The following is a 63,169-nucleotide window of genomic DNA, read 5'->3' as shown; positions in this document are numbered from 1 at the left end:
GTGTGTGAGAGCGTTTCATGTGTGTGAGAGAGCGTTTCATGTGTGTGTGAGAGCGTTTCATGTGTGTGTGTGTGAGAGCGTTTCATGTGTGTGTGTGAGAGCGTTTCATGTGTGTGTGAGAGCGTTTCATTTGTGTGTGAGAGAGCGTTTCATGTGTGTGTGTGAGAGCGTTTCATGTGTGTGTGAGAGCGTTTCATGTGTGTGTGAGAGAGCGTTTCATGTGTGTGTGAGAGCGTTTCATGTGTGTGTGTGAGAGCGTTTCATGTGTGTGTGAGAGAGCGTTTCATGTGTGTGTGAGCGTTTCATGTGTGTGTGAGAGAGCGTTTCATGTGTGTGTGAGCGTTTCATGTGTGTGTGTGAGAGCGTTTCATGTGTGTGTGTGAGAGAGCGTTTCATGTGTGTGTGAGAGAGCGTTTCATGTGTGTGTGAGCGTTTTATGTGTGTGTGTGTGAGAGCGTTTCATGTGTGTGTGAGAGAGCGTTTCATGTGTGTGTGAGCGTTTCATGTGTGTGTGTGTGAGAGCGTTTCATGTGTGTGTGTGTGTGTGAGAGCGTTTCACATGTGTGTGAGAGAGCGTTTCATGTGTGTGTGTGAGAGCGTTTCATGTGTGTGTATGAGCGTTTCATGTGTGTGTGTGTGTGAGAGCGTTTCATGTGTGTGTGAGCGTTTCATGTGTGTGTGTGAGAGCGTTTCATGTGTGTGTGTGAGAGAGCGTTTCATGTGTGTGTGTGAGAGCGTTTCATGTGTGTGTGTGAGAGCGTTTCATGTGTGTGTGTGTGAGAGCGTTTCACATGTGTGTGAGAGAGCGTTTCATGTGTGTGTGTGAGAGCGTTTTCATGTGTGTGTGAGAGTGTTTCATGTGTGTGTGAGAGCGTTTCATGTGTGTGTGTGAGAGCGTTTCATGTGTGTGTGTGTGAGAGCGTTTCACATGTGTGTGAGAGAGCGTTTCATGTGTGTGTGTGAGAGCGTTTCACGTGTGTGTGAGAGCGTTTCATGTGTGTGTGTGAGAGCGTTTCATGTGTGTGTGTGAGAGCGTTTCATGTGTGTGTGAGAGCGTTTCATGTGTGTGAGAGAGCGTTTCATGTGTGTGTGTGAGAGAGCGTTTCATGTGTGTGTGTGAGAGCGTTTCATGTGTGTGTGTGAGAGCGTTTCATGTGTGTGTGAGAGCGTTTCATGTGTGTGTGAGAGAGCGTTTCATGTGTGTGTGTGAGAGAGCGTTTCATGTGTGTGTGAGTGAGAGCGTTTCACATGTGTGTGAGAGAGCGTTTCATGTGTGTGTGAGAGCGTTTCATGTGTGTGTGTGTGAGAGCGTTTCACATGTGTGTGAGAGAGCGTTTCATGTGTGTGTGAGAGCGTTTCATGTGTGTGTGTGTGAGAGCGTTTCATGTGTGTGTGAGAGAGCGTTTCATGTGTGTGTGAGAGAGCGTTTCATGTGTGTGTGTGAGAGCGTTTCATGTGTGTGTGAGAGCGTTTCATGTGTGTGTGTGTGAGAGAGCGTTTCATGTGTGTGTGTGTGAGAGCGTTTCATGTGTGTGTGTGAGAGCGTTTCATGTGTGTGTGTGTGAGAGCGTTTCACATGTGTGTGAGAGAGCGTTTCACATGTGTGTGTGTGAGAGCGTTTCATGTGTGTGTGAGAGAGCGTTTCATGTGTGTGTGAGAGAGCGTTTCATGTGTGTGTGTGAGAGAGCGTTTCATGTGTGTGTGAGAGAGCGTTTCATGTGTGTGTGAGAGAGTGTTTCATGTGTGTGTGAGAGAGCGTTTCATGTGTGTGTGTGAGAGAGCGTTTCATGTGTGTGTGTGAGAGAGCGTTTCATGTGTGTGTGTGAGAGAGTGTTTCATGTGTGTGTGTGAGAGAGCGTTTCATGTGTGTGTGTGAGAGAGCGTTCATGTGTGTGTGAGAGCGTTTCATGTGTGTGTGAGAGAGCGTTTCATGTGTGTGTGTGAGAGAGCGTTTTCATGTGTGTGTGAGTGAGAGCGTTTCACATGTGTGTGAGAGAGCGTTTCATGTGTGTGTGTGTGAGAGCGTTTCATGTGTGTGTGTGTGAGAGCGTTTCACATGTGTGTGAGAGAGCGTTTCATGTGTGTGTGAGAGCGTTTCATGTGTGTGTGTGAGAGCGTTTCAGTGTGTGTGAGAGAGCGTTTCATGTGTGTGTGTGAGAGCGTTTCATGTTGTGTGTGAGATGCGTTTCATGTGTGTGTGTGAGAGAGCCGTTTTCATGTGTGTTGTTGTGAGAGCGTTTCATGTGTGTGTGGTGAGAGCGTTTCATGTGTCTGTGTTGTGTGAGAGCGTTTTTTCACATGTGTGTGAGCATGAGCGTTTCAACGATCTGTGTGTGATGAGAGCGTTTCATGTGTGTGTGAGAGAGCGGTTTCATGTGTGTGTGTGAGAGAGCGTTTTACTGTGTGTGTGAGAGAGCGTTTCATGTGTGTGTGTGAGAGTGTTTCATGTGTGTGTGAGAGAGCGTTTCATGTGTGTGTGTGAGAGAGCGTTTCATGTGTGTGTGAGAGAGCGTTTCATGTGTGTGTGTGTGTGAGCGTTTTTTCTGAATAATGTCCCTTACGGCGCCTCATATATATATGTGTGTGTGTGTGTGTGTGTGGTGAGTGTGTGTGTGAGTGTTTGCTTGTGTGAGGTGGTGTGTGGTGATGCATGTGACGAGTGTTGTGTGAGTGTGTGTGTGAGTGTGAGTGTGAGTGTGTGTGTGTGTGTGTGTGTGTGTGTGTGTGTGTGTGTGTGTGTGTGTGTGTGTGTGTGTGTGTGTGTGTGTAGGGTTAGTAATACCACACACACTCAGTCTGAGCTCCAGCCTGACACACTTCACTTCAGTTCATCAGGACTTGGTGCTGTCTCTGCTAACTCATCAGGGGGGGACAAACCCCTCGGGGGTCCTCGTAGACATCACTGTTACCATAGTTACTTTACAACCACTTCAAAAGGAGTTCTTGATTCTCTGCTGTTCTCAGAGAGCGTTATACGTGTTGCCTCCCCGCTCTGGATCCTCTCAATGTGCATAACTGTGTGTATTTCTATCTATACAACAAACATGCATGTGTGTATAAAAGAGTGGAAAACTGAAGGTCCTTCTTCTCCTTCTTCGTCTGCAGCAGCGTCTCTAAATAATCACCTGTGGCTAACGTGAAGCTAGCTGTCAGTTCTATTAAAGGTTGGTCCTGCTGAGTTGCTCTGAGCTGTAAACACGGTACATACAGCTAAATATAGTAAATATCACACTGACCTCCTCCCCGTTCTCTCCTCTCACCACCTGAAGAGCCTTCATCACCTGAGTAGAAGCTATCGCTGAGGCTAAAACCTGAAGAAGAGATGACATCATCAAGAGGAGGAGGAGGAAGATGAAGAGGAAGAAGATGACAAGTAGGGGGAGTCTCACCTCGGCCCTGAGCTCTGATTGAATGCGTACGATGCACCTCCTCTGGATCATCTTGAAGGTGAAGCTGATGACTCCTCTGGTCCTCAGCAGAGCCTCTGAACACTGAGACCTGCGGCTCTGAGCGACCAATCAGAACACAGGTTAACATCCCATAAACCCCTCCTCTACCAATCAGAACACAGGTTAACATCCCATAAACCCCTCCTCTACCAATCAGAACACACGTTAACATCCCATAAACCCCTCCTCTACCAATCAGAACACAGGTTAACATCCCATAAACCCCTCCTCTACCAATCAGAACACAGGTTAACATCCCATAAACCCCTCCTCTACCAATCAGAACACACGTTAACATCCCATAAACCCCTCCTCTACCAATCAGAACACAGGTTAACATCCCATAATACCCTCTCCTCTACCAATCAGAACACAGGTTAACATCCTATAAACCCCTCCTCTACCAATCAGAACACACGTTAACATCCCATAAACCCCTCCTCTACCAATCAGAACACACGTTAACATCCCATAATACCCTCTCCTCTACCAATCAGAACACAGGTTAACATCCTATAAACCCCTCCTCTACCAATCAGAACACACGTTAACATCCCATAAACCCCTCCTCTACCAATCAGAACACAGGTTAACATCCCATAAACCCCTCCTCTACCAATCAGAACACAGGTTAACATCCCATAATACCCCCCCCCCCTCTACCAATCAGAACACAGGTTAACATCCCATAAACCCCGCCTCCCTGTACTGTATCTAAAGCTCTTAACGTGATTGCTCATATTGCAAGCCATCTTTTTCAACCGGGCCACATTCCAAACTAATGGAATAGCCCTGGGGTACATCATGAAGCCCACCCAGTCGCCCAGCCCCCCTTCAAGGATTGTTTCTGAAAGAGTATGGAGCTCAAACTCGTTTTCTCTTGTATTAAAGACATGAAACCCCCCCCCCCCCCGTCTGAACCATAGGTCACATGCTGAAGCCCACCCAGTCGTCCAGCCCCTGGATGTGCAGGGTGACGGTCTTGGCCCTCTTGTTGTTGGACCCCAGGAAGAACTGGGCCCGGCGCCTGGAGCTGAGCCTCTCTTCAGGCTGAGAGGAGGAGGAAGTGGAGGAGGAGAGGAGAGAGGAGATCTCAGAGGCCAGGAGGCGCGTCTCTCCGGGGGTCGTGGAGCTGCAGGGACACAGGGAGGGAGGGAGGTAGGCAGGCAGGGAGGGACACAGGGAGGGAGGGAGGGACACAGAGAGGGAGGGACACAGAGAGGGAGGGACACAGGCAGGGAGGGAGGGACACATGGAGGGAGGGAGGCAGGGAGGGAGGGAGGGAGGGACACAGGGAGGGAGGGAGGGTTACTGTTGAGACAGTATTTTGTTTTTGATAAGAAAGGCCGCCTCAGTTTGACGTCTGTAGTCAACACGGTATAAAAGACTACAATTCCACGGCGCCTCCTCCAAAGTGACAGTGATGCGCGACTTGCTAGAAAGATGCCGTTGAGGAACAGTTTTTAACCGTTAAACTACCCTGTAAGTCAGGGGGGTCAAACTCACACACAGTGGGCCAACATTTAAAAGTGGGTGCGAGTCGGGGGCCGGACTGGTTCAGGGTTTATTGCAGAACGTATTGAAATGAACTTATTGCACAAATTCAACCTGGAACTAACAAAGCTTCAATTATTGCCTATAAAAACAACATTAAACAATCAGTTGCTTTCATTTCTTATGAGTACATTTCCCCCAGGCCAACAACAACAACAACAACAAAACGATTCCCCTCAAAGAAACAAACAAACATGCCTCCCGTTGTCTCAAGAACAGACAAAGGAGACATCCATTGAAACTCAGTGTGCTGTGACTAAGCCAGATACTTGGCATCTCATCTTGGGTTCATCAACGTTTGGGCTCAGGCTCTGATTGAGTGAAGGTGTGTATGCTTTAAGTTATGAAGATAAGCCTTATCGAGAAAGAAAGAATACCTAAGTTCTTTGTTATTTTATTTGAGTTTCGCCTCTTTGTAAAGGCCTCTTTTCTTTGTTGCAGTTATTATTATATTTTGAGCAAACAGATCGCATAATATCATCCAAGCAACTCTTCAACTGTGAGTAATATAAAGGAAAGAAAACAAGTTGAAATGTCTGTTTAAGGCGTCCAGTGGCTTGATAGAAAAACAAGGAGGAAGCCAAGACAGTTACTTTAAAAATGTAATCCATTACAAGAAGCTGCTGATTTCCTTTCTGCATCAGTCTGTGATGACTGTCTGTCCTCTGGCGCCTCTAGTGGCCGTCTGGTCTTTCCCGACGGGCCGACGGGCTGAGTGGAAACTGAGGCCCCGTCCACACGGAGACGATTTCAGTTGCATCCGCTAAAGGTCTTTATCGTATAGACGGTTCGTCCACACGAAGCCGAAACGGAGCGCTCCGAAACCGATACACGTTGAAACCGGCTCCCAAGGTGGGTTAGTCTGGAGAGGAAACGCTTGCGGCTCCGTGTGTACGCCCTATACGATCATTCCCTGAATCTATGACGCCATAGTCCCGCCTCTCCCGCTCACCCCCGCGTCATTGCTGATGCGTTTCCCCAACAACAACAATGGCGGATCACAGGGTTGCGTTCGTGCTCCAGACGCTACTGACCATGATACTTGTTTGTTTATGCCTGATGCCCATGCTCGGGGGTCTTAATCGTTGCTGTATTTTGTGGCGGAAGTACAGCCACAAAATATGTACTACAGCGTCTCCGGCGGTTTCGAGCGGTTCGTTTGGACGCACACGTTTCTTGAGCCGATTCCGTGTGGACGGGGCCTGAATCTCACATTATTATATTTTGAATCACCGTCATTAATTGTGAACATTTTCCACTGCTTAAAATCATTCTCTCCAGTGTTGGCTATCGGCCCCTACAGTATATTAAACAACTCATTCAACAACTCATTCAACAACTCATTCAACAACTCATTCAACAACTCATTCAACAATTCATTCAACAACTCATTCAACAATTCATTCAACAACTCATTCAACAACTCATTCAACAATTCATTCAACAATTCATTCAACAACTCATTCAACAATTCATTCAACAATTCAACAATTCATTCAACAATTCATTCAACAACTCATTCCCTAAATGTTGGTAGAAATGCAGGAAATGGGATTAAAATAAAGATCGTTTTTCAGGTGCAGGACCCCCTAACCCTGTGTGTCCCCCCCCCCCACTTCTCAAACCCCTTTGTGTATGTTGTTGGTACTTTTGTGTGCACTGATAGTCTGTGTTTTTCTAAATGTTGTTTTTCTATTTTGTTCTGTTTTGAAATGTTTTGACATCGTGCATGAGACTTTCTCAGTCTGTGGCTAAGCATGGTTTTATCGTCTCGTGCTTTTACATTAGTTTTGTTTAAATGTATTTATGCTGCTTTTTATATATGTATTGATGTACAGCACTCTGTTGTTTTTAAATGTGCTGTATGAATGAAGTTGGATTGGAGAGTAAGCATTTCCCTCTGGTCAGGAGCGCGGCTGTGTTTTGGTTTGTTGCCTCAGACTCACTTCTGGATGACGCTCTGCAGACTCAGCATCATCCCCAGCTCTCCCTGCAGCTTCTCCTGGTTCCAGCGACACTCTGACAGGTACCGGAGTGCCTGGGAACACAGGAGAGGAGTTTCAGTATCTCTATGAACCACCTCAGGTACCAGAGTGCCTGGGAACACAGGAGAGGAGTTTCAGTATCTCTATGAAGCACCTCAGGTACCAGAGTGCCTGGGAACACAGGAGAGGAGTTTCAGTATCTCTATGAAGCACCTCAGGTACCGGAGTGCCTGGGAACACAGGAGAGGAGTTTCAGTATCTCTATGAAGCACCTCAGGTACCGGAGTGCCTGGGAACACAGGAGAGGAGTTTCAGTATCTCTATGAACCACCTCAGGTACCGGAGTGCCTGGGAACACAGGAGAGGAGTTTCAGTATCTCTATGAAGCACCTCAGGTACCGGAGTGCCTGGGAACACAGGAGAGGAGTTTCAGTATCTCTATGAACCACCTCAGGTACCGGAGTGCCTGGGAACACAGGAGAGGAGTTTCAGTATCTCTATGAAGCACCTCAGGTACCGGAGTGCCTGGGAACACAGGAGAGGAGTTTCAGTATCTCTATGAACCACCTCAGGTACCGGAGTGCCTGGGAACACAGGAGAGGAGTTTCAGTATCTCTATGAACCACCTCAGGTACCGGAGTGCCTGGGAACACAGGAGAGGAGTTTCAGTATCTCTATGAAGCACCTCAGGTACCGGAGTGCCTGGGAACACAGGAGAGGAGTTTCAGTATCTCTATGAACCACCTCAGGTACCGGAGTGCCTGGGAACACAGGAGAGGAGTTTCAGTATCTCTATGAACCACCTCAGGTACCGGAGTGCCTGGGAACACAGGAGAGGAGTTTCAGTATCTCTATGAACCACCTCAGGTACCGGAGTGCCTGGGAACACAGGAGAGGAGTTTCAGTATCTCTATGAACCACCTCAATATCAGAGCGGTGTGGAGACGGCAGAACTTCCCAACTGTGCAGATGCTTAGCAGGCTGTGTCACACCGTACTACTTCCACCTGCGGCACGTATTTCTGCAGGTGTTTGAGTTCCACGGCGTCAACAAGATAATCCTGAATACACCCAGAAAAAGAGCTAAATGGTACGATACCATGTACTTTGTTGTCCCCGTAAGGAAATGTGTTCTGTCTCCGTCCTGCAGTTCCACATGCAGTGTTGGGAAAGTTCACTTTCTACATGAACTAGTTCAGTTCACAGTTCACAAATTTTAAAATGAACTAGTTCAGTTCATAATAACATTTTTTGAACTAAAGTTCATGGTTTCAAAAATGAACTAATTTATAGTTTATAGTTATTTTTTCAATACGTTGCTGCGAGCTATTATTTGTCAAAATGATTGCCACAACCCATAGACCCTAACCATATAGACCCTAACCATATAGACCCTAACCATATAGACCCTAACCATATAGACCCTAACCATATAGACCCTAACCATATAGAACCACAGACAGCAATCAGAATACTGGCATTTCTATAACGCTTTGCTGCCGCCCATTCAGTCCACACTAGTAGCAGCTGCAGCTTTCATCTCTACAGTATATTTTCAAAAACATGAGGAAAAACGTGCTGCTTGAATGGTCTTTATTAAGTATAAGAATCTAAATATACTTAAAGTACCAAAAGTGAAAGTAGTCATTGTGCAAACATATAACATATAAACATGTGCCGACATAACTCTGTACTAACACAACACGAGGTAGGAACCAGGCTGAGGTATGAAACTAATGTTACAGGCAAACGTTAGATTTTTTCCGTCTGAGTCAGTACTGACTTTAACGTAAAACTCTTTTAAATGCTCATACGCCGACGCCGTAGAGTCTGACTCTGAGCGAGTGCTGCTGCAGCTGCTCTCGGCTTCGTCCATACTAATTCATTCATTCATTCAATCAATGCTCGGCGGTTCAGCGGTTCCACATTGTTTGTTGTGAGGAGTCTGATGACGTATATTTTAGTGCGACAGCCGCGTATGCGTCACAGGCAGCTTGCTGTTGCCAGATTGGGTGGTTTTCCGCATTATTTTGAAGCCTGTTTACGGTGTGTTTTAACTGGGTTTTCGGCTGAAAGGCATATGAAATCTGGCACACTTTTGAACGCCGTTATACAGCGCTGAGAATGAACGCGTTCTCAATTACGTTCATCTAGCGGAAATACAACTACGTTCAGTTCACGTTCGCCCAAAAATATGAACACGTTCATGAACGATCGTTCATTGAACGCGTTCAGGTACATCACTGTCCACATGTACGTATAAAACATAGTACACATTAAAATACATGCACATATCATCACAAACAGACTGATGTTGGAACTGCTCCAGAAAGCTGAGAGCACATCATCACATTTTTTTATTGAACCTTTATTTAACCAAATAAAAAGCATTGAGATAAAATCTCATGTTCAAAGCTGACCTGGCCAAGAAGGCAGCAACGTGACACAGAACACAGACATATGAAATACAGAGAAAACAACTAAGAAAACAAAAGAGGAGAAGCAGTCCCTACATTGAGCACATAGGACAGTCAGAAAGGTGCTACTTATTACTGCAAGAGCAGCTGGAGGGAAGGAGCTCAGACAACTTCAATCTAAAACAGGCTATTGAGACAAGTGCCCTCAGTTTGAGGCGTGATTGAAGGTCGTTCCAAGACCAAGGACCAGAATGAAAAAGACTCCTTTTCCCAGCCTCGGTCCGCACAGCAGGAACCTGGACCCGTATCCAGGCACCTGGACCCGTATCCAGGCACCTGGACCCGTATCCAGGCACCTGGACCCGTATCCAGGCACCTGGACCCGTATCCAAGCAGCTGGACCCGTATCCAGGCACCTGGACCCGTATCCAGGCACCTGGACTCGTATCCAGGCACCTGGACCCGTATCCAGGAACCTGGACCCGTATCCAGGCACCTGGACCCGTATCCAGGCACCTGGACCCGTATCCAAGCACCTGGACCCGTATCCAGGCAGTGGGTCTGAGGCGGGCTCAGCGCCACGAGGGGGCATTGCCCCCTCAGTTGTATTCTTTGCCCCCTCACGTTGAGCATCATTCTTCCATCAAAAAGTACAATAAATGTCACAATTATTAAATAACTTTAAATAATGATTTCCCCCCACACACGGTACTGTGTGTGGACCAGATGTGCGGGTCAAGCAACGTGTAAACAAGCCTCAACCCCAAGTGAGCTTGTAGTCTTAACGTTAGCGTGTGTGCTAGCTGTAAACACGGTCGGGTGGGGGACCAAAACGTCCCCGTTCCCGGTGGCCGGTACCCGGTTCAAACTCCCGAAAATGTTCCTGTTTTTGAACGTGCGTTAAAAAAAACAGAGCAAAGTGAAATCAATGTTACGTGTCAGTAAAGACAGAGTAACAGTGTTGTGCCTGTTTGTAGCGTTAGCTACTTCTTCTTCTTTTTTGTTTAATGGCGAATCGCTTCCACTTGGAGCTTATAGCGCCACCTACTGTTGAGTTATTACAGCTTATAGCGCCACCTACTGTTGAGTTATTACAGCTTATAGCGCCACCTACTGTTGAGTTATTACAGCATATAGCGCCACCTACTGTTGAGTTATTACAGCATATAGCGCCACCTACTGTTGAGTTATTACAGCATATAGCGCCACCTACTGTTGAGTTATTACAGCTTATAGCGCCACCTACTGTTGAGTTATTACAGCATATAGCGCCACCTACTGTTGAGTTATTACAGCATATAGCGCCACTTACTGTTGAGTTATTACAGCATATAGCGCCACCTACTGTTGAGTTATTACAGCATATAGCACCACCTACTGTTGAGTTATTACAGCTTATAGCGCCACCTACTGTTGAGTTATTACAGCATATAGCGCCACCTACTGTTGAGTTATTACAGCTTATAGCGCCACCTACTGTTGAGTTATTACAGCTTATAGCGCCACCTACTGTTGAGTTATTACAGCTTATAGCGCCACCTACTGTTGAGTTATTACAGCATATAGCGCCACCTACTGTTGAGTTATTACAGCTTATAGCGCCACCTACTGTTGAGTTATTACAGCTTATAGCGCCACCTACTGTTGAGTTATTACAGCTTATAGCGCCACCTACTGTTGAGTTATTACAGCTTATAGCGCCACTTACTGTTGAGTTATTACAGCTTATAGCGCCACCTACTGTTGAGTTATTACAGCTTATAGCACCACCTACTGTTGAGTTATTACAGCATATAGCGCCACCTACTGTTGAGTTATTACAGCTTATAGCGCCACCTACTGTTGAGTTATTACAGCTTATAGCGCCACCTACTGTTGAGTTATTACAGCATATAGCGCCACCTACTGTTGAGTTATTACAGCATATAGCGCCACCTACTGTTGAGTTATTACAGCTTATAGCGCCACCTACTGTTGAGTTATTACAGCATATAGCGCCACCTACTGTTGAGTTATTACAGCATATAGCGCCACCTACTGTTGAGTTATTACAGCATATAGCGCCACCTACTGTTGAGTTATTACAGCTTATAGCGCCACCTACTGTTGAGTTATTACAGCTTATAGCGCCACCTACTGTTGAGTTATTACAGCATATAGCGCCACCTACTGTTGAGTTATTACAGCATATAGCGCCACCTACTGTTGAGTTATTACAGCATATAGCGCCACCTACTGTTGAGTTATTACAGCATATAGCGCCACTTACTGTTGAGTTATTACAGCTTATAGCGCCACCTACTGTTGAGTTATTACAGCATATAGCGCCACCTACTGTTGAGTTATTACAGCATATAGCGCCACCTACTGTTGAGTTATTACAGCTTATAGCGCCTCCTACTGTTGAGTTATTATAGCATATAGCACCACCTACTGTTGAGTTATTACAGCATATAGCGCCACCTACTGTTGAGTTATTACAGCATATAGCGCCACCTACTGTTGAGTTATTACAGCTTATAGCGCCTCCTACTGTTGAGTTATTACAGCATATAGCGCCACCTACTGTTGAGTTATTACAGCATATAGCGCCACCTACTGTTGAGTTATTACAGCTTATAGCGCCTCCTACTGTTGAGTTATTACAGCATATAGCACCACCTACTGTTGAGTTATTACAGCATATAGCGCCACCTACTGTTGAGTTATTACAGCATATAGCGCCACCTACTGTTGAGTTATTACAGCATATAGCGCCACCTACTGTTGAGTTATTACAGCATATAGCGCCACCTACTGTTGAGTTATTACAGCTTATAGCGCCACCTACTGTTGAGTTATTACAGCATATAGCGCCACCTACTGTTGAGTTATTACAGCATATAGCGCCACCTACTGTTGAGTTATTACAGCATATAGCGCCACCTACTGTTGAGTTATTAAATGTTCATATTAAATGCTTGTCCTCAGACCAGTGTTTTTGAGGAACTTGAAGATCAGCTTGTTGACTTCATTTCTTGATTTACTTTCGTATATTGACTTGAAATCCATGTTCTTGACGTTGAGTTGTTCCAGTGCAGTTTTCAGAATGAGTCTCTGTTATAATCCGGGCAGCTAAAAAACACATGATGTATTGTCTCTGGTTGTTGGCAACCATCACAATCGCCATTTGGATGTTTTCCAATCAGATGCAGTGATGAGTTTAATCCAGAGTGACCTGCTGCTATCCTGCTGTTAATGCTCTGTTCTCTTCTACTACTCCCCCAAGTGCTTCCCGTTCCCACCTCCCTTTGTATCTGGTATGTCTTCCTTTAGTGTTACTGTCCCTTCACTTTGGCCATTGTTGCTTGATAACAACTTTTGTAACAGATTTGACTTCTGCTCTACTGATGGTACCATCATATCAATCTGCTTTCAAACCACATGTTGCCAGTTGATCCACTGCTTCATTCCCTCTAATACCAGGGTTGCCAACTCTCACGCATCTGGCGTGTGACACACGCTTTCACTCTCAATCTCACGCTCTCACGCTGCCCAAACTATTCTCACGCCAAAAACAAGATGAACCGGCGATCGTCTTTGGTTGGTTATTTACAATGTTGAGTTGACAGCTGCTCAAGCTGTGGATCCGCCCCCACCACTCTTAACAACCTTAACAGACAGCAGAGCAGTGGGAGCCGGTTGGTCAATCTGCTTTGCTTTCAAACCACAGTTTGCCAGTTGATCCACTGCCTCATTCCCTCTAATACCCACATGCGCTGGAACCCACACAAATTGAACAACAATTCCCAAATGAACTAACCTAAACATGATGTGTAAAATGTCATGTAAAATATCCTGACGGCATTCTGAAGAGAAGTTGTTTTTACTCTCCAGAGCTGGAGTCAGAGCAATCGACCACTCTCATTGGCTGTGTTTCCTCTACCCACTGAAGTGCTAGAGAGATAGCCATCATCTCTATATACTGCCATGTGATCACTCGCTCGCTTTCCCACTGTGACCTTTAACTCAGGAACATCACATGCACAACTAGTTTGACCATTTTCTGGATTTCTGGATCCATCAGTAAATATGTGTATAAACTGCCCTGTTCACGGAGAACAGTGTTCACGTAAGCCTGCACATTGATTTGACTTCTCATTGAATGTAACCGTTTCAATCAGGATACATCTACTACAGGTTGAGGTAGCAACCATGGTGGAACAGCTGATAACAACACCTTCAGACTAATATCCATTCTTTAACTTTGAATTCCGTACATCATTCCCAAACACAAACACTTTCTTTTTTAATGTTGTTACTTTCCCAACTTGTTTGTACAGTTAGTTTAGTAGGGTGAGTATCTTCATGGCCCTGTAGATCTGACTGCCCCCCCACAGCACATCCTTAGTGCTTGTGCCTGGACTCTGTCTCTTTGTGAAGAGAAGAGTATGAACCATACACTATTAGTCCGTATTCTATGGCTGATCTAATTAAGGCTGTGTACGTTCCTCAAAGCAGCTTCATCAGCCCCACTCAGTGCCTGCCAAGCACCTCATTAAAAACCTGTTTACATGTATCTACTACTTTATCAATGAGAGTACTCCATGTGACTCTCGTCCAGCCATATTCCCAGAAATGTCTTCACTTTCTTTAGTTCTTGTAACTTCTTCTTCTACCTCTTCTTCTTCTACTTCTAATTCAATGTACTTGCCCGCGAAATATTGGACAAAAGAAACTCAGCTAGTCGTGTCAACTAAATCCATAGGATTACAACAAAAGTGCTTTAAACGAGGTAAGTTACGCATTTATGTTCTCAATCGCTAAGTGTGGGATTGAATATTAAATTAGTTTAGATTTATTGTCCCCAGGGGGAAATCATTTCCACAGCTCTGTTGTGGTAATCTGTATTATAGAAACCGTATTGGTACAATGAGCGACATCTAGTGACGGATTTTGGAACATTGATTTAATTTGTCCCCAGGGGGAAATTCATGTTCACCGCTCTGTGAAAACAAGATGACATCAACAAAAAATAAGACAGACAGATAGCACCACATATGATGGTTACTTGTTATTATTTAGGGCTGCCTGTATGGATCAGGTTTTTGCCAAAGCGAGCCCTTTTACTAGAATAATAATATGTTATGTATTATATCAACCATATTGGTACAATGAGCAACATCTAGTGACGGATTTTGGAACATTGATTTGATTTTTCTCATGGCAGTTAGACGCTAGAGACAAACCAGGGGACTTCATGTTTAATCTGTGTCTGTCCATTTGGTGTGGTGTTTGATCCAATATTACATTTGGTTTATATATTAGTCACTTTCTTATGAAATGCCAGGTTTTAGGCCTTGGTCTGAACATTCAATCCTGAAAATAAAAAATCAACCAGATTAATGTTTTTTTAATCCTGACTAGACTAGAGTAGATAGTAAGCAAGTAAATCTGTATAGGAAGAGGAGTTAAGGGATAGAGGAGAAAAGGTTATGGTATAATTACAGAGCCTGTCCATTTATAAATTGAGGAGATCAATGTTAGTCTGTTAACCAAAGTGCAGCCATCTATCTATCAACTATCTACTATCTATTATTAAAGATCAGAGGAACAGAACGAGAGGGGTCAATCCAGAATAAAAATAAAGAAGCAAAGAGATTGTAGAGCAGTGAGAAGGAAAAAAGCTTGGTGTGTCAATTCATTACATTGCCAGTATTTTTCGTTGTTGTGAAAAAAAAATCGCCCCCTCGGATTTGTTAACAGCCCCCTCAGTCATTTCATCCTGGAGCCGGGCCTGGTCTGAGGTTATAAGAGTCACAAACTGGAGCAGATCTGGCACATATGTACAGTGGAAGCTTTCCTAAAATGGCTTTATACATTAATAAAAACCAATGCTGCATCCTACGCACACTAAGTGAGGACCATCCAGTTAGGCTGTACAGTGTGCAATGATGAGTCCTATAGGGTGCATCTGATATATAACGCAGTGCAGCATGGTAGAGTGGGTCAAGTTTGGCCCAAACAGTGGGACAGGCAAATCTATAGATGGTATCACCGTAGTCTAGCTGGGACAGGAATAAGCCAGAGACCAACCTTTTACAGGATGAAATTGAAAAACAACATTTAAGTCTGAAAAGGAAGCCAAGAGTGAATTTATATAATAAAAAGAGCAAGGGCCCCAAAATAGAGCCCTGTGGAACTCCCTTCTCCAAGGTGACAGGGTCAGAGACAGTACTACCCAACCTGACGCATTGAGTACGGTCGGTTAGATAACTCTGAAACCAGCAAATGGCATTATGACCGAAACGAGACATCAACATAACATTAGACAGAATGTGGTGATCTAGTGTCAAATGCTTTGGCCAGGTCAATAAACAATGCAACACAAACCGATTTTTTATCCAAAGCAGCCTTAATATCGTCTAAGACTTTCAGACCGGCAGTCACAGTACTGTGCTTTGATCTGAATCCAGATTGCATAGGGTTAAGGATGTTGTGTGAATTTAATAAAAGTGTTAGCTGAGTAGAAACTAGGGACTCAATAATCTTTGATAACACAGAAAGATTTGAGATAGGACGATAGTTATTAAACTCCGTGGGATCACCAGCTTTCAAGAGGGGCGATACCAGAGCTTGCTTCCACACAGCTGGCAGTGTGTGAGTGGACAGGGAGAGGTTACAAATATCAGTTACTGGTTGTGCTATAATCTGAGCTGCAATTTTTAAAAAGAACGGGTCGAGGCCGTCAGGCCCGGCAGACTTTTTAGGGTCAGTCAAGAAGAGTGCAAACCGTGTAAGACTTCAGAGACCGAGAAAGAAGCGAAATCAAAAACAGGGGAGTTCATCTCTTGACTAGGGCTGTGAGTACGACCATTTAGAGAGTCATGCAGAGCCGGCCCGACCCATTAAGCGACATAAGCGGCCGCTTAGGGCCCCGCAGCCACTAGGGGCCCCTAGCAACAACAAAAAATAAAATGAAAAAAATAAAAATAAAAATAATCTCAGTACACCGTCGCCGTGATAAGTATGTTTAATTAATTGTGTTAATATGCCTTTATTGCCTACTCTCAAAGTCATGTATTATATTATTGAGTTAATAATATAATACATTAACCGTGCTTTACCAGCACCTCATCATGACACAAGAGAGGACGGCAGGATTGTAATTTCCCGTGTTCAGTGAATGCAACAGAGGCAAGACCCCAGACCAACCAGAGAGTTGAATGGAAATAAACATCTGTCTTATTGGCTGACAGGTACCTATCCTGTGAGCTGTGACAATGTTTAGAATAACCTGTCAGTCGGACTCAGAGTTGTTGAAGATGGACATAAGAACATATTTTCTTAAAAAAGACAACAATTCTCAAGTGGCTCACACAACAACCCCAGAGCCACCACCTGAGCCAGGTCAACAAGGTATGTACCTGTCAGTAAACTTCCAAGATATGCGAACATGTAAGCAAAGCATAAATTACAGCTACGTTGACGTTACTTTGAATCGCGGGGGTAAGCTAAACCATTAGCAAGTAGCTATAGCTAGCCAGATATATTAAATAAACACTTTGTCATACAATCTAAATGTAGTGTTTTTTAGCGTTACCTGGTGGTTTCAAAGAAAGCTCTCTGGGAAATGTTGACTTACTGTCAGTGTTCGACATGAAGCTAGAAGCTACCTTACAGTACACAGTTGATCCTGAGTCCTGTCAGTTAAAGTGTTTCATAGTTAGCTTAGCTTAGCATCAACCTAGCACTGAAATATATGGATGTTATGTGACAGTATTTCTGAGAAAAAGTCCGCTGAAATGGTGGCATGCCACTGCTTTAGTGTCGACAGCATGTTTGAACGTAAGCAGTACATGTGGCTGTCTGGCCACTGACGTTGCCATAACAACACCTGCATTTAAATGTGCAACCTCTTTTTGTGACAGATTTTTTACATGAAATTATAATTCTTCTGAATGATATTCCTATTGACAGCTAGTTTCTATGTGAACATTATGAGATGGACAGCCAGAGAGAGTAAATGAAAAACAGTTGTGAAATACTATATGACAAAACAAGAATACAGTTTGAAAGGGGAGTGATTTGTAAAATATAAGAAAAATAAAATCTGTTTACAGTTCTGTTTCATCTGGGTGTTGAGAGATGTATCCATAGATCTCTTAATGTTGCTCTCAAAGTGCACCAGATTGATGCTTTCAACTTCAATATTTCAAAAAAAATCTTCCCGGGGGAGCATGCCCCCAGACCCCCCTAAAGGAGGTGAGGACCTCCCCTAGAGGAGGTGAGGACCCCCCTAGAGGATGTTAGGTCCACGGTGTTTACATGCTTATTTATACAATATGTGTGCTCATGCTAACATCATAAGACAAAAGTTGGTTCCGTGTTGTGTGAAGTGAGAACGCGCTTAGGGGGCCCCCCAAGCCAAAGCTTGCTTAGGGCCCCCAAAAATCTAGGGCCGGCCCTGGAGTCATGACTTTGCTCATCAAACATGTGACCAGCCTTTTTGAAGCGAGCATTGAAAGCATTAGACATACCATCTGAATCTGAAATAAAAGAATCACTGACCTTCAGCTTCTCGGAAACTAGAAACCTTCTTGTTCTGAAGGGATTTAATTGTTTTCCAGAACTTGGAATGGTCATTAAAACAATCAGTGGTTAAGCTCAGATAGTAATCAGCTTTAGCTTTTTGAATAAGGGCTGAACATTTATTTCTGAGGACACGAAAAAGAAGCCAGTCATCACTAGTGTTAGACTTTCTAGCTAAGGACCATTGCTTATTTCGATCATGAATGAGATCAGATAGTTCTCTAGTAAACCATGGAGTGTTCCTGTTCTTAACTCTGAAGGGCGGCATGTCTATTAATAATCGATAAAAAGTGATCAATAAAAAATTGGACGGCAACATCGACAGATAAAATGAACGCTATGAAGTGCCATTTAACCTCCGCCAGATCGTGTAGGAAAGCCTGCTCAGAGAAGTGTTTGAAGCAGCGCCTGAGTGAGCACAATAAGGCCCTTGGCTTTGGGCACCTTAGTGCTCCTAACGCAAGCAATAGTGCAACTACTGTAAAGGAGTTGATATGAACTTATTCTCAGTTACAGACAGCTCCAGCTCTGTGAGGAGTTCAGTGTACTGAGCTCAAGCTCTTTCTCTCTCTCAGGTTTACCACAAGGTGACTTCCTTTTCATTTCCTGCTTCTTCACACACACTCTCTCCAGTGCAGGTTAGCTCTGAGTGTTAGCATGCTAATGTAAACACAGACCATGTTACTTCCAGAACACGTCTCATTGTTTCTGACAGCAACGCTTCTGATTGGCCGTGGGGGTAAAGCCCGCCCACATTTCAGTAATGTCCCCCCGGGGACACACCGGGGACACACGGTGATGTAGAGGAGACATCACTTTGTGAGTCTCCTGACACACCGGGGACACACCGGGGACACACCGGGGACACACGGGGACACACGGTGATGTAGAGAAGACATCAGAAAGTGACTTCTGCAGGATAGGAGACCTTTAAATCGAGTATTATGGTTCAGGTTATTTTTGATGAAACTAAAGTGTATTTTTGGAGACTTTTTGGAGTGTGTGTGTGTGTGTGTGTGTGTGTGTGTGTGTGTGTGTTTGCTCACCTGCAGGGCGCAGTAGACCACCTGGGGGTTGGGGTGGTCCAGGAACAGGATGAGGCCCGGCAGGCAGCCTTGGTCCTGGACGATGGCCCGGCGGTTCATGGGGTCAGAGGCCAGGTCCCTCAGCTGGGTCACCACCAGCAGGGGGTCCATGGGGTCAGAGGTCAGGTCCCTCAGCGGCTCCATGGGGTCAAACACTCACCCATTCACCAGATCCTGAGAGAGAGAGAGTTAAAGAGCACTGAAAAAGAAGGAGGCATGAAATATATGATGAGTAACATCAGTCCTGACCAAACAACGTGCCTTCATGCTTTTATCTCTGTGGAAAGAGACTCAAAGGTTCAGGAACAAAGATTCTCTCTCTTTTTGATCCATTTCTATAAAAACCTGTCTGAAAATGAGCTGATCAGATTTTGGCCACTTTATGATGTCATCACGATGTTTTGTCTTGGGTAACCATTAGCCAATCAGCAACCAGGGTAACCCCCCCCCCTTATCACCTGAATCTCCTCCTAGAGCTCCATTGAGTTCTTTGTAACCAGATCTCTCTCAGAGGGGCGTGGGGAGGGGCTCCTTATTTTCATCTGAAGTAACAGACAGAGAATCAGCACTTTGGAAACAGGGCTGAAACAGAGGGGGTTATGGGTAATGCTGCAATGATCTGTTTGGTGTTTCAGCCAATCAGAGACAGGCTCTGGATATATCTGAGACCTGGGACTGATGAGAAACAGTGTAATAGGGACCTTTAAATCATACTTTTGGTTTATTCCAGGGGATTTCAGGATTCCTTAATGTATCTATTTTTCAGGATTTATATGTTCAAGTATCCAGGATGTATTGTCATGAGCTGCAGTGTAGATCCACCAGTGCCACAGGAATATATATAGGACATATAACGAATAAAGCAGAGATGATAGGAATATGTTTTTATAGGCATAGTTAATAATAATGATTGACTTAAATGGAATTCCACACATATTGAACAACCTGTTGCGTGTCAACATTTACAATATGATTTATTATGAGAATGACATGTGCTGAGTTTGAGGAAGAGGAGGAGGGTGAAGGTCACATGAGAAACCATGTTTGGGATGTGACTAAAAGTAAAAGATAAATTGGACTTTAATCTCAGAATCCTGAGATTAAAGTCTGGATTCTGAGATTTCCAAAGATAAACAAATAATTTAGAAAAAAAAAATCAGAAAAAGACAATTCTGAGATGAAAAGACAGCACCAAAAAATAAATAGTATCAAAGAATCTCTGTATCCTGAGATTACAGCCAGAACTCTATTATTTCTCCTCCTGGTCACATCCCCATCACCTGTCCTCGTGTACCCCCCCCCACCCCCTCATTCTCCTATTTAAAGAGCAGTCCTGTCTCCATCAGGACGGTCACCACGTTCGGTTTATACATAATAATCATTAAAAAGGGAAGCCTTGAATCCTCCAGAGAAACAGCGGGTGATGCTCCCTGCAGCAGCCCGGCGAGAGGCTCTCTTTTTCGGATCCGAACAGCTGTGTGAGCCGCCCCTCAGTCTGGAGGAATGCTAACGCTAAAGCTAACAGAGCTCACCTGTGGAGGTGTTTCTCCCGGCAGGTGACAGCGATGCTTCTTCAACCTCTGAGACTTTATGTCAGATGCTGTAGTTCACACCGACAGAAAGACAGGTTGCTCCATCCAGCGCTGTCGCGTTTCAGCATGAAGGCCAGCGATTGGATGAACGGCAACCACGTGATCCTGCTGACCAATCAGCTGCTCTGTTCTCCATAGTTGAAGGACCCACGCCCTGTCTGTGCTAACCATGATGCTAACACTGATAATAACATACTCATAATAATAATACACTTTATTTGTAAAGAGTACAAATATGATTTAAGAAAAAATAAATAGAATTCATAGAAAATAAAGGCAACTTAACATTTATAATAAAACAATAATAATAACAATAATAATAATACTTGGTAATTTCCAACACCAGAAAATACAGTGCATTTAATACAAATAAAAACAGCTCCTTTGTTGTTATTGACAGGTGAGTTGGATGAACATGAAAGATTTATCTACATAAAACCAAATGTGTATTTCCTTTGTGTTTAAAAACGTTCTGTGAAACTAAAAGATAAGAAGACTTAGGGCACGGTCAAATGTATTTAACACTAAGTGCTTCATGACTGGTTTACATGACTGTTAGTGTCCAGCAGAGGGCGGCAGAGAAGAGGATGGAGCTTCATTAAACCCTCAGGTTCCACTCTGTCGTTCACACACATGCGTTTTTATACAGGTTCAGGGTTATACACATGTCACATGGCAATGTATTTTAATGATTCATTATTGCATGGTTTTAAGTGTGTGTGTTTTATACCTTTTTATTGTGTGATTTTACTCTGAAATGTGTTTGCCTTTTTAACTGGTTTTAACTTCCTGCTGCATGCTTTTATTTTTGAAATGTTTGGATTGGCCTTGCCCTCTCCATACATTATTACCCCTCCCCCTCCTTTACACACACAGTACACACTTTTTGTTGTGCACCGACAGAAATGTTGAGATAGTCACATTTGATGTTGGTGTTTGGTTGTATTGTCTTCCACTTCCTGTCAGTCCAGGCTCCCTGATTGTTTCCACCTGTGTCTTGTTGTCGTGTGTTTAAATTCCCCAGTCTCCCAGTGTTCCTTGTCAGTTCGTCTTGTCTCATGCCTAGGTCAGTTCTATGCTCGCCTTGTTGTCAAGATATTTTGTTCCTCACTACGTGAGCGATTTTCTTTTGTTCTCTTTTTGTCATCTCATCCAGAGATTTGATAGTGATTATTTTTGTTCATCTATTGAAAATAAAGTATCTTAGAAATACTTTACCTCTGTCTCCTGGGTCGTGCAATTGGGTCCTATACCCTGAGATTCTGAGTTCGTAACACTTTTTACATCATGCACATACACTTAGGCCTATATGCACACATGAACACGCAGTTGAGAGGTCAGAGCGGAGGCAGCCAGTCTAGCCGGCACCAGGGAGCAGTTGGGGGTTAGGTGCCTTGCTCAAGGGCACTTCGGCAGTGGCCCAGGAGGCAGGGGTGGATCTACCGGGGTGGCATGGGGTGGCAACTGCCACCCTAAACAATAGCCTTGCCACCCCAGCTGCCACCCCAGTTGGCATCTTTGTTTTGAAAGAAAAGTTGTTGCTCATCGGACATTTATGAGAGAAAGTCTCTAATGTCCGAGTGCAAGTGAATGCAGCACAAGATGCACGTCATGTAACCCCTCCCCCGGTACTGGCGCGAGAGTGGAAATATGATTGGTGGCGAATTCATTTGAACGGGACGGCGCAAAACGAGAAGCCTTTCGGACCCAAGCACTGAAGGAATGAGGTAGTTGCGGTCTACAATGACAGAGAAGAGAATTTCAAGTTTGGCTGTACTCAGCATTGAATCAAAACGCACTACAGCTGTTGATCTTAATCAGTTTGTGAGGCGTTTTGCTGAACAAAATAGTAATCGCCGCATTCAGCTGTAATAGACATGCCAACTTGATGCTCTGCTCACGGATGACTCGATGAGAATAACAAACTGTTAAGATGATGACCTTGTATGCGTGTATATATTTTTTTCTTTGAGGGGGTCTGCCCCCAAAAAACAATTGTAAGTCCTGAAAAAGTAAAATAAGACGGTGTGTAAAACTACACTGCCCAGCCAACAGAAAGTAACTTTCTTTGCTAAATCGCTTTTGAGAGATTTTAAATCTCAGATCTGCTCAGGCGAAACCTGCTTTACAGCTCTCAGCACTCAAGCCTGCATTATTAACATAGGCAGGGCCAGTCTATTGATTGCGTGAAGTAGAACTGCGTGACTCAGTCATCCTTTAGCTCAAAAAGCATTTAAATACCGCATTTAGAAACTGATGAACTCAGTGTGCATCTGGACCCGGTGACAACATTACCTATTGACGCAGCAACCACTGTAAGTTATATTCTTGTTTAATTAGACTTCTCGGTTTCATTTATTCGACTCTGTATAATTGTTACTGTAGCTAAAACGGCTAAATCGCTTTTGAGAGATTTTAAATCTCAGATCTGCTCAGGCGAAACCTGCTTTACAGCTCTCAGCACTCAAGCCTGCATTATTAACATAGGCAGGGCCAGTCTATTGTCGCCCATCAGCTGTAGATAGTTAACTAATTAACTTCAGCTGTGAGAACTGAGCAATCAGGCGTCCATTTCGGGTAGCTCTTTCCTGGAGCGGCAGCTTCAGCGGCAGACAGGCTAAGACTGACAAAGACATTAGAGTCCTACGGGAGTAAGACTGACAAAGACATTAGAGTCCTACGGGAGTCACGAGGGAGGCAAAGAGGAGGCAAATCCTACTTTGATTGAGCTAAGTATCGTTGGCGTTTTTAATTTTCACTTTTGTTGTTTAGCCCCTCATGCTATAATCATGTGTATTTTCTCCATTCCTGTTCATGTGTCTTCTCGCAATTATCACTGGCCCCGTGTATCTCCTAATCGATATAACCGGCCTGCTCTCGTCTATCCCACATGCTCCACTGAGATCCATCATCTAGTTTCAGGTGGCCTGTGGAACTGCCAGTCAGCTGTTCCTAAGGCTGACTTCATCTCTGGCTACGCCTCCCTGCAGTCTCTGGATTTCCTTGCTCTCACTGAGACCTGGATTACTCCATCCAACACATCCACCCCAGCAGCTCTCTCCACTGCATATTCCTTCTCCCATACACCCAGACCCACTGGCAGAGGAGGTGGCACTGGTCTCCTGCTCTCTCCCAAATGGAGCTTTTCCCTCTTCAAGCTACCTAACTTTACTCCTTCCACCTTTGAGTTCCATGCCGTCACAGTAACCCATCCTATACAGTTAACCATTGTTGTTCTCTACCGTCCACCAGGCGCCTTGGGGGACTTCTTGGAGGAATTAGATCATCTCCTCTCACACATCCCTGAAACTGGCCCTCCCGCTGTACTTCTCGGAGACTTCAACCTCCAGATGGGGAAGATAGACGAACTAACATCTCTGTTAACCGCCTTTGCTTTCTCACTGTCTCCGTCCCCACCGACTCATAAAGCTGGCAATGTCCTTGATCTCATATTCTCAAGGAACTGCGCTACTTCTAACCTCTCTGTAAACCCGCTCCACACATCCGATCACTTCTTCATTTCATTCTCTCTATCCCTTTCCAAACATAACAAACTAATCTCTTCCCATCCTACACTTGTCCGCCGTAACCTTCGCTCCCTCTCTCCCTCTACCTTTGCCTCGTCGGTGCTCTCAGCCCTCCCTTCCTCTGATTCGTTCCAACTCCTGCCTCCAAACTCTGCTGCAGAAACTCTCCTCTCTACTCTCTCATCCACTCTGGACTCGCTCTGTCCTCTGACATCTCGGCAGGCTCGTCAGTCCCCTCCGGCTCCCTGGCTAAATGATGCACTGCGTGCTAATAGAACCGTCCTTAGGGCAGCAGAGCGGAAATGGTGGAAATCCAAACACCGTGACGACCTCCTAACCTATCAAGCTCTCCTCTCCTCTTTCTCTGCTTCGATCTCTCAGGCAAAAAGCACTTTCTTTCAAGATAAGATCCAATCTTCCTATTCCAATCCTAAAAAACTATTTTCCATCTTCTCCACCCTCTTGGACCCTCCAAAAGCTCCTCCCCCCTCCTCACTTCTGTCAAGCGACTTTGTTACCCACTTTGAAAAAAAGGTTAATGATATTCGCTCTTCTTTTTCTGACTCACCTTTACTCACCGCTGGGTCACCAGACCTTCCTTCCACCAACACACTAACCTCCTTTTCCCCTCTCTCTCCAAGTGAGGTTCTTACCCTCATTACCTCTGCCCGCCCTACCACCTGTCCTCTGGACCCTATCCCTTCAAACCTCCTTCAGACTATCGCTCCTGATATTCTACCGTTTCTCACCCATTTCATCAACACTTCTCTAACTTCTGGTCACTTTCCAAACAGTCTCAAGGAGGCAAGAGTAAACTCTCTCCTAAAGAAACCCACTCTCAACCCGTCTGATGTTATAAACTACAGGCCTGTCTCTCTCCTCCCGTTCCTGTCTAAATCACTTGAACGCGCTGTCTTTATACAACTCTCCTGTTATCTCAATCAGAACAACCTTCTGGATCCGCACCAGTCTGGTTTCAAGGCAGGTCACTCCACAGAAACTGCTCTCATTGCTGTCACGGAGGAACTGCACACTGCCAAAACTGCATCCCTCTCCTCTGTCATCATCCTGTTGGACCTGTCTGCTGCATTCGACACGGTGAATCATCAGATCCTCCTTCGCACTCTCCAAGCACTTGGAGTTTCTGGCTCTGCACTTTCCCTCCTCACCTCATACCTGAAAGACCGTACCTACAGGGTGACTTGGAGAGGGTCTGAGTCCGACCCTTGTCAATTAACTACGGGGGTCCCTCAGGGCTCTGTTCTTGGTCCCCTCCTCTTCTCCTTGTACACAAACTCGCTCGGATCAGTCATTAGCCCGCATGGTTTTTCTTACCACTGCTACGCTGACGACACCCAATTAATTCTGTCCTTTCCCCGCTCAGAGACCCAGGTCGTCGCACGCATCTCTGCTTGTCTAGCTGACATCTCTCAGTGGATGTCTGCTCACCATCTCAAACTCAACCTTAACAAGACTGAGCTGCTCTTCCTCCCGGGAAAAGATTGTCCCACTCTTGACCTAACAATCAACATCGGCACCTCAGTTGTTTCCCCGACTCAGACTGCAAGGAATCTGGGTGTGACCCTAGATAACAACCTGTCCTTCACTGCAAACATCGCTGCTACAACCCGCTGCTGCAGATACACGCTTTACAACATCAGGAAGATACATCCCCAGCTGACTCAGAAAGCGACTCAGGTTCTGGTCCAGGCTCTCGTCATCTCACGCCTAGACTACTGCAACTCCCTCCTGGCTGGTCTACCTGCATGTGCCATCCGACCTCTGCAGCTCATCCAGAATGCAGCGGCTCGTCTGGTTTTCAACCTTCCTAAATTCTCCCACACCACTCCGCTCCTCCGCTCCCTTCACTGGCTTCCGGTAACTGCTAGAATCCACTTCAAGACACTGGTACTTGCTTACCGTGCTGCGAATGGATCTGGCCCTTCCTACATCCAGGACATGGTTAAACCGTACACCCCAGCGCGTGCACTACGCTCTGCATCAGCCAAACGACTCCTTGCGCCCTCGCTGCGAGGGGGACCCAAGTTCCCATCGGCGAAAACACGTGGGTTTGCTATCCTGGCTCCAAGATGGTGGAATGAGCTCCCCATTGACATCAGGACGGCAGATAGCTTGCACATCTTCCGGCGCAAACTGAAAACTCATCTCTTTCGACTCCACTTCGAGCGATAGAACGATTAACGAAGCACTTATATACTAATAAAGGACTGGCTTACCTAAAGCCAGTTGAGTAGCACTTGAAATGTTTGGCTCTATGAAACCTGATATACTTATATGATTCTGTTTTCTTCAAGGTTGTGTCTTCCTGGTCGAATGTACTTATTGTAAGTCGCTTTGGACAAAAGCGTCAGCTAAATGCAATGTAATGTAATGTAATGTAATGTAAAAAACCACTTTGATTTAACTAGGCCAGTAGGTAAGGACCTTCCACTGGATAATAACTGCAGCGATGTTTTAGCTGAATACACGTTTTTTAACCCTAACTGAGGCAGTTAGTCACTTCTTTAATGTTTGTTCTTTCTGATGTAAAGTCAAGGTTGTAACTGTATATCAATAATGATATAATTACTTGTTTTTCAAATTTGAAGGAGGGTGAGCAAGCATCTTGATGAACATTCATCATTAACTCCTCCAAAAAATAAATATAGTTTATTCAATAATAAATGAATATGTGAATCATAACAGTTCTTCACTATATCTGTCTAAGCGTCTTTGAGCACCTGTAAAAACACTAACAAATTAAATCTATTATTATTATTATTTATTAACAGTGATTGACAGCTGATAGGAATAATATGATTGTTAATAGTATCATATTCATTCAGACAAACATAGATGAGACAGTTAATTAATGTACTTATTGCAGCAGTCTGCATAGATTTGGTTCCCCTGCTGGTCTAAGTGTGAGACAAACTCATTCAGTTATTGTTCAGTTAAAATTCATTAAATTACGTCTGCCACCTTATATGTAAGGCTTTACTGATGTGCCACAATAATATCACCTATGTGATTGAGTTAAAATATTAATATTGTGGCTTTCCAAGTTAACATTGATTGTAGGGGTGTAACGGTTCACAAACATTTCGGTTCGGTACGTAACTCGTTTTTAGGTCACGGTTCGGTTCGGTACGTTTTCGGTACAGCAGAAAACATTATCACAAAACATTAAAAACATTTTTTAAATTATTATTAAACTGTGACTAATGTATTCAAATAAATACAAAATATAGTCAAATAAACATTAAGGTGCAGCATTTCGATGAACTGAAATAATCTGTATTTGAACTGTACTAGTACCTAAGCAGCCAGCTTGACATTAGGACTTGCTTGTCATTGTATTTTCATGTTGTTTAAAGAAAGATGAACGTGTCCACATTGCTTGCTGAAATGGCAGATCTGCTGGCACTAACAATGTCTCCTGCTGTGGAGAACACCCTCTCTAGGGACAGAGGTAGCACAGCCAGGTAGCGCTTTGCTAACATGGCAACATAAGGATACTTGGCGTTTGTAATAGCTTTGGCTCGGTCTGAACTTTCTGCGAGTGGTGGAGGCTTAAATGCTAGAGGGAGTTGGGTTTGCACTTCAGTCTTTTTTCTTTTGGTACCGGCGATATTCACATTCGGGTGATGCCTTTTCAAATGAGTGTGATGTATTGCCAGCCGCGTAACCAATGTTAGTTGAACAATACCGACAAACAGCTTTGGTTCGGTCCACCTGTCTTTGTCCGTCATCCTTGTACGTAACTACGAAACCAAAATGTTCCCAAACCGGAGACTTCAATGATGCTGGAGGATTTTCAGCTCAACTTTATCTGCGTTCGCCATTTCGACAGTTCCTCAAATTACTGACTACATTTGAACGCATCCCTGTAACCAGCTCTCATAGTATGCCTCTCGTCCAATGAAATTACTTGGTCGCTCTATGATATATACCTGAGATTACTTCCAGAAAGTTGTTCATGTTCTCAATTTGTTTACGTTTAACGCTATATTCGTTCGGTACACACGTGTACCGAACCGAAGGGCCCGTACTGAATAATTTCAGTACGGGTACGTGTACCGTTACACCCCTAATTGATTGATATGATTGCGATTTAAATCAGCATATACTTCTGTCAGGGGATGCCACCCCTCAAAATCTCCTGCCACCCTCTTGCCACCCCATGAATATTTGTCTAGATCCGCCCCTGCCAGGAGGTGAACTGGCTCCTCTCCAGTACCAGTCCACAATCCGTATTTTTTGGTGCGATCGGGACTTCAACCGGCGACCCTTTGGTCCAAAGTCCAATCCCCTACAGACAGAACCGGCATGGAGAAGTGGGTCAAGCCTAATTACAAAAGAATCATCCATGCCAAAAAACATCAAGCAACCGTCCAATCACAACCCTTACAGACAGCCTTTCAAAATAAAACAGTTTCCTGAGACACAAAGGTCCACTGAACATTTAGTTTCCTCTCCTAAGGCGTGTCTCCAGCTCAGTTACGGAAACAATGCTGCCTGGATTATTATTAAACTCAGTGGAAAGGTTCAGCATGGGTCAAATGTAGAACTCGTAATGTAGAGGTGTAAGGGAGTCAAACATGTGTATACATAATTATACATTTGTGAATGTTTAATTTGTAATAAATTGTGAATTGTATTTCTATGAGATTGTTTCATTTAATATTGTTGGTTATTTTTCCCGTGGGAACACTTTCCCGTTGTCTTTGCTTACTTCCTGTATGGTGTGGATGTGACGTGTAACGTGGACGTTTAAAGGACATTGTGTGTTTGTTGTCCTCAGAATAAATGCCAAAGAACATCTGAGAGGCTTCGCTGTCCCTTCTTCCACACCCTCTATTTATAACGAGTCATCGACAGTTGTGTCTCGTTACAGAGGCGCCAGAATCATCGGAAAATTCGCTTTAATGGCGCCTGAAGTTGGAAGAAACACGGTAGCTCTGAGCCTGATGACACAATCTAACGAAACCACAAAAGCTCTCTGAGATGGGAAACACGCTTATGTTGTAACATGTCTGCAGCCCAGTGACAGGAACCTCTGGAGCAAAGACAACACAATACTGATCAACATGAAACACAAGAGACCAAACAAACGGATGGATTCATGTTGTATTTAACTGAAGACATTTCAAGAATCTCTGGTTTACTTCACAGACTTGGGTTTGTTAGTGCTTTTGTTCTTATATATCTTTAATATGTTTCTCTGTTGTTCTCTCTTGATGACTGATAATTAACTGATGGTGACCACAGGGTTCAATCCTACACAAGTAGCCTATCATGCTAAATTAAGCTCTGTTGCTTGGATATCACTAGATCCTGTTACAGCGTAATATAAAAGTACATAACGATTGATGTGTAAATTAGCATAATTACTAGCTAGCCGCTAGCTGCTAACTGCCGCGGCCGCCTCGTTTATATCAACCAATGAGATGATCTGTGAGATGTTTGAGGAACTAAAAGCACAATCATCTGATGTTGAGGAGAAGGGCTGAGCAGCAGAGAGGCTGTTTCCTGCTTCACTTCTGAAGGAGAAGAACTCATCTGCTGACTGTTTGACTTCAACATCTCCAAAGACATGTTGCTTTACCTCTGTTTACTCTTCTCTCTCTTCATAGGTGAGTGTTGGAACAGAGATAAAGTCTCATTCAACCCGCTGTATTAGCCAGAGATTTCATACCTGGAGGTTTGATTGTGTAAGGCAGCAACCGTTGTGATCTATGAAGACATTTGGTCATGTTTTATCTCAAACTGATCAAAGATGACAGGAAATTGAAGACCCTCCGTTGAGTCTCTTAATGTTAAATTCTCCTGCAGACTAACTGACATGAGTAATTCTCATTTTGCAGCCCTGGGCTCCATGAACAGCATACAGCCAGAAAGAAGTGAAGAACATGTTGCAGAGGGCAGAAACATCAGCCTGACATGTAAATATGAGGGGGCTATCTACAATATCCAGTGGTACCGACAATACCAGAGATCCAGACCAGAGTTCCTGCTCCACATCACAGAGGCAGGAGGGATCCATCCCACTGAATCTGATTTCTCTGCTCACATTGACAAAACAGAGAAACGAGTTGATCTGGAGATCATCTCAGCTAAAGAGACAGACTCTGCTGTGTACTACTGTGCTGTGACGCCCACAGTGACAGGAAACACCAACACTCTGTACACAAACCTCAGGAGCACAGACAACACAATACTGCCCAACATCCACCAGAGGGAGCCTCTCTCTGACAAACATCAATAGTTTGTGATCATACAGTAATGTCATTTACCTGCTTGATCATTTCAATGATACTGTATGTACATTTCACTATTATGCAAAAACATGTACTGCCTTTGATTCACATCCACAGGTTCAAATGTTTAACTCAACCATTGAATCTGTCCTTTTATCACACGTTGAAATAAAAGTAAGTAGTCTCCATGAACTTAAAATAAGTTTTTCTGTGAGTCTGTGATTGCACATGGTGTACCACAGGGTTCAATCCTAGGTCCTCTCACTTTCTCATTGGTTTCAGTTCATCTCTGAGCACAATGTGATCATAGGTTCTATTGGAACAGCAGCTTGTGTTGTGGTGTTCAAGACCTTTTAAATATTGAGTGATGAAGCAACATTCATATTAGATTAAGATCCTTTTAAACAGATTTCTCTCTAGATGAAACACTTCTCACTAATCTGTCTTCACGTTAATGCAAGTCATTGTTACGTTTTGATTTACTAACTGATCAAACGCTTTAAATCACCTTTCTCAATAAACTGGTACACATCAAGGACTTAAGTTTTGATTACTTTTTTTCTTGTCTTTATAAAATACAATTCTCTGTTGGTCTGTGATTAATCGTGGTGTACCACAGGGTTCAATCCTAGGTCCTCTGACTTTTTATTTAAAGACTGCCTTTGGATCTGTTACCCAGGAGGAAGTGTAACTGAGAAATGAAATACAGATCTAAGAGGAGACAGAGAGATTCAGGGAGGAGCTAAGATGTTCCTGAACTATAGAAGAGAGAGGAACTTCCATATTCACCAGAGTTCAACACAGACCATCATCACCTTCATTCAACATGCTGTCATTACATCATTGTTTCATTTTTAGTGTCCGTTCTAAGAGGTATGTAACATTCTGAGCGAAATTTTTTAATTAAAGATTAATTTAATGCAATTTATTAAATGATTACTTTGAATTAATCCTCTCTCCAGTCAGCTGTGAAGATCTCACTCCATCAAAGCAAGAAGAGTCCAGTCCAGAAGGCAGCCCTGTTACTCTGTCCTACAGATACTCCAAAACTATAGCAGCTAATGATTATTTCTACTGGTATCGACAATATCCAGGAAAACCACCAGAGTTCCTCATCCTTCACTGGGGAACACAACCTGCATCAAACTCTCGACTGTCCGTTAAATCAGATGAGGATAAAACCCAGATCTATTTGAGCATCTCCTCTGCTGCAGTGACAGACTCTGCTGTGTACTACTGTGCTGTGGAGCCCACTGTGACAGGAAACACCAACACTCTTGTTACGTGCCGTAGTGTTTGTGTGGTCGTGTGTGTGTTTTTCTCTCTCTCCCTCTGACTCCCCAGGTGCAGCCTGATTGTGCCCAGGTGCAGCCTCTCCCCAGGTGCTCCTAATTCCAAATCAGGGCCTCCATATAGGACCGGAGGAAGACTGCAGTGGGGTCTCCTTTTTTCCTCCTCTGGCTGCATGTGTGCAGACCTCTGTCTTGCCGATTGATAGGAGGGGAGCTCCGTGATACATTGATGCTGTATTATTCTGTGCAAGTTGGCTGGTGAGCCCGTGTTCCTGTCTTGTTCATTAAACGACTTGTTCGTTACTCAGAGATCGGTTTTCTCTCCTTTTTTGTCGTGCTTGGTCATCCTTGTGTGTTGTTACTTCCCTTTGTACCCCCTAGATTTAGAAGGGAACGTAACACTCTGTACAAAAACCTTTGGAGCAAAGACAACACAACACTGCACAGCATCCACCAGAGGGAGTCTCTCTCTGACAGACTTTAGGGAAACAACACAACTAATGTTCAAACAACTCAACCCCCAGCAGAGAAGCCTCCTTTATTTGATGCTTCAACACCACGTTACTTTAACTTATCTCTCACATGTATCCTAATAATGTTCAATGAGAGCATTCAACCAGGTGCCAGACTCCTGATGGACCTTCACCAACACTTCCTGTTTTTCATATTTATTCCCACAGGCCCTGAAAACTGCAGTCATCAAACCACTCTGAAAGACAAACCTGAGCGCTTCACTGATGAACATTTATAGGCCGGTTAAAATAATAAAAAAGTTCAACAACTGAAAGACTGTATTGGAACTAAATAACTGTTTTGATGTGTTCCAGTCACACAGCACTGAGACTGCTCTAATTAACGTTTTAATGACATCCACTTAAACACAGACAGTGGCAGAATCTCACTGTCAGTATTATTAGATCTCAGTGCTGCATTTGAAACTGTTGACCACAACATATTACTAGACCGACTGGAAAACTGGGTGGGACTCTGGCACTGTTTTTATTGGTCTGCATCCTACTGAAAGGACAGGAAACACTTTGTTTCTATAGGTAACTCAACATCTGAGTGGACGAATATGAGCTGTGGGGTTCCTCAAGGCTCCATCATGGGGACTCTTCTCTTTAACATCTACATGCTTCCACTAGCTTAGTTAATGGATAACAATGAAATAAGTTGCCATAGCTATGCAGACGACACACACGTGATAACATGATATCCAGGAGGAAGTGTAACTGAGAAGTGAAATACAGATCTAAGAGGAGACAGAGAGATTCAGGGAGGAGCTAAGATGTTCCTGAACTATAGAAGAGAGAGGAACTTCCATATTCACCAGAGTTCAACACAGACCATCATCATCACCTTCATTCAACATGCTGTCATTACACTATTATTTACATTCCCTACTGTTAGTTTCCATTCTAAGAGGTACGTAACATTCTGCAACACGTTAATCTAATTGCTGCTCTCTCCTTTGGTAAGATAGAAACTACAACATGTTTCTAGGTAACTGTTTAAAGCTACTGATTGTTCTCCTTTAATCCTTCATCTGTATTGATTCATCTCTTCCTCTGCATGGTCTCTTCTTCCCCAGAGTGTAAAGGACAAGACACAGTGACCCAGACAACAGGAGAAGTCAGCGCTACTGAAGGAGACACAGTTACACTTGGCTGCACATTTAAGACAACTGACAAATATCCCTCTCTGTTCTGGTACCAACAAGAAGTCAATGGTTACCCAAAGTACATGTTGATGCGTTACTCAGCAACTGGAGTTAATGCTGCAGAGTTCCAGAAAGACAGATTTGATGCTAAAATCAACGAGACATCAGTTCCTCTGCAGATCTCCTCTTCTGCAGTGACAGACTCTGCTGTGTACTTCTGTGCTCTGCAGCCCACAGTGACAGGAAACACCAACACTCTGTACAAAAACCTCTGGAGCAAAGACAACACAATACTGCACAACATCCACCAGAGGGAGTCTCTCTCTGTTAAACTTCAGCAGAGTTTATCAGTCCTCTTTATACTCTCTGTAGCTCAGAGTTTCTCAACCTGCAGATATGATGCATCTGGTTATCTCAGTGTTGCTGGCTGCTATGAGTCTTGGTATGAACTCTTTGAAATCAGTCCAACGTTGAGATGATTCTCTAACAAGTCCCTGATACTGTTTGTTGCTGTTTTACAGAATGCAGAGCCCAAAGAGACAACGTGCTGCAACCTGAAGCAGAAAAGACTGCTACTAAAGGAGAGGCAGTAACACTTGGCTGTCACTATAACACCACTTCATCAAATTACTATCTCTTCTGGTACAAACAGCACGGAGACAACAGCCCCACATTCATCCTGAGCCGCTTTAAGATCGGCACGGGGAAAACAGAGGACGAGGACAGATTCTCATCCACACTGGATTCAAGCTTAAGATCTGTTCCTCTGAAGATCCAGAAGCTTCAGCTGTCTGACTCTGCTGTGTACTACTGTGCTCTGCAGCCCACAGTGACAGGAAACACCAACACTCTGTACAAAAACCTTTGGAGCAAAGAAATCACAATACTGATCAACATCCACCAGAGGGAGCCTCTCTCTGTTCACCTTCAGCAGGATGTGATGATACAGTCTAGATTAGATTCTCTAAGACTCACAGCTGTGATGAAGAGCTCCAGAAACTCATTGGACATCCGAGTCTCCTCCTGCTGACTGCAGAGCTTCATGACTGACACCTCTCTGATTCCAGCTGTGAACATCAGACCAAACACAACTCACTAAACGTTTCCATACTGAACAACCACAGCTTTCCCCTCTGTGAACATGGAGAAACTGGCTGCAATTCTGCTCTGTTCAGCTCTCATAGGTACGTATGTTTCTGACAGGAGGAGGGGAACTATGAAGACTTTTTTCAAAGCATTACACATCCAGTTTGGATTTTGGATTAACGCTTTACAGCAAAGTTGTTTTTTCACTAAGGGATTGATGGGTTTGTGACTTTGGAGCTGTAATGATAGCATGATGTTTTCCTCTCCAGGTAACAGCTTGGAAGATGCTATTACTGCCATCAGTGCTGAAGTGTGTTCCTCAGAGGGCCGTAGTGTTACTCTGTCCTGTACATATTCAGTTCAAGCTGATAATCTCCAGTGGTACAGACAGGATCCTGGATCAGCTCCTCAGTTCCTCCTCCTGATCACTGACACAACACAGCCTTACGTGGTGGAAGCAGAACCTCCAATCCCTGGACTGAAAGCCACACTGAACAAGGAGAAAAAACAAGTGGATCTGCAGATCTCCTCTGCTGCAGTGACAGACTCTGCTGTGTTCTACTGTGCTCTGCAGCCCACAGTGACAGGAAACACCAACACTCTGTACAAAAACCTCTGGAGCAAAGACAACACAATACTGCACAGCATCCACCAGAGGGAGTCTCTCTCTCTGACAGACTTTAGGGAAACAACACAACTAATGTTCAAACAACTCAACCCCCAGCAGAGAGGCCTCCTTTATTTGATGCTTCAACACCACGTTACTTTAACTTATCTCTCACATGTATCCTAATAATGTTCAATGAGAGCATTCCACCAGGTGCCAGACTCCTGATGGACCTTCACCAACACTTCCTGTTTTTCATATTTATTCCCACAGGCCCTGAAAACTGCAGTCATCAAACCACTCTTAAAGAACAACCTAGGCGCTTCACTGATGAACATTTATAGGCCGGGTAAAATAATTGGAAAAATGTTTTTTAACAATTAAAAAGCTGTTTTGGCACTTGATAACTGTTTTGATGTGTTCCAGTCACACAGCACTGAGACTGCTCTAATTAACGTCTTAATGACATCCACTTAAACACAGACAGTGGCAGAATCTCACTGTCAGTATTATTAGATCTCAGCGCTGCATTTGAAACTGTTGACCACAACATATTACTAGACCGACTGGAAAACTGGGTGGGACTCTGGCATTGTTTTTATTGGTCTGAATCCTACTGAAAGGACAGGAAACACTTTGTTTCTATCGGTAACTAAAAATCTGAGTGGACGAATATGACCTGTGGGGTTCCTCAAGGCTCCATCCTGGGGACTCTTCTCTTTAACATCTACATGCTTCCACTAGCTTAGTTAATGGATAACAATGAAATAAGTTGCCATAGCTATGCAGACGACACACACGTGATGACATGAAAACCAGGAGGAAGTGTAACTGAGAAGTGAAATACAGATCTAAGAGGAGACAGAGAGATTCAGGGAGGAGCTAAGATGTTCCTGAACTATAGAAGAGAGAGGAACTTCCATATTCACCAGAGTTCAACACAGACCATCATCATCACCTTCATTCAACATGCTGTCATTACACTATTATTTACATTCCCTACTGTTAGTTTCCATTCTAAGAGGTACGTAACATTCTGCATGAAAACGTTAACTTCTAATGCTGATCAAATGTGATCTATTAACTGAGTCTTTTGAATGACTCCTCTCTTCAGGGGTCAGCTGTGAAGATCTCACTGCATTACAGAGAGAAGAGTTCAGTCCAGAAGGCAGCTCTGTTACTCTGTCCTACAGATACTCCAAACAAGCAGCTGGTGGTGATCAGTTTTACTGGTATCGACAATATCCAGGAAAACCACCAGAGTTCATCATCTCTCATTTAGGAACTGGAAACATTATGAATAATCTGATCCCTGGACTGAAGATTAAAGTGCAGTCAAACCAAATCAATCTGAGCCTCTCCTCTGCTGCAGTGACAGACTCTGCTGTGTTCTACTGTGCTGTGAGGCCCACAGTGACAGGAAACACCAACACTCTGTACAAAAACACCAGCTGACACACTGACAAGCTGCTGGAAGCCTTTTCTCCACACTGTTGTACCGAGCTGTTCACCTCCACTAGAGGGCCACATGATCAAGTAGGCGGTGCACGTCTTCTGCACTGTGTTCAACCATCCAGTCAATAATAAGTGCTGCTGTGAAGAGAACCATCCTCACACTGAATGCTGAACATCAGCTACTTCCTGCTGCTGATTTAAACCTTGTTGTAGAGATGGAACATTGGCTGTGGATTATTCTTGCTGCTCTCTCCTTTGGTAAGATAGAAACTACAACATGTTTCTAGGTAACTGTTTAAAGCTACTGATTGTTCTCCTTTAATCCTTCATCTGTATTGATTCATCTCTTCCTCTGCATGGTCTCTTCTTCCCCAGAGTGTAAAGGACAAGACACAGTGACCCAGACAACAGGAGAAGTCAGCGCTACTGAAGGAGACACAGTTACAATTGGCTGCACATTTAAGACATCTAATACAGCCTATCTGTTCTGGTACAAACAAGAAGTCAATGGTTACCCAAAGTACATGTTGATGCGTTACTCAGCTTTTGGAGAGAATGCTGCAGAGTTCCAGAAAGACAGATTTGATGCTACACTCAACAAGACATCAGTTGCTCTGCAGATCTCCTCTGCTGCAGTGACAGACTCTGCTGTGTACTACTGTGCTCTGAGGCCCACAGTGACAGGAAACACCAACGCTCTGTACAAAAACCTCTGGAGCAAAGACAACACAATACTGCTCAACATCCACCAGAGGGAGTCTCTCTCTGTCAAACATCAATAGTTTTTGATTAATAAGTAATGTAGTTTACTTGCTTGATAGTTTGAGCTATATGTACAATTGTTCACTACCATACAAACACATGCACTGCCTTTGATTAACATCTGCAAGTTAAAATGTTTAACTCAATCAGTGAATCTGGCCTTTTTTCGCAGCTTGAAATACAAGTACTGTCTCCATAAACTTAAAATAAGTCTTTATGTTTTTATGTCAGTCTGTGACTTAATGTGATGTACCACAGGGTTCAATCCTAGGTCCTCTCACTTTCTCATTGGTTTCAGTTCTTCTCCAAGCACAATGTGATTGAAGGTTCTATTGGAACAACAGCTTGTGTTGTGGTGTTCAAGACCTTTTAAATGTTGGGTATGAAGTACAATTCTTCTTATATTAAGATCATTTTAAACAGATTTCTCTCTCGATGAAACACCTCTCACTAATCTGACTTCACGTTAACGCCTGTCATTGTTACGTTTTTATTTACTGACTGATCAAACACTTTAAATCACCTCTCTCAATAAACTGGTACACATCACACACTCAAGTTTTGATTACTTTTGTTCTTACCTTTATAAAACAAGTTACTCTGGTGGTCTGTGATTAATCGTGGTGTACCACAGGGATAAATCATAGGTCCTCTCATGTTCTATTTACAGACTGCCTTTGGATCTGTCACCCAGGAGGAAGCGTAACTGAGAGAAGTGAAACAGATCTAAGAGGAGACAGAGAGATTCAGGGAGGAGCTAAGATGTTCCTGAACTATAGAAGAGAGAGGAACTTCCATATTCACCAGAGTTCAACACAGACCATCATCATCACCTTCGTTCAACATGCTGTCATTACACTATTATTTACATTCCCTACTGTTAGTTTCCATTCTAAGAGGTACGTAACTTTCTGCATAAACACGTTAACTTCTAATGTTGATCAAATGTGATCTATTAACTGAGTCTTTTGAATGACTCCTCTCTTCAGGGGTCAGCTGTGAAGATCTCACTGCATTACAGAGAGAAGAGTTCAGTCCAGAAGGCAGCTCTGTTACTCTGTCCTACAGATACTCCAAGGTTGCTGAATTGGATGATTATTTCTTCTGGTATCGACAATATCCAGGAAATCCACCAGAGTTCCTCATCTTTCACTTGGGAACACAAAATGCAACCAACTCTCGACTGTCCGTTAAACCGAATGAGGATAAAACCCAGATCTGAGCATCTCCTCTGCTGCAGTGACAGACTCGGCTGTGTACTACTGTGCTGTGAGGCCCACAGTGACAGGAAACACCAACACTCTGTACAAACACCTCTGCAGCTTCTCCCTGAACATCCACACACTTCAGATCCCGCCTTTTTCTGAACAACATCGCCATCAAGTGGACACCTCGAAGAGTACATCTTCTCCTCTCAAAGTGACACACATCCAACCTCTGAGGGAGACTCCAAAGATGAAGAGCAGTCGGTCCGGCCTGTGCGTCCACCGGCTCCTGAATGTGGATGAACTGGTTAAACTGGTCCTGACTAACATACGATTCACTGCAGTGTGAGGTGGAACAGTTCATGGTGAAGAACTAGCGTTAGATTGTTGCAATGGTGTAATGTAACTAAGTACATTTACTCATACTGTACGGAAGTGTGATGCCCCTGTGGGTCCATCAGTAGAGAGGGTGTGGCTGTTCTGTCTGTGCTGCGTTGGCTCCAGTGATTGCATCGATTGCAGTAACTCAGGGCACCTGGGTCTGGTGTCCTGCAGCTATTGAAAGCCTCTCTGCTCCTCTCTGTGCTCTCTCTGCTTTCTCCTGCAGGCACCCGGCTCTGATGAGTATACACCGTACTTGATTTGAACTGTTTGTGCAAATAAACACCTTTTTCTACCCGTTGACATGTTGTGTCTCCTTTTTGTTGTGGCCTTTTGAGCCAGGTGGTAACAGGAAGTAAAACATTGAGGTAATTCTACTTTTTTACTAATTCATACTTTGACTTCATTACATTGTGTAGGCAAGTGTTGTAGTTTTTACTTCACTACGTGTATTTTACAGATTGACTGACAGCAGATTTAGGATATTAATACACAATATAAATCGACACACATTATATTATAGATGAAGCTACCCAGTACTCTATAAAGTCATTCAAATAAACCCCACCTTTACCCCCATCAATCATTTTAACAACTGAAAATACCTGGTGCTTAAAATGGCCACTTTGCATAACGCATACTTTTTCCGTAAAGTATTTTTTTTATGCTAATACTGTTTGACTCTTATTGAGGTTACATTTGAATGCAGGAATTTGACTTTGTTTACACTGCAGTATTACTACTTTTACTGAAGTAAATGATGAGAGTACTTCTTCCCCCTCTGGATTGCTGACTCATTATATGCTTTGCTCCACAGCTTCTTCCTGACGGACACCAGCTCCTCCTCTTCAAAGTTTCCAGTCCGTTAGACAGACTCTTATTATCTTGCAGATATCATGTATCATGTATATCCATACAGATTGAGGTATAATCAATACTATTTCTGAAAAATCAATGGAGAATTGTGAAAGGATAGAGCAACCTGACAAATCCAAACACCTCACCACATCATCACATGTATTCCAATAGTACTCCCTTCATGCTGTTCATGAGTCAAATGATACAACAAATGCCCGATTTCATGTGGGCTCGAAAGCCTGAGGAGGAAATCATGGTTTCAAAGAGTCAGCTGATAACCAGCTTTGTAGTTCCTGTTATATCTGATCAGGAGCTTTAGTTTTTCCTGATAGGCCTCCATTAGACTCTTTGTTTATTCCCCTATCAACATCTCTATGGAGCTAACCAATCAGAGCAGACTGGGCTCTGGTTTCAGTCAGAGGGTGAAAAGAGGTGCTGCAGCACAGGCAGTATGAACATCTACAAATTCTCAACATTTTCTGAAAATCTCAAAATGTTTAATTTTTCTAAAGTGTTTTTTCTTCTCCAAAACAAACCCCGATATTGTGATTTTTCCCTGAATATCTCAACTTTTGACTTTACGGGGAAATATCAACAGTTTGAGTTTTTTATAAATTCAAAGATTTCTGAAAAAATCATAAAAAAGACATTTTTGACTTTATTTATCCTGAAAATATCGATGACTTTCTTTTTCTGAACATAACCGAATTCTGACTTATTTCTGAGAATCTTGGAATTCTGACTTTCTTCAGAACATTTCAGAATTTGGCCCTTTCCCCTGATAATGTATGCATCTGAAAAGATGTAGAGGGTATCCCAAACGTGCCTAAATCCTCCACCACACACACATTTAACAATACTCAATAATCAGTCAAAGATCACACCGAGGCTCTGGAGTCAGCAGCAGGTCTGAGAGAGAGAAGGCTTCCTGGAGCTCCTCCTTTAATGACTGGCTCTGGCTGCTGATAGGCCAGCTGAGGGTGAGGGGATCCAATCAGCCACCAGTCTGAAGGGCTCAGGCAGGTTCTGATCAGCTGCTGATTACCTGCAGGGAAACACAGGGGAAAAGAGAGAATAGCAGGAGGACACAACAAACAACAGCTCGCCTGCTGGCACCACGTAACACTGAGACAGAGTCATTCATAGAGTTCACATCTTCTGGTTCAGTGTAGAGTTGGTTAAGACCTGAAAAGGTGAACATGTCCAGCAAGTCTTAAAGAGTCCCTGCTCCTCTCTCTGTGGTGTTCCCTCTCCTGTAGTGTCTTCTATAGGTGCATGTTGTCATGGCCTGGCAGAAAGGACACGATGTAAAGAAAGATAAGTACTTGTGGGTTATCTGTCGCCACTTTTTTCAAGGTTAATCATCGATACAATTTAATCGATGCAGATACTGGAGTCCAGACGCAGAATATCCAACACTTGTGGGGATCAACAAGCGTCACCGAGGAACTGCCCGACACCATCTTGTCCCCTATTATCCTCTTCTTCATCAATATATCACAGGTCTCAGATATATACAGAGCCTGTCTCTGATTGACTGACTGAACATCCACCTGAGGGAGTCTCTCTCTGTTAAACATCAATAGTTTGTGATGATACAGTAATGTCGCTGACATGCTTGTTAATTTGAAATGTATGAACAATTGTTCCCTACCATACAAACACATGTACTGCCTTTGATTCACATCCACAGGTTCAAATGTTTAAATCAATCAGTTAATCTGGCCTTTTGTTCACACGCCTGAAATAAATGTAAGTAGCCTCCATGAACTTAAAATACATTATTTTCAGTGAGTCTGTGATTTCACGTGGTGTACCACAGGGTTCAATCCTAGGTCCTCTCACTTTGTCATTGGATTCAGTTTATCTTCAAGCACAATGTGATGATATGTTATATTGGAACAGCAGCTTGTGTTGTGGTGTTCAAGACGTTTAAATGTTAGGACTGAAGAAATATTCTTATTAGATTAAGATCCTTTTAAACAGATTTCTCTCTCGATGAAACACCTCACACTAATCTGACTTCAAGTTAACGCCCGTCATTGTTTATTATTACGTTTTTATTTACTGACTGATCAAACACTTCAAATCACCTCTCTCAATAAACTGGTACACATCACAGACTCAAGTTTTGATTACTGGTCTGATATTTATTGTGGTGTACCACAGGGTTCAATCCTACACTAAAACAAATGATTACAGAGTTACTCCAGTCTATCTATTTTGAGTTTGTTTAATGACAAATATATATGTTTTGAACTGAACACATTTACATCTAATAGAACCAACATATAACTATGTGATTTTAAATTAACATGATTTGTTTACGTTGATGCAAGGGGTGGAAATTAATTGGATTGAATTATACCAGCTAAAAAGCATGGCTTTTAAATGAGCAAGATTCCCTTAGTTTGACCTGAAGTGAATGGAATGCATTGTTTTAATGACACCTCGCCAGGCACACCACGAAGGAAGACCGCAGCACACACGATGGAGACGACGATAGCCATGCATGTTGTAAGTAAGGCAAGGCAAGGCAAGGCAAGGCAAGGCAAGGCAAGGCAAGGCAAGGCAAGGCAAGGCAAGGCAAGGCAAGGCAAGGCAAGGCAAGGCAAGGCAAGGCAAGGCAAGGCAAGGCAAGGCAAGGCAAGGCAAGGCAAGGCAAGGCAAGGGAAGGCAAGGCAAGGCAAGGCAAGGCAAGGCAAGGCAAGGCAAGGCAAGGCAAGGCAAGGCAAGGCAAGGCAAGGCAAGGCAAGGCAAGGCAAGGCAAGGCAAGGCAAGGCAAGGCAAGGCAAGGCAAGGCAAGGCAAGGCAAGGCAAGGCAAGGCAAGGCAAGGCAAGGCAAGGCAAGGCAAGGCAAGGCAAGGCAAGGCAAGGCAAGGCAAGGCAAGGCAAGGCAAGGCAAGGCAAGGCAAGGCAAGGCAAGGCAAGGCAAGGCAAGGCAAGGCAAGGCAAGGCAAGGCAAGGCAATTCAAAGTGCTTTACAAAAAATGAAAGAGATTAAGAAAATGGCATTTAAAATCAGTCATTAAAAAGAAAAGCTAATAAAATAAACATTAAAAGAAAAAATACATGGATAAAAGTTACAGTGCAATTAAACATTAAAAGAAAAAAGTACATGGATAAAAGTTACAGTGCAGTCTAAGATATGAATAGTTCAATTAAAAGCAGCAGCAAAAAGAAAAGTCTTCTTGCTGGATTTGAAAGTAGTAAGAGTTGCAGCGGACCTGCAGGTTTCTGGGAGTTTGTTCCAGATATTTGGAGCATAATAACTGAACGCTGCTTCTCCATGTTTAGTTCTGACTCTGGGGACAGAAAGCTGACCAGTCCCTGAAGACCTGAGAGATCTGGATGGTTCATCATTTAGCAGGAGGTCAGAAATGTATTTTGGGCCTAAACCATTCAGTGCTTTATAAACCAGCAGCAGTATTTTGAAATCTATTCTTTGACACACAGGAAGCCAGTGTAAAGACTTCAGAACAGGAGTGATCCACTTTCTTAGTGTCAGTGAGGACTTGAGCAGCGGCGTTCTGAATCAGCTGCAGCTTCCTAATATATTTTTTAGTGAGACCTGTGAAGACACCATTGCAGTAGTCGAGTCTACTGAAGATAAAAGCATGGACAAGTTTTTCCAAATCCTGCTGTGACATTAGTCTTTTAATCCTAGATATATTCTTTAGGTGATAGTAGGCTGATTTAGTAACAGTTTTAATGTGACTGTTGAAAACTCAGGTCAGAGTCCATGACTACACCTAGATTTCTGGCTTTATCTGTTGTTTTGAACATTGCACACTGAAGCTCAGCGCTAACTTTTATACGTTCTGACTTGGCTCCAAAAACCATTTACCTCAGTTTTATCTTGTTTAATTGGAGAAAGTTCTGACACATCCAGTCATTGATTTGTTCAATGCACTACTCAGTGTTTGAATTGGAGCATAGTCTCCTGGTGAAATTGTTACGTAAATGTGTGTGTCATCTGCATAGCTATGGTAACTTATTTTGTTGTTCTTCATTATCTGAGCCAGTGGTAGCATGTAGATGTTAAAGAGAAGAGGCCCCAAGATGGAGCCTTGAGGAACCCCACATGTCATATTTGTCAACTCAGATGTGTATTTACCTATAGAAAACAAAGTTGTTTCTGTCCTTTAAGTAGGATTCAAAACCAATTCAGAACTGTTTCCGAAAGTCCCACCCAGTTCTCCAGTCGGTCTAGTAATATGCTGTGGTCAACAGTGTCAAACGCAGCACTGAGATCTAATAATACTAACACTGAAGTCTGCCACTGTCTGTGTTAAGTGGATGTCATTAAAGACCTTTACAAGAGCAGTCTCAGTGCTGTGGTTTGGACGAAAGCCTGACTGGAACACATCCAAACAGTTATTTCAATGCAAGAAATTACTCAACTGTTGAAAAACAACTTTTTCAATGATTTTACCTAGAAATGGGAGGTTTGATATGGGCCTGTAATTGTTCATTACTGAAGCATCTAGATTATTCTTTTTTAAGAGCGGTTTAATGACTGCAGTTTTCAGGGCCTGTGGAAAAATACCTGAGTGAAGAGATTTGTTTACTATATGAAGTAGATCTGAGGCCATGCAAGGCAAAACATCTTTGAAACATCCTGTTGGAATAATATCAAGGCAGCAAGAGGAGGATTTCAGAAGTTGAATAATGTCCTCTAGGTTTTTATCATTAATCTGATGGAATTGTGTCATGATGTCTGAATTGATGTTAAGTGGAGATAGGGACAACACATTTGCTGTTCCTGATGCAGAGGCACTGACTGCTTGTCTGATTTTCTGAATGTTGTCAGTGAAGAAGGCAAAATCATTGCACGCCCTGGTGGATAGAAATTCAGAGGCTACTGACACTGGGGGGTTAGTTAGTCTGTCGACGGTAGCAAACAAGGCACGTGCGTTGTTTTTGTTTTTGGTAATGATGTCAGAGAAGAACGATTGTCGTGCGTTTTTTCAATTCCAAATTATAAAGGCCAAGTCTCTCTTTATAGATTTCAAAGTGAACCTGGAGATTTGTTTTTCGCCACCTGCGTTCAGCTTTTCGACATTCTCTTTTTTCTGTTTTCACGGTCATGGCCTTTCTCCATGGAGATATTTTCTTGGCAGACACTTCCTTTACCTTAGTTGGAGCAATGGCATCTATAACATTTTTAATTTTTGAATTAAAATGATTTACTAGCTCATTTACTGAGATGTTAGCAGGGGCAAGTGTGGAAGAGAAATTCTGAGTAAACATTTCCCTAGTATTTTCAGTTAAATATCGCTTTGTGGTTACCTCTTTTTGAACATTTGTGTGAACAGAAATAGAGCTCTCAAAGAAAACACAGGAATGGTCAGAGAGTGCAACATCAGTCACCACAACCTTAGAGATATTCAGACCCTTTGAGATAATTAAGTCCAGAGTGTGCCCCTTATTGTGCGTGGGCTCCGTCACATGCTGAGTCAGTCCATAGCTATCAAGAACACAAAACAGTTCTTTAGCCCCTCTGTCCTGGGGGTTGTCAACATGGATGTTAAAATCACCAACAATGACTAGACGGTCAAAGTCAATACACACTATAGACAGCAGTTCAGTAAAGTCATCAAAAAAGCTTGCACAGTATTTGGGTGGTCTATAGATATTTAGGAACAGAGCTCGAGAGGAGCATTTCAGCTGAAGGGCCACATATTCAAAAGAATCAAAGTTCCCATACGATGTCTTCCTGCATTGAAGGGAATCATTGAACAGAATAGCAACTCCACCCCCTTTCTTATGCATTCTTTCCTGACTCATAAAACTAAAGTTGGGAGGGGTTGATTCGATAAGAACAGCTGCACTGTTATTTTGTTCAATCCAAGTTTCTGTTAAAAACATAAAATCGAGATTGTGCTCAGTGATTAAATCATTGATTAAAAATGTTTGTCCTGCCAGAGACCTGACATTTAATAAAGCTAGTTTAAGTTTGTTAAACACACTATCAGTCATGTTTTTTGTAACAAGCTGTGGCTGACATGGAATCACTGCTAAATTAGATAAACTCACACAAACGTTTGAGCGCTTCCTGTTTCTATGATTCACCGCTCTTAATCTATTACCTATCAACACAGATATCGGCAAAGCTACTGGCAGGCAGGGCCCCGACATGTCCTGGAAAGAGTTGAGAGTGCCATACGCCCTTGAGCCTGGACCCATCACATATCAGTAAGAGTTTGTTGTGTTTTGTACACACACATCCTTATCAGGCTTCGGAGACTGCAGAAGCCCCCTCGAAGGGAGGGGAGGTGGTCGACGTAGGCACGGTGATGGAGACGGGCTAGATGGTGCGGGGGTAGAAGACATGCTGCCAGGGGGGGGAGGTGGTTGACGTAGGCGCGGTGATGAGGACGGGGGAGATGGTGCGCGTCTCCGCGGTGATTTTGGTGGGCGTCGTTTGAGGAGCGGGGGTAAAGGACATGGTGCCAGTCCTGCGTATCGCCTTCGTTTGATCTTTGAACTCCAGGAAGGAATCGGTGCCAACCCTCTGTATCTCCTTTGTGTGTTCATCGATCTCCAGGAGAGTGGGCGAGGGTGAAAGGGTGAACGGAGTATCCTCAAAGGCGTTGACAGGGGGGGGGGGGGGGGGGGGCAGTGGAGACTCCCTCCATGTGTCTCATATGTCTCCCATAATCAGAACATTCCTCAGGCGGGTGCAGTGATAATTTCTCAGGGTTTTCTGAGCGATGTGTTGTGTCTTTCTCCTGTTTTGATCCTCTTGCCGCTTGTCCTTGGCAGAGGGAACAGATTGATGACGCAGGCAGTTGAATATGTTAGAGATAAACAATTTCACTCCTGACTTGTTCAGGCAAACTCCATTTGCCTTGAAAAGATGTCTGCGATCCCAGGAAAAAGTTAAAATTGTCAATAAAATGGACAGAATGGTCAGGTACAGGCCGTTGAAAGCCAGGTGTTCAGTGCAAACAATCTGCTGAATCTCTCCACTCCTCTTCTGACTGGCGGGTAGAGGGCCACTGATGAACACCTCTGCATTTAGAGAGCTGGCAGTTTCCAACAAACATTTAAAGTCTTCTTTCAGCACTTCTGACTGTTGTTTCACAACATCATTTGTTCCAATGTGCAGTACCACATTCTTCACAGTCGGATGTTCAGCCCCAATATGCAGGATCTTCTCAGCCAAGTCAGAGACCACATCCTTGGGAAAACAGAGTACTTTGGTGTTGTTCTTATTACACAGACCTTTTACATCTCTTACAGCAGAGTCACCCACAATCAGAGTTTCAGGCCCAGTCGTTAGCTTTCCCTCTAGCCTTTTACTTTTAGAGTAGCTATTGGTCCTTACCCTGCTGCGTGAAGAGGACAGGTTATCCAGGTCATCAGATCAGTAGTCCTGTTTAGATTAATTAATGTATTGACGAGGTCTACAAATATGAAACATCGTTTGTATGAGGTAATATCATACACCTACCGTGAATATCGACCTGTGAAGTCAGCTAAATTGATGTTAATTGATGTTGATGTTAAAGTGTTTCACGACTAGTGGCTAGCTAGCTAGCTTCTTGGCTTAGCTCGTGCACGGCGCCTTACTCCAGAACGCCATATTTCTATTTTTGATCCAAATCAAAAGATGTCATAGTGCCAGCACGTTATATCAATTATAAATAATAATAATACAACACATTTATGTAAGGGCTAGTGGAGCAATAACTACTGGAATGCAGGGGTATGGTGCTGCCGGAGCGACACTTCAAAAGCGGCACTGTGCGACCAAAGCTCACTGACCTAGCAGCCAGAAAAGGGCAACAAACAACTTAGTAAGATACATAAAGAAAAAGTAGATCTTTTTACAGTACTGTTTCAAATGGGTGTTGTTCAGAGATGTATCCATAGATCCCTAATGTTGCTCTCAAAGTGCACCAGATGCATTTAACTTCAACATAAAAAAAAAAATCTTAAACATAATTCACATTCCATTCACCATAGGGTTACCCTAATTTAGTCTAGCACTTAACATATTAGGTTCCAGCCCAGATTCTATTGCACTTGGAGTTGGCATGCTACTGCAGATGAACTAACCATGTCTGTTATTCACAGGTGTCCTGGGAACAAACACATTGACATTGCTGGCAGCAGGGCAACCTCTTCTTACTCTGTTTTATAATGTGGGGTTTTAATCAGTCAATGTTAGAGAGACAATGTTAACTTCTCATTTTGTGCAAATAAAGGTTTTTATTAGAACAATTGTGTTTCTGTGACTTAATGGTTCTGTTAGACTACATTTAGTGTTATCAGCATATTATAATTATGCAACAAAATTCCATGCAATTGGATTAAATAGAACCAACATGGTAAAAACATGTTAGTTAAGATAAAAAGTCAAATATGTCAACCTGAAGTATTCATTTTGCATTGGATGAATAAGATAAACATGCGTTGGGTTAACAACAGTGAATCATGTATTATGTACATATTTCATTTAACTTAGAGTAACATCATATAATTGTGTGGAATTTTGTCACATAATTAAATCATGTTGGTTTAATTTATTTGAGTGTAGGTTCTCTAATGTTCAATTTACAGACTGCCTTTGGACCTGTTACCCAGCAGGAAGTGTAACTGAGAAGTGAAATACAGATCTAAGAGGAGACAGAGAGATTCAGGGAGGAGCTAAGATGTTCCTGAACTATAGAAGAGAGAGGAACTTCCATATTCACCAGAGTTCAACACAGACCATCATCATCACCTTCATTCAACATGCTGTCCCTGCAGAACTCAGCATTTTCTCTGATGTTGTTTGCAATCTTATCCGGTTAGTTACACTCTGGATAAAACATCAGTGTCAACGCTTTCTGAGTGTGGTTCTGCTAAAAGGACTTTTATAACATTAAATAACAGAGTTAATCTTTCCCTCAGGCGTCAGCAGTGAAGATCTGACTCCAGTCAAAACAGAAGAGTTCAGTCCAGAAGGCAGCTCTGTTACTCTGTCCTACAAAGCTGGATCTAATGTTTTGTATTACTTCTGGTATCGACAATATCCTGGAGAACCACCAGAGTTCCTCATCTCACACTCTGCTTCCGGCGCTGTAGGAACTAACCCAATCCCTGGACTGAATATTACAGTGGAGTCAAACCGAATCAATTTGATCATCTCCTCTGCTGCAGTGACAGACTCTGCTGTGTTCTACTGTGCTCTGAGGCCCACAGTGACAGGAAACACCAACACTCTGTACAAAAACCTCTGGAGCACAGACAACACAATACTGATCAACATCCACCAGAGGGAGTCTCTCTCTCTGTCAGACTTTAGGGAAACAACACAACTAATGTTCAAACAACTCAACCCCCAGCAGAGAGGCCTCCTTTATTTGATGCTTCAACACCACGTTACTTTAACTTATCTCTCACATGTATCCTAATAATGTTCAATGAGAGCATTCCACCAGGTGCCAGACTCCTGATGGACCTTCACCAACACTTCCTGTTTTTCATATTTATTCCCACAGGCCCTGAAATCTGCAGTCATGAAACCACTCTGAAAGACAAACCTAGGCGCTTCACTGATGAACATTTATAGGCCGGTTAAAATAATTGGAAAAATGTTTTTTAACAATTAAAAAGTTGTTTTGGCACTTGATAACTGTTTTGATGTGTTCCAGTCACACAGCACTGAGACTGCTCTAATTAACGTTTTAATGACATCCACTTAAACACAGACAGTGGCAGAATCTCACTGTCAGTATTATTAGATCTCAGCGCTGCATTTGAAACTGTTGACCACAACATATTACTAGACCGACTGGAAAACTGGGTGGGACTCTGGCACTGTTTTTATTGGTCTGAATCCTACTGAAAGGACAGGAAACACTTTGTTTCTATCGGTAACTAAAAATCTGAGTGGACGAATATGACCTGTGGGGTTCCTCAAGGCTCCATCCTGGGGACTCTTCTCTTTAACATCTACATGCTTCCACTAGCTTAGTTAATGGATAACAATGAAATAAGTTACCATAGCTATGCAGACGACACACACGTGATAACATGATAACCAGGAGGAAGTGTAACTGAGAAGTGAAATACAGATCTAAGAGGAGACAGAGAGATTCAGGGAGGAGCTAAGATGTTCCTGAACTATAGAAGAGAGAGGAACTTCCATATTCACCAGAGTTCAACACAGACCATCATCATCACCTTCATTCAACATGCTGTCATTAGACTATTATTTACATTCCCTACTGTTAGTTTCCATTCTAAGAGGTACGTAACTTTCTGCATGAAAACGTTAACTTCTAATGTTGATCAAATGTGATCTATTAACTGAGTCTTTTGAATTACTCCTCTCTTCAGGGGTCAGCTGTGAAGATCTCACTGCATTACAGAGAGAAGAGTTCAGTCCAGAAGGCAGCTCTATTACTCTGTCCTACAGATACTCGAAACAAGCAGCTGGTGGTGATCAGTTTGACTGGTATCGACAATATCCAGGACAACCACCAGAGTTCATCATCTCTCATTTAGGAACTGAAGGCCCACAGTGACAGGAAACACCAACACTCTGTACAAAAACCTCTGGAGCAAAGACAACACAATACTGCACAACATCCACCAGAGGGAGCCTCTCTCTGACAGACTTTAGGGAAACAACACAACTAATGTTCAAACAACTCAACCACCAGCAGAGAGGCCTCCGTTATTTGATGCTTCAACACCACGTTACTTTGACTCATCTCTCACATTTATCGTAAACATTTTTAATTAGAGCATTCCACCATGTGCCAGACTCCTGAGGCCTGTACTACGAAGCCGGTTCAACCTAACCTGGATATGTTTGAGTTAGCCGGTTGGCCTAATCCAAAACATACGCGCTCTCGCTAAACTGTCCTACGACGCGGGTTATCAAGTGGATCGCTCAAGCCAGCGGTGTCCAAACCAAGCCCCAGGAAGTGCGCCGGACTCTGAGGAAAATATTCGTTGTGGTCAAACGGCGATACTACACTTCCGTTAGGTTGCTGGGCCCGGAAACACTTTTTCCCTTTGACTTACATGGGGAAAGAGTGGTCTGTAACTCGTTGGATACTTTTTTAAAAACTAAATAAACAACCCAGTATGAACACGTGTATAGCCCTTATTAAAAACATTTGGTCTTCAAGTTGTAAAATGTGCTAATAACGTTATTCTGAGAGTTATTTCCCTCTGCATTATGAACGTGCATCTAACCCACGGGACCGCGCCGCCCGGCACGTTCATGTTGCATGTTCAGTACTACATGCGTTTATCTTTACCCATGGATGCACAATAAGAACGGACCCATATCGCCTTACTGCCACGGAGCTGTAATAATGGATATATTGCACATGTTTGCTGTAATTCATAATTTGTAAAATATTATACTACATGGGCTGTATGATTAAATCTTGTACTTCAAATGTTGTATTAAATCAAATTAATATTACCGACATAGATTAACGTCCCTGTAGCTTCTTATTGCACTAAGAAGCTCATTGCAATGTATTGTTGAGAGTTTTCATAGTATGTTTAATACTTAAAACGAAAGTTGGTTATAATCAAATATCCATCCATCCATCTTCTCCCGCTTATCCGTGGTCGGGTCGCGGGGGTAGCAGTTCCAGCAGAGAGCCCCAAACTTTCTTTTCCCTGGCGACATCAACCAGCTCTGACTGGGGGATCCCAAGGCGCTCCCAGGCCAGCGAAGAGATATAATCCCTCCACCTGGTCCTAGGTCTACCCCTTGGTCTTTTCCCAGCTGGACGTGCCTGGAACACCTCCCTAGGGAGGCGCCCAGGTGGCATCCTAACTAGGTGCCCGAACCACCTCAACTGGCTCCTTTCGACGCGAAGGAGGAGCGGCTCAACTCCGAGTCCCTCCCTGATGACCGAACTTCTCACCTTATCCCTAAGGGAGACACCAGCCACCCTGCGGAGAAAACCTATCTCGGCCGCTTGTATCCGCGATCTCGTTCTTTCGGTCATGACCCATCCTTCATGACCATAGGTGAGGGTAGGAACGAAAATGGCCCGGTAGACAGAGAGCTTTGCCTTCTGGCTCAGCTCCCTTTTCATCACAACGGTGCGGTAAAGCGACTGCAGTACCGCTCCCGTTGCTCCGATTCTCCGGCCCATCTCACGCTCCATTGTTCCCTCACTCGAGAACAAGACCCTGAGATACTTGAACTCCTTCACTTGGGGTAAGGACTCATTCCCTACTTGAAGTGGACAGTCCATCGGTTTCCTGCTGAGAACCATGGCCTCAGATTTGGAGGTGCTGATCCTCATCCCAGCCGCTTCACACTCGGTTGCGAACCGATCCAGTGAGTGCTGAAGGTCGCAGACCGATGAAGCCATTAGAACCACATCATCTGCAAAAAGCAGTGGTGCAATCCTTAGTCCACCGAACTGCAGACCCCCTCCCCCACAACTACGCCTCGAAATCCGATCCATGTATATTACAAACAGGATTGGTGACAAAGCGCAGCCCTGGCGGAGGCCAACCCTCACCGGAAATGTGTCCGACTTACTGCCGAGGACCCGGACACAGCTCTCGCTTTGGGAGTACAGAGATTGGATGGCCCTGAGTAGAGACCCCCCTCACCCCATACTCCCGCAGCACCTCCCACAGTAACTCCCTGGGAACTCGGTCATACGCCTTCTCCAAGTCTACAAAACACATGTAGACCGGATAAGCGTACTCCCAGGCCCCCTCCAGGATCCTTGCGAGAGTAAAAAGCTGATCCGTCGTTCCACGACCAGGACGGAATCCGCATTGTTCCTCCTCAATCTGAGGTTCGACAATCGGCCTGACCCTCCTTTCGAGTACCTTAGAGTAAACTTTCCCGGGGAGGCTGAGTAGTGTGATGCCTCTGTAATTGGCACACACCCTCTGATCCCCCTTTTTAAAAACGGGAACCACCACCCCGGTCTGCCACTCCTTCGGTACTGTTTCCGACTTCCACGCAACGTTGATGAGATGTGTCAACCATGACAGTCCCTCAACACCCAGAGCCTTCAGCATTTCCGGGCGGATCTCATCCACCCCCGGGGCTTTGCCACTGTGGAGTTGTTTGACGACCTCAGTGACCTCCCCCCGGGAGATTGGTGTTGATCCCCCGTCATACTCCAGCTCTGCCTCTAACATAGAGGGCGGAGTTGTCGGGTTCAGGAGTTCCTCAAAGTGTTCAATCAATCAATCAATCAATGTTTATTTATATAGCCCAATATCACAAATGTTACATTTGTCTCAGCTGACTTTACAGTTTGTACAAAATATCAGTATGACAATACGACACCCTCTGTCCTTAGACCCTCACATCGTACAAGGAAAAACTTCCGGAGAAAACCCACAGTTTAAAGGGAAAAATGGGAGAAACCTCAGGGAGAGCAACAGAGGAGGGATCCCTCTCCCAGGACGGACAGACGTGCAATAGATGCCGTGTGTAAATTGAAAAGATAATACATTTGCAACATAGGTAGTCCAAATGTTTGGAAATGCATGTGTGTATAATAGGAAGATGAATCCATGAGGATATCCATCCAGGACCTATGATCCAGGACCACAGCCACGACTCAAGATCCAGGGCTCGCGATCCAGGACAGAGGAGCGCAGGATCATCCATGACTCCGGATCCCGGCGTATATAGACACCAAAAAGAAAGACATTTGGGGAAGCTGGGTTAATCGGAACATGAGAGTACACAGGTATAGACAGAGAGAAGGAAGAAGTAAGATGTCCCCCGACAAACTAAGCCTATATCAGCAAAACTAGGGGCTGAATCTAATCAGCCCTAACTATAAGCTTTATCAAAAAGGAAGGTCTTAAGCGCACTCTTAAAAACGGATAGGGTGTCTGCCGCCCGAACACAAACTGGAAGCTGATTCCACAAATGTGGAGCTTGATAAGAAAAGGCTCTGGCTCCCATTGTACTTTTAGAGACTCTAGGAACAACCAACAACCCTGCATTCTTGGAACGCAATGCCCTAGTAGGACAGTAGGGTATAATGAGTTCTTTAAGGTAAGATGGCGCCTGCCCATTAAGGGCTTTGTAGGCGAGAAGAAGAATTTTAAACTCTATCCTGTGTTCTATAGGGAGCCAGTGTAAGGCAGCCAGAACAGGAGTAATGTGGTCCCTTTTCCTAACTCTGGTTAGTACACGAGCCGCAGCATTTTGAATCAGCTGAAGCGACTTGACTGACTTCTTGGTACACCCTGATAATAAAGAGTTACAATAATCCAGCCTTGAAGTAACAAATGCATGGACTAGTTTCTCTGCATCGTTTTGAGGCAAGATATGCCTGATTTTTGCAATGTTACGTAGATGGAAGTAGGCGGTCCTTGAAATTGATTTTATGTGGGCGTTAAAGGATAAATCCTGATCAAATATAACACCAAGATTCCTTACAGTCTCACTGGAGGCCAAATTAATGCCATCCATAGTTAGTATATCCTTAGATAATTTGTTTCGTAGATTCTTCGGGCCAAGTACAATAACTTCAGTTTTGGTCGTGTTTAACATAAAAAAGTTTAAGGTCATCCACGTTTTTAAGTCCTTAAGGCAGTCTTGAATTGTATTTAGATGATTAATTTCATCAGGCTTGATTGATAAATATAGTTGAGTATCATCCGCATAACAATGAAAGTTTACAGAATGATTCCTTATAATATTGCCTAACGGAAGCATATATAATGTGAACAAAATAGGTCCGAGCACTGAGCCCTGTGGCACTCCATGGCTAACTTTGGTTTGCGTGGAAGATTCATCATTGACACGTACAAACTGAGAGCGTTCAGATAGATAGGACCTAAACCAGTCTAAAGCAGTTCCCTGTATGCCAACTAAGTGCTCTAGTCTTTGCAATAAGATATCATGGTCGATAGTATCAAATGCAGCACTGAGATCGAGCAAAACAAGAATAGAGACACGTCCCTTGTCAGAGGCTATTAGAATATCATTTGTGACTTTAACCAGAGCTGTCTCTGTGCTATGATGTGTTCTAAAGCCAGACTGAAAAGCTTCAAATAAATCATTGTTTTTTAAGTAATCACACAACTGTTTTGCGACCGCTTTCTCAAGAATTTTTGAGAGGAACGGAAGATTAGAAATAGGTCTATAGTTGGCTAAAACCTCTGGATCGAGGTTGTGCTTTTTAAGAAGCGGTTTTATCACTGCTACTTTGAATGATTGTGGAACATAGCCTGATAATAAAGACATATTCATAATATTTAATAAATAAGTGCTAATTAATGGAAAAACTTCCTTCAACAGCTTAGTTGGAATTGGGTCTAACATACACGTTGATGGTTTAGAAGAGAGAATCATTTAATTTAATTGTTCAAGGTTTATGTCTGAAAAGCATTCTAGTTTACTATCTAGTGTAATATTAGAACTTACGTTTCCGGGAGCTGTTGATAACACTATACCGGTCAAAGGCAAGAGGTCATTAATTTTGTTTCTAAGAGTAACAATTTTATCGTTAAAAAAGCACATAAAATCATTACTACTGAGTGCTATGGGAATAGAAGGCTCAATCGAGCTGTGGCTCTCTGTCAGCCTGGCTACAGTGCTGAAAAGAAATCTTGCATTATTCTTATTCTCATCTATTAATGAAGAGTAGTAAGCTGCTCTCGCTTTACGCAATGCTTTCTTATATTCATTGAGAGTAATATGCCAAATTAAACGAGATTCTTCAAGTTTAGTAGAACGCCATATCCTTTCAAGTTGTCTCGACTTTTGCTTTATTTTGCGGGTTTCGGCATTATGCCATGGAGCTAGTCTATGTTGTTTTATTTTCTTCTTTTTCAAAGGAGCAACAGAGTCTAACTTTATTCGCAGCGCATCTGTAGCACTATCAACAACATGATCAATTTGGGGTGGTGTACATTTTGTATAAGTTTCCTCCCTTACATGCAGACATGCTATCGAGTTAAGTATTGGTGGATTCTCTTCCTTAAATTTGGCTATAGCACTAACAGATAGGTTTCTGCTGCAGGAGCTTTTGACTAATGCTTTGTAGTCTCGTAACAGTACTTCAAAAGTTACTAAGAAATGGTCGGATAAAGCAGGATTATGCGGTTCGACTAATAGTTGCTCAATTTCAATACCATAAGTCAGAACAAGGTCGAGAGTGTGATTATAGCAGTGGGTTGGTTTATTTACACTCTGACAGAAACCAACATAATCTAATATAGAGTTAAATGCAACAGTAAGGCTATTTTTATCATCGTCAACATGAATATTAAAGTCACCTACGATAATTACTTTATCTGTTTTAAGAACCAAAGTTGATAAAAACTCAGAGAATTCAGATAAGAATTCTGAATAAGGACCTGGTGCACGGTACACTGTAACAAATAAGATTGGCTGCAAAGTTTTCCAGGTCGGATGCGTAAGACTAAAAACGAGACTTTCAAAGGAGGTATAATTTAATTTTGGTTTAGTATTGATAAGTAAACTTGAGTCAAAGATGGCTGCAACTCCACCTCCTCGGCCCGTGCCTCGGGCAATATGAGTATTGATATGGCTGGGTGGAGTGGCCTCATTTATGCTGACATATTCTTCATGTCTCAACCAAGTTTCAGTGAGACAGCATATATCAATATTATAATCTGATATTAAATCATTTACCAATGTTGCTTTAGATGCTAGAGATCTTATGTTTAAGAGACCACATTTAATCTTCCTGTTTTGTTGCACTGTAGTAGTTGTTACATTTACTTTGATTAGGTTATTATGTATGACACCTCTATTAGGTTTTACCTTAACTTGTCCTTGGGCAGACACACACACCGCTAATATTGGGTATTTTATTGGGTTCGGGATTCCTATGGATGACTGCCTAGGAGAGAGCGCAGAGAAGCGTGTAAGACTGCGACTCCGCCTCCTGGTCTCAACTCCAGTTTGTCATGGATTAAGTCCACAAAGCCCTGAAATGTTTGCCGAAATGAGATCGGCACCTTCCAAAGTAGGATGAATGCCGTCTCTCTTAATCAGACCAGGTTTTCCCCAGAAGGCTGTCCAATTATTTACGAAGCCCACATTGTTTGCTGGGCACCACCAAGACAACCAGCGCTGAAATGATGACATGCGGCTATACATGTCATCATTGATCAGATTGGGGAGGGGACCAGAGAAGATTACGGTGTCCGACATTGTTTTAGCATAACTACAGTGTTCCTTCCAACGCCCTAACACTCCATCAGTTGAGGTCAACAACGTCCCATCCTTACTGTACACAGCTTGGATGGTTCCCTGCTTCCCCCTCCTGAGGTGTCGAACAGTTTTCCAGAACAACTTTGGTGCCGCCCGAAAGTCCTTCTCCATGTCTTCTCCGAACTTCTCCCACACCCGCTGCTTTGCCTCGGCCACGGATGAGGCTGCTGCCCTTCGGGCCTGTCGGTACCTTGCAACTGCCTCGGGAGTCCCCCGGGATAACAAATCCCTGAAGGCCTCCTTCTTCAGTCGGACGGCTTCCCTGACCACCGGTGTCCACCAGGAGGTTCGAGGGTTACCGCCCCTTGAGTCACCTAGGACCTTGAGACCACAGCTCCCCGCCGCGGCTTCGGCAATAGAGGCTTTGAACACCGACCACTCTGGTTCAATGTCCCCAACCTCCACAGGAATGCCCGAAAAGCTCCGCCGGAGGTGTGAGTTGAAGGCCTCCTGAACTTGGGCCTCCTCCAGACGTTCCCAGTTCACCCGAACTACACGTTTGGGCTTACCAGGTCTATCCAGAGGCTTCCCCCGCCACTCGACCCAACTCACCACCAGATGGTGATCAGTTGACAACTCCGCCCCTCTCTTTACCCGAGTGTCCAAAACATACGGCCTCAGGTCCGATGATACGATAACGAAATCGATCATGGACCTTCTGCCTAGGGTGCTCTGGTACCACGTACACTTATGAGCATCCTTATGTTCGAACATGGTGTTTGTTATGGCCAATCCATGACTAGCACAGAAGTCCAGTAACAAAGCACCACTCCGGTTCAGATCAGGGGGGCCGTTCCTCCCAATCACGCCCCTCCAAGTGTCTCCATCATTGCCCACATGTGCGTTGAAGTCTCCCAGCAAGATTAAAGAGTCCCCTTCAGGAGCCCCATACAGGACTCTTTCCAGGGTCTCCAAGAAGGCCGTATACTCTGAACTGCTGTTGGGTGCATAAGCACACACAACAGTCAGAGTTTCCCCCCCCATAACCCGCAGGCGTAGGGAGGCGACCCTCTCGTCCACTGGGGTAAACTCCAACAACGAAGCACCTAACCGGGGACTTGTGAGTATCCCCACACCCGCCCGGCGCCTCACACCTTGAGCAACTCCGGAGAAGAATAGAGTCCAACCCCTATCCAGAAGTAAGGTTCCAGAGCCGACGCTGTGCGTAGAGGTGAGCCCAACCAGATCCAACTGGTAACGCTCCACCTCCCGCACAAGCTCCGGCTCCTTCCCCCCCAGAGAGGTGACGTTCCACGTCCCCAAAGCCAGCTTCTGTCGCCCGGGTCTGGTCCGTCGAGACCCTCCGCTTTCACTGCCACCCTTCTGGCAGCGCACCCGACCCCATCGATGTTTCCCGTAGGTGGTGGGCCCGCGGGACGGAGAAGCGGAGGTGTTGCCCACGTTGCCTTTTCGGGCTGGGCCCGGCCGGGCTCCGTGGCAAGCCCGGCCACCAGACGCTCGCCGACGAGTCCTCCTTCTGGGCCTGGCTCCAGAAGGGGACCCCGGGCTTCCTCCGGGCCGGGTATCCTCACTTCTTGTGTCGTCTTTCATGAGGTCTTTTGAACCAATCTTAGTCTGGCCCCTTGCCTGAGACCAATTTGCCATGGGAGACCCTACCAGGAACACAAGGTTTCAGACAACACATCCCCCAGGTTCATCAGGGCACACAAACCTCTCTACCACGGTAAGGTGCTGGTTCCCCAGAGAGGATAATAATCAAATATAATCAATTATATTCTTGTATAACCCACAATGAAAATACTTAATATTTTAGGTTTTTCTATAGTTACAGTATAAACAAAACCAAGTGGTTTGTTAAGTTGAGTGTACAGCCTATAAAGAGTTATGGGTGTCTCTGATAAGAGAATAGGCCGTTTTCTCCATCTCCTCTGACAGCAGTTCACAGGGAGGGGGGCTCCTGACTGAAGGAGAAACACATTAGAGGCCTCAAAAAGGTGGTTATGTCATAAACGAGAATAATATTTTTCAAATCCTACAGGAGTCATGTCCTTTTTACACAAACATGGGAAGGTGTGTCTTATGCCATAAGCTATGGAACATGTTGGGTCATGTCCAGCCCTGTACATTAGAGGCCATGCCCAGTTTTCCACAAATTGGGTGTGGAGGAGGTGCTTTGGGGTTTCGATCCGGTTTTTTGTGCATAAAGAGACTGGTTTTTTGAGAGAGCGCGAGAGAGAGGGGGGTTTCCCCTGGTAGACTCTCTCCCGGTAGGCTTTGTCCTTCAGAGCTGGGTTAATAGCTCTCGGTAAGGTTCTCTCAAACTTGGTAAATATCTCTTGAATTTCTTGGTTGGAATGCTGAGTGGAATGATTCGATGGGAGATGTGTTTGTGAGATGTGGTTGTGATTAGGAACCGCCACCGTGAGGATCTTCCTCCGAAATACCTGCGGGAGATAGGTATGTGTTTGTGGATGTTAGTACCCGCCATCTGTGTCGGATAGGAGTGTGTTCGTAATTAGTAACCGCCACCGTGAGGATCTTCCTCCGAAATACCTGCGGGAGATAGGTGTGTGTTTTTGAATGTTAGTACCCGCCGTCTGTGTCGGAAAAAAGGTATGAAACTGATGTGAATTGATTTGGTGAATGAAAAGTTGAATGCGCTTTTTATTGTCACCGGTATTTTTACGAGGAAATGCCTCTAAATTCTATCGGGAGATAATAAAAGGTCACAACTGAATTGGGCAGTTGAAGTTAAACATTTTGGTAATAAATGTAAGACTGTGAATTAAAGTTTCATATTTGAACATGATCACAGCACCAATTTTTTTAGTATGATTATAATGTTGTAAAGAGAGAAGGTAAAAACCCTGTATTAGTTTGGACCTATTTTTCTTCAAATAAACTGATCTCACCTTTTTGGACTGGGATAATTTAAAAGACACCTGTGCTCTCCTTTCCTGCTTCAAAGGTAAGACTGCACCCTGCCACACACACTTAGGTAGGAGCACACTCCATTTTCTGATATCAAAATCCTTCGGGATCGCTTAAACAGATTAAAAAAGAGTTGTCTGAATTGAAACAGCAGTTAATTGAACCTGGTTCTTCAGGAGTTAATAGGGGTGAGATCTTGCTGACGTTGGTGGATCTGAGCCAAGCAGTAAACTTACATAGACTCAATAACTTCGGTCAGGTCAATTAGTAGGTCAGAGTAATTTACCGGAATAAATGATCAGGACCTCGCCGACTCTAAACATGGCGCCCAACGTGGAGCTCTGTGAAAAGTAATACTTTTACAGAGTCAAAATACAAGAACCAGAACGACCTAGTGAAAAAAGTCGATGAGTACAAATCAGCGAAATACAGGCTGAAAGTCTTGTTAAAATACCTACCCGAATCCTAGAATATATAATTAAACCTAAAAGTGTAGTAATTTAAGTTGATACTATTGCACCGGACTGAGGGTTATATTATATCGGATATTGCTGTCTGTTAAAGAAGCTAAAGTAGGTTCTTCTTCCCCTAGCCAAATTGAGAAGCCCCTGTGGTCCCTTTAATACAGGTTTGGTGGCTATAGTGAAGTCAGCCGTAGGAGCATTGCTCAGTACCTGTCCAATTACTTTGAAACTTATAGGTAGGACTTGACAAAGAGCTGCGGTTTGAACTTTTGCGTTAAAACATAACGTGGGGAAGAGTTAATGGGAGATTTAATAAAGATAAACATAGGTCTAAAGGTACCTATGCTGTTGAAAAAACTCGAAGCTCGGTACATAACACTCTTAACTGAGGTATCTGCATGTACTAGCTAAATCCAGAAAGAGTAACCTAGAACCAAGTGACGGTATAGTCGGAACTGATCCTCCGGTGTGAGTAATAGCCTAGGAACTTGCATGTGTATAAAAGAGTGAACTTAAACCCTTAAATAAAATAAAAATTGTAAAAAAAAAAAAAATGGCGGACGAGGTTAGAACGCAGTTTTTAATGACTCGGAGCCAACCACACAGGGAGGGATACACAGAAGCAAAATCCGGAGCTTCTGCCCGCCCTGGTCAGCTTAGCCCAGACCCACGGGCGTACCGCGACCAAAATAGGTTTCCTGTCAGACTACCGTTTGGACAGAGAGCAACAAGCAGGTGGTATAATGTTTGAGACCCTACCTCCACCATATAGGGATAAAAGCTCACTGATGCCATTTATGAGTATCTCATCTACTACTCCTAGAAGAAAACACATTGTTAGACATGATATTCAGGAAAAAGGAATGTTGGAAATAAATAATGTCAAATATTGAAAATCCTAAAACTGGATCAACAAACCATGTTAATGAACCCTGCTAATAGGAAGCTAAAACATGCAGGAGAAATAGCAGTAGCTCTGGCAAAGAGAATAGGTCCTAGCATGCAAGCACAGTGTGATAATATGATAAGGACTATTAAAATGTCAGAAGGCAATGTGGTGATCAGATGACCCACAAATACCGGTTGTTTTGAATGTACTTTTAAGAAAAAACCTATGTGGGAACTATCAGCAGATAATCAAGCCCCAAAAATATCTTCAAAACTAATATGAGAAAGTTTTTTGCGAAGCTAAAGCTCAAATACTTTACCAAAATCAAGTAAACTATTTGCTTTTGACCCCTTTTTGGGAATGGGATTTTCCGTTACACAACAGAAGACTCAATTCAAGCCTTAAAGAACGCTTTACAGACAAGTCAATGAGAGTTAAATGTGGTGCTATTTTGCTCATGAATGGAGCTTGCACTTTTGGAAAAAAATCTCCTCTTTTCTCTGCTCCCGAGGTGCTGCAGAAACACGCAGCACACGGGGTCAGAGACAGGCGTGACCTCTGGAGGGGAAGAAAATCTGAGCTGACAACAGAGAGACCCATTAAAAGCTTTATGGCCTCAGCACAGAGGAAGATCTGGAGATTGTAAAGGAACTCTCTCAAAGTAGGCTACCCATCCCTCACCCAGCACAAGGGGAAGAGTTCCTCTCACCAAAGAAAAAATCAACTCTTAACCAAGTCAGAACTAAAATAGACATAGCTCCAGTTGTTAAGAAAAGAGGGAGATTCAAAAAATTATCTTAACACCAGAACAATATCAAAAACCAAAAGAGTATGTTGAGACCCATTCTCAGAAACTAAAATGCGAGATATGAAGAAAGCTTGAGAAGTTCATCTAGCCACGAATGATTTAGGAGGAGGTGTGGAGATAAGGAACCAGGGTGATAGAAAATCTGTGTTATTCATGTCCATGACTTGATCAGGAACAAAGGAAGAATTCTCTCCTGAAGAGAAGCATCTTGCACTTGCATTCAGATTCTATCCAGCCCTGAGGGAAATGTCTCAAGGTACCAGAATGTGTATATACACTCTTTATTTTTCAATATCTGAAGCTACTAAACAAACTGTTCAGGGAGCAAAAGCAATGATGAGTAGATGGGGAAAATGGAAGATGATGATGTCTGATCCAGATGTGGGGTGTAGAGGACCTCAGGAAGTAAGCCACAAAGGGAAACATTGAAACCCTTACAGGAAACCGCTGCTCCAAAGATAACACTGTTGACAGATGGGAGTTTGCGAAAAGGTGACCAAGCAGCCACTTGGGCCTTTATAATGAAAACGAATTCAGGTGAAGTACTTTGCAAGCAAAGGGTGCAATACCAGGTACAGCCTGCTGAGGAAAAGGCCATTTGTTGAGGGACTTCCTTTTACTAAAAAAGTTAAAATAACACACATCCGTATTGTTACTGATAGTGATTATTGTTACAAAGCGGGTAAAGAAGAGCTTAATAATTGGGAACAAAGGCAGTTTACCAATGTGAAAGGTGAAGCGCTGACACATGCCCATCTATTGAGGGTCTTATTGCAGAGTTAAAGGCAGGCATGTAGAATAGAATCATGTCCGTAGCCATAAAGATAAAATCGAATTTAACTATCAGGGTAATAGAGAAGTTTTACCTTGCTTAAAGCACGGGACGAGTTAACCACCTGACTGCCATATTCCCTAGAATATGGAAAAGGGTGGAAGCATTCACGTACCACCTGAAGAAGCTCCTTAGGTTGTGCGTGAATTACACAGCAGTTTAGGCCATGTGGGCCTATTTCAGATGAGAAAATATTGTCTCCACAATAAAATCCTCTTACCAAAACTGCGATTGCACTAAAACACACATGGTCAACATGTCTTCAATGTGTAGAGGTGGATGGGTTTAAGAAAGTTCACCCTGAGCATCTTAAAATAATAGAGGAAGGACCAC

The 63,169-nt window shown here is 43.6% G+C and overlaps 2 protein-coding genes and 4 gene segments (V, D, J or C); 5 read left to right on the top strand and 1 right to left on the bottom strand.

Annotated features, from left to right (window-relative positions):
* Positions 1 to 3,236: 3,236 nt before the first annotated feature.
* Positions 3,237 to 20,725, bottom strand: LOC117553195 (armadillo repeat-containing protein 1-like; the record flags this gene model as incomplete). Its single annotated transcript, XM_034227006.1, is given in 6 exon segments — positions 3,237 to 3,311; positions 3,390 to 3,506; positions 4,395 to 4,581; positions 6,950 to 7,041; positions 19,022 to 19,234; positions 20,593 to 20,725. Coding segments are annotated over 5 exon segments (654 nt in total), but the record flags the coding sequence as incomplete, so codon positions are not given.
* Positions 20,726 to 30,024: 9,299 nt separating this feature from the next.
* Positions 30,025 to 30,447, top strand: LOC117553191. The segment is given in 1 exon segment: positions 30,025 to 30,447. A coding segment is annotated over 1 exon segment (423 nt).
* A 3,281-nt stretch (positions 30,448 to 33,728) lies between these two features.
* LOC117553190 lies at positions 33,729 to 34,421 on the top strand. The segment is given in 2 exon segments: positions 33,729 to 33,833; positions 33,913 to 34,421. Coding segments are annotated over 2 exon segments (555 nt in total).
* An 8-nt stretch (positions 34,422 to 34,429) lies between these two features.
* On the top strand, positions 34,430 to 35,288 carry LOC117553196. The segment is given in 2 exon segments: positions 34,430 to 34,575; positions 34,747 to 35,288. Coding segments are annotated over 2 exon segments (567 nt in total).
* A 470-nt stretch (positions 35,289 to 35,758) lies between these two features.
* LOC117553189 lies at positions 35,759 to 36,539 on the top strand. The segment is given in 2 exon segments: positions 35,759 to 35,765; positions 36,199 to 36,539. Coding segments are annotated over 2 exon segments (348 nt in total).
* Positions 36,540 to 36,590: 51 nt separating this feature from the next.
* On the top strand, positions 36,591 to 38,855 carry LOC117553188. Its single transcript, XM_034227003.1, has 3 exons — positions 36,591 to 36,797; positions 36,915 to 37,256; positions 38,542 to 38,855. The coding sequence occupies exons 1-3, from the start codon at positions 36,755 to 36,757 to the stop codon at positions 38,853 to 38,855; spliced, it is 699 nt and encodes a 232-aa protein (XP_034082894.1). The 5' UTR covers positions 36,591 to 36,754.
* Positions 38,856 to 63,169: the final 24,314 nt, after the last annotated feature.

Source organism: Gymnodraco acuticeps, unplaced genomic scaffold, assembly GCF_902827175.1.
Source record: "Gymnodraco acuticeps unplaced genomic scaffold, fGymAcu1.1, whole genome shotgun sequence".
NCBI lineage: Eukaryota > Metazoa > Chordata > Actinopteri > Perciformes > Bathydraconidae > Gymnodraco > Gymnodraco acuticeps.
This window is presented reverse-complemented; position numbering and strand designations above follow the sequence as displayed.

Bases quoted from the DNA above. Each gene is read 5' to 3' on its own strand.
- LOC117553188 (XM_034227003.1), top strand. From the start codon at position 36,755: ATGGAACATTGGCTGTGGATTATTCTTGCTGCTCTCTCCTTTG. The intron at 36,798-36,914 runs GTAAGATAGAAA...CTTCTTCCCCAG, and splicing joins TCTTGCTGCTCTCTCCTTTG to AGTGTAAAGGACAAGACACA. The intron at 37,257-38,541 runs GCAAAGACAACA...CCTCTGCTGCAG, and splicing joins TCTGTACAAAAACCTCTGGA to TGACAGACTCGGCTGTGTAC.